Source organism: Triticum aestivum, chromosome 7B (assembly GCF_018294505.1).
Source record: "Triticum aestivum cultivar Chinese Spring chromosome 7B, IWGSC CS RefSeq v2.1, whole genome shotgun sequence".
In the NCBI taxonomy this organism is placed as follows: Eukaryota; Viridiplantae; Streptophyta; class Magnoliopsida; order Poales; family Poaceae; genus Triticum; species Triticum aestivum.
In genome coordinates, this window is record NC_057813.1 from 656,038,343 (window position 1) to 656,110,431 (window position 72,089).

Here is a 72,089-nt window from a genome sequence, read left to right on the forward strand (position 1 = left end):
TCCCGCCGCATCATTACAGTCAGTCTTTGGCTTTCTCTATTGAGGTGCTCATCTGGACAAACCAGGACACAATCGGAGTAGTTCTCCCTTTACTACCCTAGCTGATAGAGCGTAACGTAAGGTAGTAAGCACAGGAGCCGGGCAACCCAACTATTGACCAAAGACATGATTCGGAGCTGATGCATATAAGGCCAAACTCGTGACGCCGAAGTGTGCTATAAAGTTGTTCAGACTTGTCGGGAACTCATATGTTGCCATATCGAGCCCCTGGCAATATAAGCCAAGGTGCTTGCATGAAATAACCACAGAAGCAAAATTCAGTTTTTTGAGAAAAGCGAATACTGAATATGGGTTATGTTGACTAGCATCTGAATGATACGTCAAGCGCGTTCTTTGCTGCTACCAAGGCTATTTGACATGCCGGGGGTTGAAAGCTGAGAAAAAGGGGCACTTTACAGGTTTGAAATAAAGAGCGTGGTCTACAAAAAACATTTGGACCTCCTGTCGCACGTCTGCGCTGCCTTGCCTTGGTTAAAGGACTTCTCAGCAAATGTAGTCACCTATGGTAAAAGATAAAAAATGGTTAGAAAAAGAAAAAGACTATGAGAGTGAGGAGAGTGTTATAGGTCTGTCCGCATTGTGCCTCCGCCATTGACCAGGGTATTTTAAGTGTATAATTATGTGTGCGGGACAGACTTCGCGGCTATATGGGGCGGACGACGGAGGCCGAGCTGCTAATTCAGCTCTGAGATTGATTGGTCCTGTCTAATGGAGACCGGTGGCTTGATGGCCGATGAAATGTGCGGCTTGATAAGGCCGCTTTGTACTTCGACCGCCATAGTCATAGTATGCTCCTCTGTACGGAGGGAGCATTCTGTATTTCCATTTATCGTGATGGTGCCGCGTGGACCGGGCATCTTAAGTTGGAGATAGGTGTACTGTGGGACTGCATTAAAGTGAGCAAAAGTGGTACGTCCGAGTAGTGCATGGCAGCTGCTGCGGAGCGGGACAATATTGAAGGTCAAGCCTTCACTTCGAAAGTTGTTCGGTGAGCCGAAAATGACTTCCAATGTAATCGAGCCCGTGCGGTGAGCTTCTACGCTGGATATTGTTCCCTTGAAGGTAGTTGCAGTGGGCCTGATTCTTGAAGGATCAATGCCCATTTTGCAGACAGTGTCTTGGTAGAGTAGATTAAGGCTACTGCCGTTGTCCATAAGGACTTTAGTGAGATGGAGCCCATCGTAATTGGATCGAGGATGAGAGCTGCCATACCTTGGTGAAGGATACTGGCTGGGTGTTCCTTGCGATCAAAAGTGATCGGGCGGGCCGCCCATTGGCTTAATTTTGGGGCGTCTGGCTCTATGACATCGGCGTCCCATAGCGCGCACTTGCAGCCCCCTGTAGGGATGTGCGTCATGTATACCATGTTCACTGTCTTTACTTTGGAGGGGAATTGCTTCTGACCCCCGGTGTTCGGTTGGCGAGTCTCTTCGCCGTCACTGTCACTGGGCGGCCCCTTCACCTTGTGTTCGGCATTAAGCTTGCCAACTTGTTAAAAAACCCAACAGCTCCTGTTTGGTGTGATTGGCTGGTTTAATGGGGGTCCCATGAATCTGGCAGGGCCGATCCAGTATCTTGTCTAAATTGGATGGTGCGTCTCTGTTTGCCTTGAATGGCTTTTTTCGTTGACCGGGTTTGGAACCACTGAATCCGGCGTTGACCGCCGTGTCTTGCGTTCCTTAATTGTTATTGTGACGCTTGTGTTTATTGTGTCGTGGCTTGCCGTTGCCATCTCGAACTTCGGAAGTACTCGGATCATCGGTGTTGTTGCTGCTACGAGCGAGCCAGCTGTCTTCTCTCGCGCAAAATCGGGTCATCAGAGTGGTAAGGGAAGCCATGGATCTTGGTTTTTCTTGACCAAGGTGGCGGGCGAGCCACTCATCTCGGACGCTGTGTTTAAAGGCCGCGAGGGCTTCGGCGTCCGGACAATCGACAATTTGGTTCTTTTTGATTAAGAACCTAGTCCAGAGCATCCTGGCAGACTCCCCGGGCTGCTGAATGATGTGACTTAGGCCATCAGCGTCCGGAGGCCGAACATATGTAACTTGGAAGTTATAGCGGAAGGCGTCTTCCAAGTCTTCCCAGTTGCCGATGGAGTTCTCAGGGAGGCTGTTCAGCCAGTGCCGTGCTGGCCCCTTTAGTTTTAGTGGGAGGTATTTGATGGCGTGGAGGTCATCACCGCGGGCCATGTGGATATGGAGGAGGAAATCTTCAATCCATACTGCGGGGTCTGTTGTTCCATCGTATGATTCGATATTCATGGGTTTAAACCCTTCCGGGAATTCGTGTTCCATTACTTCCTCAGTGAAGCAAAGGGGGTGTGTGGCGCCTCTATGTCGGACCACGTCGCGACGTAGCTCGGATGGAGTTCTTCTGTGGTGTTCGGCCCAGGCGTGGTTGTGTTTGTCACGCCCGACTAGATGGCCGTCGTTGCGCGTCCGGCACGTTCCTGTGATCTATAGATCGACCTGGTCTGACCTGCTCTACTGTCTAGGTCCTCCTGTAGGTCATATGTATGACCCTGAGCTGTTATGTTCTCTACCCTTACCGCGAGGTGGTACGGGCTGGTGTTCGGCTTGAGTTGCCGTTTTGTCCCGGCCACGTGGTGGTCGGTCAGTCGCATTATGCGCTGGTAGGATGGGTTCTGGCGCTTCGTCATTGAATTGGGGTAACAATTTGCGCTTCGGGCAACTTTTAGTTGAGCGCTCGAGGCCGTATTCTTCGACTGCTAGGACATTAGTCCATCTATCGTTGAGCAGATCTTGATCAGCTTGAAGCTGTTGTTGCTTCTTTTTCAGGCTCCTTGCAGTGGCTATTAGCCTGCGCTTAAAGTGCTCCTGCTTGAGAGGTTCCTCAGGCACGATAAAATCTTTGTCGCCGAGGCTCGCCTCATCCGCGGAGGGTGGAAGATAATTACTGTCCTCCGAGTAATCGTTAACGGCATGTTCATTAGGGTGACTCGCCTATCCTCCCATTCATCCTATTCGGAAGTTGGCTCAACGGGGTCTTCATTGTCTTCGGCGTCGTCCGGAGTATTCTTTTCTCCTGTGCTGGTATTGCTATTTTTTCCACGGCGTGGTTTAGAATGGCACCGCTGACGTCGGCGCTTTGGCTGTATCTCAGGAGGCTTATCCTCGACTGGATCCTTCTCATTGTTGATGTTCTTCTCTTTGGGTGTATCCACCATGTATACGTCATACGAGGAGGTGGCTGTCCAGCGCCCTATAAGCGGTGGTTTTTGTGCCTGCTCCTCTCCGGCATCGTCGTCCATACCGCCGATGTCTTCAGAGCCATAATCGAGCATGTCGGTTCAGTCTTCGACAGTGTCTACAAAGTGCGTGGTGGGTGGGAAGCAGAATTCTCCGTCATCAGCTTCCAATCCAAACCGGATATAGTTCGACTGAGAGTCCCCCGGTAAGGAGAGGGATTTTAATGAGTTTAGCACATCACCTAAAGGTGAGTGCCGGAAGATGTCCGCGGAGCTGAATTCAACGATCGGCGCCTGATCAGGTTCGATGGGCGCGGATACACGCGGTTCGAAACCTATGGCCGGAGATGAATCCGAGGTTCCGGTGACACAGGCCCCCGCTCAAGGTCGGATTTGTGTGTGGCTCTAATGCCGCTAAGTCTGCGGCTTCCGTGGCGGGGTTGAGCTTCCCGTCCTCGGATAACGCAATCTGCTCCGGATCCACGGCCAGAGCAGTTACAGGCGCTATCTCCTGAGCATGGTCCGATGACAAATTTAGGTCATGTTCATCATGGTGGCAGGGAGCAGCTGCCATGGGCTCGAATTCATCGAAGATCAAGTCTCCACGGATATTGGCAACGTAATTCAAACTTCCAAGCCTAGCCTGATGGCCAGGGGCGTAGCTGTCGATCTGCTCTAGATGGCTAAGCGAGTTGGCCCACAGTGCGAAGCCGCCGAATACAAAGATCTGTCCGGGGAGGAAAACCTCCCCTGGACTGCATTGTTGTAGATGATTGACGGAGCCATCAAACCTTTTGGCAACAATGTAGCGGAACTCTCGATGAAAGCACAAATGTCAGTGTCAAAACCGGCGGATCTCGGGTAGGGGGTCCCGAACTGTGCGTCTAAGGTTGATGGTAACAGGAGGTGGGTGACACGATGTTTACCCAAGTTCGGGCCCTCTCTATGGAGGTAATACCCTACTTCCTGCTTGATTGATCTTGATGAATATGAGTATTACAAGAGTTGATCTACCACAAGATCATAATGGCTAAAACCCTAGAAGTCTAGCCTGTATGATTATTATTGCCTCTACGGACTAAGCCATCCGGTTTATATAGACACCGGAGAGGACTAGGGTTGTACAAAGTTGGTTACAGAGAAAGGAATCTTCATATCCAGGCACCAAGCTTGCCTTCCACGCCAAGCAGAGTCCCATCTAAACACAGGTGAGAGTCTTCGGTCTTGTATCTTCACAGCCCATCAGTCTGGCCCATGTCAATAGTCCGGCCGTTCGAGGACCCCTTAATCCAGGACTCCCTCAGCCGGACCCCTTCCCTAGTCCAATTCGGACCAGTCCATGGGGAAGGGGTGCGGCCACCCTTGAGGACTTTCTCTCCTTTCCCATATGGCCCATTAAGGCCCAATACGAATTCCCGTAACTCTCTGGTACTCCGAAAAATACCCGAATCACTCAGAACCTTTCCGATGTTCGAATATAGCCTTCCAATATATCGATCTTTACGTCTCGACCATTTCGAGACTGCTTGTCGTGTACATGATCTCATCCGGGACTCGAAACTACCTTCGGTACATCAAATCACATAACTCATAATACAAATCGTCATCGAACGTTAAGCGTGCGGACCCTATGGGTTCGAGAACTATGTAGACATGACCGAGACTCATCTCCAGTCAATAACCAATAGTGGAACCTAGATGCTCATATTGGCTCGACATATTCTACGAAGATCTTTATCGGTCAAACCGCATAACAACATATGTTGTTCCCTTTGTCATCGGTATGTTACTTGCCCGAGATTCGATCATCGGTATCATCATACCTAGTTCAATCTCGTTACCGGCAAGTCTCTTTACTCGTTCCGTAATACTTCATCCCGCAAATAACTCATTAGTCGCAATGCTTGCAAGGCTTATAGTGATGAGTATTACCAAGAGGGCCCAGAGATACCTCTCCGAAACACAGAGTGACAAATCCTTATCTCGATCTATGCCAACCCAACAAACACCTTTGGAGACACCTTTAGAGCACCTTTATAATCACCCATTTACGTTGTGACGTTTGGTAGCACACAAAGTGTTCCTCCGGTATTCGGGAGTTGCATAATCTCATAGTCTGAGGAACTTGTATAAGTCATGAAGAAAGCAGTAGCAATGAAACTGTAACGATCATAATGCTAAGCTAACGGATGGGTCTTGTCCATCACATCATTCTCCTAATGATGTTATCCCATTCATCAAATGACAACACATGTCTATGGTCAGGAAACATAACCATCTTTGATAAATGAGCTAGTCAAGTAGAGGCATACTAGGGACACTATAAGTTTTGTCTATGTATTCACACTTGTACTAAGTTTCCGGTTAATACAATTCTAGCATGAATAATAAATATTTATCATGAATTAAGGAAATAAACAATAACTTTATTATTGCCTCTAGGGCATATTCCCTTCAACTTGGAGATAGCAAATTGTTGTGCATGAAGTTGAAAATGTGATGTGAAAGTACTGGTAAGAAAGTATAAATGGCAACTGGTAGTTCGTATACAAAGTTTGCCGTGTGGAAAGTAGAAATGTAGTTGCCATGTGCAAGGCACTTCATCTGCCATAAGGCAAAAACTGCAGTTGCCATTATCAATGCTATGCAGTTGCCACATGGCAACAACTATGGTTGCCATGTGTAGTGCACTGCAGTTGCCACATGGAAACAACTGCATTTGCAATGTGCAGTGCAGTGCAGTTGCCACATGGCAACAACTGCAATTGCCATGTGTCAGCAACTACAGTAGCCATGTGCAAAATGAACTATAATTGCCCTGTACAATCAACTTGAGAAAGCATGTGGCAGCAACTACAGTTGCCATGTGCAACTAACTACAGTCACCATGCATCAACCTCTAAAGAAACAAAAACGGTAAGGCATCTAGTAAAAATAAAAAATCAGTTGCCATTTTTATATGAACAACAACTACCAAATTAGGTAAATTAAAAATGACAACTACATGTGCATCCCACGAGATTTTCCATCACAGTTGAGAACCCACAAAAAAGTTTACCTTGCACTATGGGATCTGCAAACTTGACAACCTTCCTGCCATCAGTCAGTGGTTGCGCCATCAATGGGACCATGCCTGCCAGGAAAGAAAAAGCAACAGGCATAGGATCATGCACTGGTACATCCTGAGTGTTGTCGATCCCAAGACTAAAGCTCGGTGGGGTGAAAGCCATGGGGTGCCTCTCCTGCCTGCCAGCCGGATTGTGGACAAATTGATTGGCAGAGTCTATAGGTGATAGATCAACAAACATGTCTGCCTCGTCAGCTGCAGGATCATCAGACTTGTTAGTAGGTCGAGGCGTGCTGTCAGCGATCTCAATCACAACTTTCTTGCATATCTTCCTGTTTGGACTGTAGGGGACACCAATGTTGACAGGGAGCTTGGAAGTGCGCATATTTAAGCTGGTGTTCAACACAGAGGTAAAAGACATAGTCTGCTCTGAACGTCCACTTCCTTTAGTAGCGCACGGCTTACCAGCTGCATCTGTTGTACTACTGACTTCCGTCTTGTAGGCTACATTGCTTTTGGCAGATGGTGGGAATAGTGTGGAAGCAGGCACGTAACCAGAGTCACCTCTACTGCTCTTAACTACCTGTGGTGCATTGGATACATGTGAATCTTGCGGGGGCTACGCCGCCTAGGTGGCAGGCCAGATCGCACAACGGTAACAGTAGCAGACTGGGCCACCAGCCGCTGGAGCCGTTGTGACATAGAGTCAACTATGGATGGCATTTCATTATGAAATGTGGCCGCATCCCCTTCTTTCGTGGACATAGAAGTGCCACCAGCCACACACTTGGAATCTGCATCAGATGAGCGGGAATCTTCCTTGTTTACGTTGACCTCGGGAGAGTCCACTTCAACACTTGCTGATCGGGTGGCATGGGTGACAACAGCATCTCTCATTGCCACCAGGGTAGGCAATATCTCAGCAATCCTGGCAGATACAGACTCATCACTCCCAGATGTACGGATGCTTGCCATTGTAGTCTGCACATCTGCAACCGCGGAGATGCGCGACCCCTTGCATCAAAGCTAGCAGAAACAATGGACGGTGCAGCAGCAGATTGGTCGACTGGCAGCTCATGAATATCTGCAACATCGGATGTCGACAACTTGGAGTGAATGCGTTCAAGTGGGTCTCTGGTAGTACGACTGGTCAAGCATGTAGTAGTATTCTTCACCCTGCAAAATGAAAATGTGTCGAATGATGAACAGCCATTCAAGAAAACACATGAACAGAACAAAAAAGTTGAGCGCTAGGAACAAAAATGAATTGCCATGGTATTCTTAATAAAATTGAAATATGAGTGATTGATACGTCTCCAACGTATCTATAATTTATGAAGCATTCATGCTATTTTATTATGTGTTTTGAATGATTACGGGCTTTATTATACACTTTTATATTACATTTGGGACTAACCTATTAACCGGAGGCCCAGCCCATATTGCTGTTTTATTGCCTATTTCAGTATTTCGAAGAAAAGGAATATCAAACGGAGTCCAAACGGAATGAAACCTGCGGCAGCGTGATTTTTTGGAAGAATATCACCCAAGAGACTTGGAGTTCACGTTAGAAGAGCCTCGAGGAGGCCAGGAGATAGGAGGGCGCCCCCCCCCCCCCTACTGGGCATGCCCCTTGTCTCGTGGGCCCCTCGAGCACCTCCCGACCGACTTCTTTCGCCTATATAAGCCTACCTACCCTAAAAACATCGAATAACAAGATAGATCGGGAGTTCCGCCGCTGCAAGCCTCTGTAGCCACCAAAAACCTCTCAGGAGCCCATTCCGACACCCTGCCGGAGGGGGATCCCTCACCAGTGGCCATCTTCATCATCCCGGCGCTCTCCATGACGAGGAGGGAGTAGTTCACCCTCGAGGCTGAGGGTATGTACCAGTAGCTATGTGTTTGATCTCTCTCTCTCTCGTGTTCTCTCTATGGCACGATCTTGATGTATCGCGAGCTTTGCTATTATAGTTGGATCTTATGATGTTTCTCCCCCTCTACTCTCTTGTAATGGATTGAGTTTTCCCTTTGAAGTTATCTTATCGGATTGAGTCTTTAAGGATTTGAGAACAATTGATGTATGTCTTGCCGTGCTTATCTGTGGTGACAATGGGATTTCACGTGCCACTTGATGTATGTTTTGGTGACCAACTTGCGGGTTCCGCCCATGAACCTATGCATAGGGGTTGGCACACATTTCGTCTTGACTCTCCGGTAGAAACTTTGGGGCACTCTTTGAAGTACTTTGTGTTGGTTGAATAGATGAATCTGAGATTGTGTGATGCATATCATATAATCATGCCCACGGATACTTGAGGTGACAATGGAGTATCTAGGTGACATTAGGGTTTTGGTTGATTTGTGTCTTAAGGTGTTATTCTAGTATGAACTCTATGATGGATTGAGCGGAAAGAATAGATTTATGTTATTTTACTACGAACTCTTGAATAGATAGAACAGAAAGAATAACTTTGAGGTGGTTTCGTACCCTACCATAATCTCTTTGTTTGTTCTCCGCTATTAGTGGCTTCGGAGTGACTCTTTGTTGCATGTTGAGGGATTGTTAGATGATCTATCTATGTTATTATTGCTGAGAGAACTTGCACTAGCGAAAGTATGAACCCTAGGCCTTGTTTCCTATCATTGCAATACCATTTACGCTCACTTTTATCGCTTGCTACCTTGCTGTTTTTATAATTTCAGATTACAAATACCTTTATCTACCATGCATATTGCACTTGTATCACCATCTCTTCGCCGAACTAGTGCACCTATACAATTTACCATTGTATTGGGTGTGTTGGGGACACAAGAGACTCTTTGTTATTTGGTTGCAGGGTTGCTTGAGAGAGACCATCTTCATCCTACGCCTCCCACGAATTGATAAACCTCAGGTCATCCACTTAAGGGAAATTTGCTACTATCCTACAAACCTGTGCACTTGCAGGCCCAACAACGTCTACAAGAAGAAGGTTGTGTAGTAGACATCAAGCTCTTTTCTGGCGCCGTTGCCGGGGAGGTGAGTTATTGAAGGTATATCTTTAGATCTTGCAATCGAATCTTTTTGTTTCTTGTTTTATCACTTGTTTAGTTTATAAAAGAAAACTACAAAAAAATGGAGTTGAGTTTGTCTCATACGCTTCGTCTTTTTAATATCTTTCGTGAGTTTGATGGAAAGGAAAATTGTGCTCAAGTGCTAGAAGAAGAATGCATTAAAATGCTTGGTACTAAATCTTTGAATGATGAGCATGATTGCAATGTTGTTAGTATGAACTCCTTGAATATCCATAGTACTAATGATATTGCTCTAGTCATGATGAAAATATCTCTCATAAGCATGTCAACTTTTGTGGAGTGCATGTTTGCATGAACACACCAAATAGAGAATATATATATTGCAAGAGGCATAAGCATTTAGAAACTAAATGGTTGCAAGAAAGGCTAAATGTGAGTGCTGAAAAATTAAATTTCCTTTGCCGTACTTGTGAACTTTACAATGAACGTGGTCATTTACATCTCCGATGCAAATTGTTTCATGATCAAATCGTGTCCAAAAATTGTGATGATTTGATCTCCCTTGCACATTAAAATGAACTTAGTTTACTTTTGGGTTATGAAGAATTGAAACGTTTAATTAAGTACCTTCTAGAATTTGCCCATAAGAAATTCCTTGATATTGATCTAGAGAAGATTTATTTGTATTGTGCGGTGAATTGCATTGAAAATCCTTATATTGCCAATTACATAAAGAAAAGAAAGCAAATAGAAGATGATGAGAATACTAATGAAAGGGAAGAGACTTCCCAATATCCTCCTATTATTTCTTATGATGAATCAGGTAATGAGGAGGAGCTTTCTATTCAACCAATCTCGTCAATAAGGAGCTCAAAGAGGAAAGTTGAACCCACACATAATGTGAAAAAGAAAAGGAAAAGAAGGGGAAACAAAGGTAAAAAGGTATCCCTCCCAAATGATGTTGCTCCTACTACTCATTGTGATGATGATAATTGCTATACTATTGGTGCTATCCATACTATTAAAGATTAGAGTGATTATGCTTATGATATGAAAAGGCCCGAGCTTGGGGAAGCTATGTTTGATGAGGATGAAATATTTGAGAATATATTTGCTGAAATTAATGTTTGCCCCAAGCTTGGGGATGCTATGTTTAATGAAGATGATATTTTTAGCATCCCAAATTTTGATATGCAAAGTTGTTATGATGATAGCATGCCTCTTACCTATGATGATTATATTGATGAAAGTGGGTTTGGAAGAGTGTCAACTTTAGGAAGTAGTGATCCCACTATTTTGGAGGATGTTGAATTTTATTGTGACGAATACGAAAGTGGATTTGGAAGAGTGTCAACTTTATTTAGTGATTCCACTATCTTGGGAGAGGTTTCAATCGATTATGATGAGAACGAAGTTGCTACTTATGATGATTATTGTGATGAAACTTATGCTATAAAAAGTAGTGATGATTATATTTGTAAAATTTGTCATAATTATGATTACCCTTTTTCTGAACATTACTCTTTTAATGTGGAAACAATTTTTTGTGTTCAAGTCTCTTATGATACTTCCACTATTCTGAATGAGAAGAATTTTGCTTATGTGGACAATAGTAAATTTTCTATGCTTGTAGATCATGAAAAGAATGTTTTAGGTGCTGGTTATATTGTTGAATTCATTCATGATGCTACTGAAAATTATTATGAGGGAGGAACATATGGTTGTAGGAATTGCATTAATATCAAGTTTCCTCTCTATGTGCTTAAAATCTTGAAGCTATGCTTGTTTTACCTTCGTATGCTTGTTGATTATTGTTCCCATAAGTTGTTTGCTCACAAAATACATATGCATAGGAAGTGGGTTAGACTTAAATGTGCTAGTCATATGCTTCATGATGCTCATGTTATGTTTCAATTCTTTATCTTTTATGTGAGCATCATTGCCATCCTCATGCCTAGCTAGAAAGGCATTAAAGAAAAGCACTTGTTGGGAGACAACCCAATATTTACCTTTACTGTTTTTGTGTGTACAGATGATTATGCTACTGTAGTAATCATGTTCTATAGCGTTTGTTTCAATAAAGTGCCAAGTAAGACCTTTAGGATAGCTTACGGTGATAGTTGTGTTGATCCTGCTGAAAATCAGAAACTTATGCACCCAGCAAATTAGTTTTGTTAATTCACAGAAACGTGCTTCTAATCTGATTCTTTTTGCTATGGATTGGTACACTAATTTCCGAGGCCTTCCTAATTTGGTAGAATTTGTGGTGTTCCATAAGTATACGTTTGATACAGATTACTACAGACTGTTCCGTTTTTGAGAGATTCTGTTTTCTATGTGTTGTTTGCTTATTTTGATGAATCTATGAGTAGTATCGGAGGGTATAAACCATAGATAAGTTGGAATACAGTAGATATTACACCAATATGAATTTATAATGAGTTAATTACAGTACCTAAGTGGCTGTTTTATTTTCTTATACTAACGGAGCTTACGAGTTTTCTGTTGAGTTTTGTGTGGTTGAAGTTTTCAAGTTTTGGGTAAACGATGGACTATGGAATAAGGAGTGGCAAGAGCCTAAGCTTGGGGATGCCCAAGGCACCCCAAGGTAATATTCAAGGACAACCAAGAGCCTAAGCTTGGGGATGCCCCGGAAGGCATCCCCTCTTTCTTCTTCGTTCATTGGTAACTTTACTTGGAGCTATATTTTTATTCACCACATGATATGTGTTTTGCTTGGAGCGTCATTTTATTTTGTTATTATTTGCTTGATGTTATTTATAATAATGTTTTGCATCTATATTTTCAATAAAAATGTCAAGGATAGCCTTTACCATGCTTATTTTGCTAGTATACATGTTGCTGTTTGAAAACAGAAAGTTTACCGCTGTTGCAAAAATTCCCTAGAAAAGTCAGAGAATGGTATAATGTTGAATCTTTTTTAATATTGAGCTCTTATAAATTTACTACAGTGGTAATTTTCTCTCATAATTTTTGGAGTTAGGGAAGTATTGATACTCTTGCATTCTTTACAGACTGTACTGTTTTGGCAGATTGCTGTTATGTTTGCATTGTTTGCGTATGTTTGCTTGTTTAATGATTCTATTTGAGGATAGGAGTGTTAAATATGAAGAGGAATTTAGTATGAAATGTTGAATAATAATTCTAGTGATTTGTTACAGTAGAAAATGATAAGGTTTTGCATTGGTTTATACTAACCTATCTCACGAGTTCTTGTTGAGTTTGGTGTGGATGAAGCTTTTTGATAAAAAAGAAGAAGCCAAGAAATAAAAGGAATTAAGGAGACACAAAAGCTCAAGTTTGGGGATGCTCAAGGCACCCCAAGATAATATTTAAAGAAGTCTCAAGCATTTAAGCTTGGGGATGCCCCGGTAGGCATCCCACCTTTCTTCTTCAACAATTATCGGTTAGTATCGGTTGAGCCTAAGTTTTTGCTTCTTCACATGAGTTGTGCTATCCTTGCAATGTCATTTTATTTTGCTTTGCTTGCTGTTTGAATACAATACCAAGATCTTAAATTCTTGAATGAGAGAGAGTCTTCACATAGTTACACAATTATTTAGCTACTCATTGATCTTCACTTATATCTTGTTGGAGTAGTTTGTCATTTACTCGTGTGCTTCACTTATATCCTATGAGTAAATGGTTGAATGAATTGAATGTCATAAATCTGAAATTATATATGTCTCGTTTGCTTATCCCATGGGGAGTAATGACTTCACATCTAAGAAGTAGAGGTTATAAATTTATTGAAGGTTAGCAAGCATTGTATTGGTCATTTGAACAATTCATGAAAGAATATTGAAGGAAGAGAGATTCCACATATAAATATACTATTCTAGACATCTTTTATAATTGTGAGCACTCATTAAGTATGACATGCTAAAGAGTTGATGTTGGACAAGGAAGACAACGTAATGGGTTATGTTTTCTCACATCTCAGTTAAAGTATATTGTCATGGATCATTCAAACATGTTGAGCTTGCCTTTCCCCCTCATGCTAGCCAAAATTCCTTGCACCAAGTAGAGATACTACTTGTGCTTCCAAATATTCTTAAACCTAGTTTTTGCCATGAGAGTACACCATACCTACCTATGGATTGAGTAAGATCCTTCAAGTAAGTTGTCATCGGTGCCAGATATAAAAATTACTCTCTAAATATGCATGACTTGTTAGTGTGGAGAAAATAAGCTTTGTACGATCTTGTTGTGGAAGCAATAAAAGCGACAGACTGCATAATAAAGGTCTATATACAAGTGGCAATATAAAGTGACGTTCTTTCGCATTACAATTTTGTGTATCCAACCCTAAAAGTGCATGACAACCTCTGCTTCCCTCTGCGAAGGGCCTATCTTTTACCTTATGTCTTTTACTTTATGCAAGAGTCAAGGTGATCTTCACCTTTCCCTTTTTCATTTTATCCTTTGGCAAGCACTTTGTGTTGGGGTGATCCTGATTTATATATCCAATTGGATGTAAGTTAGCATGAACTATTATTGTTGACATCACCCAAAGCTGAATACGTTGGGAGGCAACACTATAAGCCCCTATCTTTCTCAGTGTACGATTGAAACTCCATAACCTTAGTATTGCGTGAGTGTTAGCAATTGTAGAAGACTATATGATAGTTAAGTATGTGGAGTTTTCCATTCCTGAAAATAAGATGAATTGTAATTGTTTGATGACTAAGAATGAAGTTTGCTAGTTTTCAAGAAAGTTTATGGTCTATGCTTTAACATGAGAATTGCTTGTTACTTATTCGTGAGAAGTTTTATGAGATGAACCACTGTTATGACATATAATCATGCTAGAAAAGGTGATTGAAATTATCATTGATCAAACTTGTGCACCTTCTAGCATTCACACTTCATAAATTCTTTCTTTATCATTTACCTACTCGAGGACGAGTAGGAATTAAGCTTGGGGATGCTGATACGTCTCCAACGTATCTATAATTTATGAAGCATTCATGCTATTTTATTATGTGTTTTGAATGATTACGGGCTTTATTATACACTTTTATATTACTTTTGGGACTAACCTATTAACCGGAGGCACAGCCCATATTGTTGTTTTATTGCCTGTTTCAGTATTTCGAAGAAAAGGAATATCAAACGGAGTCCAAACAGAATGAAACCTTCGGCAGCGTGATTTTTTGGAAGAATGTCACCCAGGAGACTTGGAGTTCACATCAGAAGAGCCTAGAGGAGGCCAGGAGATAAGAGGGTGCCCCCTACTGGGCGTGCCTCCCTGTCTCGTGGGCCCCTCGAGCATCCCCCGACTGACTTCTTTCGCCTATATAAGACTACATACCCTAAAAACATCGAATAAGAAGATAGATCGGGAGTTCCGCCGCCGCAAACCTCTGTAGCCACTAAAAACCTCTCGGGAGCCCGTTCCGGCACCCTGCCGGAGGGGGATCCCTCACCGGTGGCCATCTTCATCATCCCGACGCTCTCCATGACAAGGAGGGAGTTGTTCACCCTCGAGGCTGAGGGTATGTACCAGTAGCTATGTGTTTGATCTCTCTCTCTCTCTCTCTCGTGTTCTCTCTATGGCACGATCTTGATGTATCGCGAGCTTTGCTATTATAGTTGGATCTTATGATGTTTCTCCCCCTCTACTCTCTTGTAATGGATTGAGTTTTCCCTTTGAAGTTATCTTATCAGATTGAGTCTTTAAGGATTTGAGAACACTTGATGTATGTCTTGTCGTGCTTATCTGTGGTGACAATGGGATTTCACGTGCCACTTGATGTATGTTTTGGTGACCAACTTGCGGGTTCCGCCCATGAACCTATGCATAGGGGTTGGCACACATTTTTGTCTTGACTCTCCCGTAGAAACTTTGGGGCACTCTTTGAAGTACTTTGTGTTGGTTGAATAGATGAATCTGAGATTGTGTGATGCATATCGCATAATCATGCCCACGGATACTTGAGGTGACAATGGAGTATCTAGGTGACATTAGGGTTTTGGTTGATTTGTGTCTTAAGGTGTTATTCTAGTATGAACTCTATGATGGATTGAGCGGAAAGAATAGATTTATGTTATTTTACTACGAACTCTTGAATAGATAGAACAGAAAGAATAACTTTGAGGTGGTTTCGTACCCTACCATAATCTCTTTGTTTGTTCTCCACTATTAGTGGCTTTGGAGTGACTCTTTGTTGCATGTTGAGGGATTGTTAGGTGATCTATCTATGTTATTATTGTTGAGAGAACTTGCACTAGCGAAAGTATGAACCCTAGGCCTTGTTTCCTATCATTGCAATACCATTTACGCTCACTTTTATCGCTTGCTACCTTGCTGTTTTTATATATTCAGATTACAAATACCTTTATCTACCATCCATATTGCACTTGTATCACCATTTCTTCGCCGAACTAGTGCACCTATGCAATTTACCATTGTATTGGGTGTGTTGGGGACACAAGAGACTCTTTGTTATTTGGTTGCAGGGTTGCTTGAGAGAGACCATCTTCATCCTATGCCTCCCATGGATTGATAAACCTTAGGTCATCCACTTGAGGGAAATTTGCTACTGTCCTACGAACATGTGCACTTGCAGGCCCAACAACGTCTACAAGAAGAAGGTTGTGTAGTAGACATCAGTGATATGCCATAGCTACCATTTGAAAAAAAGATAAGGATGAACACAAATGAAGTGCAAAAAGGCGGTTGAAGTAAGTGGAAGCTACCAGTTGCCTTATGAGTGGATAAGATTTACCATGTGGTCTAGTAAGAAGTTGCCATGCAGAAGAAACAGGAGTTGCCATAAAAAAATAGATCATAAAACAAATATTTGCCATGTGGGACAGACATGATTAGCCATGTGTTAAGTTAGACAATTGCCATGAGAGGCAGACAGTAGTTGCCACAAAAAAATGGGTCAAGTAAAAAGTTGTATATGATTTAGAATGCATCGAACAAAATTAGCATCAGGCCAAAAAATGACTTGGCAAGTTCATCGCGTGCAATTGCCATGAAAAGAGTTCAAAGAGAATGCATTTCCATATCGTGACATAATGAAGATAGCTCAATCACAAAAAATGTAGATAAAAATAGACAAGGAGAACCCACTTCTTGGTTGTCTTCCTCAAGTCTTCTAGCATGACAAGATCCCCAGTGTTGGACATCGATGTGCGAGGAGACGACCTAGTGGAGGTGGTGGCACCAGCAGCGAGAGCCCCCTTGTTCAACCGGGCAGAAACACGTGTTGGCGTAGGTTCTTGTTTTGGCTTAACTAATTGTCCACCAGCTGTCACCTCACTACACGTACAAAAAAATGGCAAAAGTGAGCAAAAACTGCAAAATATAAACAAGTGTGAGACACAAAAATAATGGCGCACATAGGAACGAAAAAAAAGTAGGGATGTTAAAAGCAGCTACGGGATCAGTCCTACACCTCTTCCCAACATTGCCTTGGCCAGCATCCTCTGGAGCCCTGCCCCTCTTTGAGAGTGAAACCCCTGTGTCTCTCGCAACATTTGAATCAATGCCTCCCTCCGGTACAGGAACTTTTGGTGCAACCTTATCGTTCTTGCCCCCTACACAATCTTTGTGATGTTCATCGTGGCACTGTCATGAGGCACATTCTCCATGTCATCGTCGCCGTCCTTGTCGAGACCAACATCCACTCCACCAAAACCATCCCCATCTAGCTCATCTTGCGTGTCAGGAAGCTCCTGAGGGTTGTTGTAGTCATACCAGCCACGACAACCAGTTGGACGATGTGTCCGTTCTCCAATAAATGATGTGAAGTGCCTTGCAACCACGTCGCTATCAAAACCATTAAGTGTTTTCCAACCCTCGACCAACTTCCCAAGAAAGCTGGTCATGCCGGAAGCAAACTGCCCAACTAGGTGCTCAAAAGGTGCACTTGCCTGATCAGAAAACAAAAATTAACAAAATACAAAACATATTAGACACATGATTAGGAAAAATAAGGCAGAACAACCATAAAAGAGCAATCAAATGCGATATAAAAAATAATTTCAGAAAACAAATAAACATGCTTGACTACCTCAGCAGGACAAGATGGAGCTAAATGCACATCCATCCACTTGCCAAAGTTTTGTGGCCCACGAAACACACTGTAGTCTATAGCATTCTTGGCCATTAGCTGAAAAATAGAAAAAACAACTAAAGAAGTCAAAAGGAAAATAAGAAGCAGTGACTACAATCATGGATTGCAAGGGAAAAAGGAGTTTCAACAGGGAACAACGGAGTTGCCGTATGGAGACAAGTATGGTTGCCATGTGCAGTCAACCATGGTTGCCAAATTCTTTATGACTCGTTAACCATGATGGAAGCGGTTAGGTGGTGTAAAAGAAGACACAACTAACCTGCAGTTTCCCATATTTTGTATCAGATACCCTGTCTGCAGCAAGGACAGCCTTGACAGCATCATACATCCACGCAGAGACAGCAAACTTATGTGGAGGTGGCTGGCCTCCTATCTCAATGAAGTCAACGGTGGACAAATCAAGACTATCGACGTACATGAGCTGGTTTGCACAATAAAGCAAGCAAGTAAATCAGAATATGACAATGATCAAATGTTGTGCAGGGAAAAGAAAACATGTTGAAATGCGAGGAAAAAGAAAAGGAAAATGACCATGGTTTAAACGTCATTGGTAGTACAATGCCCATTGAGTCACAAGTTTTTTAAAAAGGAAAGAAAAAGAGTTGCCATCTATACATGTTCTTAGTTTCCACCTACCTATGTTGTTAGTTGCCATCATGTTATGTTAGCAGTTGCCATGCTATTATATTGTTAGTTGCCATCCAGATTCTATAAAGAGAAATGAACATAGGAAGTGATCACTATGTGTACTATAGCCAGAAAAATGAAATTGCCTTGTATACACCAACTACAGTTGCCATGTATCAAACAAACTTCACTTTGGCATGAAAAAGTCACAAACAAAAGATAACAAAAGGGTTGCCATGCACGATTGACTATGATTGCCATAAAAATCAGATAAAAGCTCTGTCAAGAACTATGGGTTGTTCAGATTATGACCAAACAGAGATACCAAAATGCAAAAACATTTTGGTTGCCACTTATTAACAGCTGCAAATGTTGATTTATGAAAGAATGAACCGTGCTAAGAGCATTTGCATAACAGAGTAGGGGAAAAATACCATTAGGTGCAAGCGACATCCCTTTTGGTACATCTTAGTTGAGAATGCATCATGCAGGAAGTCGGCAATGAATTTTCACCAATTCATGTTTTTAACATCTTTCAGCTTCGCCTGCACAAACACAATTTGGGACAAAAAGATACCGCATCGGCATTCAATAAAAACATGAAAAATTGATAGTGACGCACTTCTGCATGACATCAAAAACAAAAGATTGCATGTAAAAGAATAGAGAGGGAGCATTCACCAGGATAGGCACTTGTTGTTCGGGCGAAGAGATGTGGTAGGCACAAATACAGCTGAGATCAAGTACATGAGCAGCTTCATCTTAAAAACCTCGCCATGCGTTGTCATCCCCTCCAACGAAGTTGCCAGTACAGTTGTATTAGGCATTGATGACATTCCAGGAAACAAACGGGCAAACAAAGCTTCCTCAATCTTATTGTTCACCTCATAAGGGACTTTGATTTCTCCACGGGGGACACCCAAAGTGCAGAACATAGATTCCTCATTCAAAGACGGTCTTCCACGTCCCAGAATCACGAATTCCCTAGACGCAGGCTCATATATTTCACCGAGCCAGTCGCATATAGGGTTTACTAGGTTCGTGCACCGAACCTTCATCGGAGCCTTCATACCCATCTCGCCGGCAGCTGCCTTCTGCTCATCAGTAAATCCCTCTGTCAGTATAGTCAAGCGTTCTTGAGAAGCCCTATTGCACAGACGCTTCTTCTTCTGCATAACACAAAAAGGATCATTTGTTGCCATGTTTCAATGTAGTAAAAATTAGTTCTAAAAGAAGAATGAAAACTCAGTATCATATTGAAAACATAGGGGGAGAGTGACCTCATCCCCACGATTCCATGGCGGTGGCTCCCTGAAGTCATCATCATCATCTTGATGGTCACCACGAGCCATATCTGCTACGGTAACAGCAAAAACACGTCACTATGAAATTAAAACACATCCAACAGACGAAGGAAGTGATACACGAAGTAATGAATCACTGGATATCATCAATAAACAAAAAATGATAACTGCCATATTTACCCCAAAGTTTTAGCATGTGAAAGGATGTAATTGCCATGTGCTGAACATGCACAAAAAGGCAAAAAAATAACCAATGCAAAAGCAGGTGCAAAAACATGGCAACTGGATATGTGTTTCCATCTTAAGAATGCAGTTGCCATGTAGGAGATTCAATTTGCCATGTTGGTAAAATAAACAATATGGCAACTGAGCCAGTACATTGGAACACCCAACTACCATTGTCCACCAATCAGTGTGGCAACTAAATTGACTTAATAAAAGCACAGACCACATCTACTAGGTTCAAGTTGCCATGTTAACAAAACAAAAAGATGTGGCAACTAAGGCACTGATTGATTGATTCAGTTGTTTCGATATACACAACCAACGCCATGGGACTTAATGTGTTCGTTGGCTAACAACAGTACATGACAAGGGAAGACAAGAGATTAGATCACTAGTAGAAAAAGGGTCAAATCTGAGAAACATTAGTACCGGTTTGCATATGAGCTGGCACTAATGCGTCCATTAGTGCCGGTTCAAATGACTAGGCGGGAGGAGACCTTTAGTACCGGTTCAGTGCGAATCTTTAGTACCGGTTTGTGCCACGAACCGGTACTAAAGGTGTTGGCCGGGCACCAGCATCTTTAGTACCGGTTCGTGGCATGAATCGGTACTAAAGATGTTGTGGCAGGGGCTACTTTTAGTCCCACCTCGCTCCCCTAGCAAGAATTTGACCACCTTAAATATGTTACTTCTCAAACTATCACAAGCATTTGGTCTTCATTAAACTCTATCTGTAGGATCTGTGGCTGCAATAGGAGTCTTCGTTGGTTCTTAAATCGGTGGTAGATTCCTATTGACAATTTAGATTCTATACAAAAAGATCATTGATGATCAATGTATTTTTTATATGTACTTCTCTGTAGCAGTAGCGCGTTTTGGCTGAATGGCGGTATTGATCAATGTATTTTTTCTGCGTTCAGATGCACAATTTAAATATGTTATTTTTCAAACTATCACAAGCATTTGGTCTTCATTGAACTCTGTGTGTATAATTTGTGGACTCAATATGAGTCTTCACCGGTTTCGGACGAGAACTCATCAGTTACACGGGCACTTCATTTTTTTTAACTTATTTGAACTCCAGACTTTTTTTGAGCCGGCATTATGCAGCATTCGAAGCGACGTCATCAATTTCCAACACGTTCTAACATCATTTGATGTTATTCAGTCACCAATTTGTTTAGATCAGAGCTAAATGACCGTGAAAATGAAAATCACTACAAAACAAACTCTGAAAATGTTGAAGGTATCATCATTTCACCCGCATAGCATGTGTGAAAGAGTGGAGAGGGTCACGGCAAAAACTGGACGAACTTCGTGTACAAACTGGACAATCTCTTTCGGAGTATCAGGGTTTCGGACGAGAACTCATCAGTTACACGGGCACTTCTGTTTTTCAGTCATTTACCAATTTGTTCAGAGAACTAAATGACCGTGAAAAAATAAATCACAGCAAAACGAACTCTGAAAAGAAACTATATAAAGCAATAAATAGCAGAAAATAAATAATGCAGAAAAGAAAAAAACTATATAAAGCAAAAATATTCACAAAGAAACTAAATATAGCAAAAAAAACTACTCAGAAATAAATAGAAGAAAAAAATAAAGAAGAAAAGAAAAACTATATAAAAAATTACTCAAAAATAAATAGAAGAAAGTAAATAATGCAGAAAAGAAAAAAATTATATAAAGCAAAAATATTCACAAAGAAACTAAATACAGCAAAAAAACTACTCAGAAATAAATAGAAGAAAAAAAAGCAGAAAAGAAAAAACTATATAAAAATTTACTCAAAAATAAATAGAAGAAAATAAATAATGCAGAAAAGAAAAAAATTATATAAAAAATTGTTGGGGCGTTGTCCGGTGGGCCTGCCAGACCTAGGGTGTGCAAATTCAGGCCTAAAAGGGCCAGCAGGCTCACAGGGCAGCGCGCCCTAGTTAGACCCAGAAGCCTGCTATATAGAGGAGTTCGAAAGGGCAGCCGCGGCTGGGTTTATAAACCAGTGCGGCTGCATTTCGCTCGGTGAGGTGGGACTAAAAATAGCGCCGGTGCGGGTGGGAGCGCACGACCATTAGTACCGGTTGGTGGCTCCAACCGGTACTAATGCGTTGCCCTTTAGTACCGGTTGGAGCCACCAACCGGTATTAAAGGCCCTCGTTTCCCGCCGCTTGGGCTGGCCAAAATTGGCCTTTAGTACCGGTTTGTGGCTCCAACCGGTACTAAAGGCCCCTCCTATATATATGGCACTTACGAAAATTCAGTTATCGTCGACCACTTCGTTCCACTTCTCTCGTGCGACATCGATCTCCGATGCCGACGCTGCCGCGCCGCCGTGCCGTCGCCCTCGCCGCCCTCGATTGCCGCCTCCGCCGAACGGCGTCGCCGTCCCCGCCGCCCGTCGTCGTCCTCCCCGTCGTCGCCGCGTGCCCCCGCCGCACGTCGTCGCCGCCGCCCCCGCCGCCCGTATGCCCGCTCGATCGTAGTACCCACACACACACATACACACACACATACACACATGCATACACACACGCATACACATACACACACACACTACACGTACACACATGTACGTACACACACACACACATTTTTTACTTATTTTCTGTTTTCTATTGTTTGGATGAATTAATTAATATAACTAGTTTATTTTTAGAATGTTAGAAATGTTAATGTTAGATGAATTAGAACTAGTTTATTTTTAGTAAGAAAATTTATAGGTATATGAGATTATTTCAACTAATTAAAATTTAGGTATATGAGATTATTTGAATTAATATAACTAGTTTATTTTTAGTAAATGTTTAGTTGAACTAGTTGAATTAATATTACTAGTTTATTTTTAGAAAATGCTTATTTGAACTAGTTGAATTAATATAACTAGTTTATTTTTAGTAAATGCTTAGTTGAACCAGTTGAATTAATGGAACTAGTTTATTTTTAGCAAGAAAATTTAGGTATATGAGATTATTTGAACTAATTAAAATTTAGGTATATGAGATTATTTGAATTAATATAACTAGTTTATTTTTAGTAAATGCTTAGTTGAACTAGTTGAATTAATAGAACTAGTTTATTTTTAGCAAGAAAATTTAGGTATATGAGATTATTTGAACTAATTAAAATTTAGGTATATGAGATTATTTGAATTAATATAACTAGTTTATTTTTAGTAAATGCTTAGTTGAATTAATAGAAGTAGTTGAATTAATTGAATTAGTAAGTGTTTAATGTTTCGCCTACATGAACATATAGGAAATGTTGTGTGACGACGGAAAAAATTTCATTATGTGCGAATATTGTGAAGACCAGCACGGCCAGTGCGACAGAAATTTCCTTGTTGATGATAGGCGATTCAGCATCAAGCTGGATGAGACCTTCGAATTCGATATAGTAAGTCACAACGACAAGTCTTTTTCGTAATTAAGCATGACTTATATATGCTTCATTTGCCTGACTTATCATTTTTAATTTTCACTATTCTACTAGCGCATCCCCTGCCATGCAAGAATTTTTGTCTTGGATAAGATAGGTTTCAATGATGTGGAAACTATGGAGGTAAAGAGAGTTTACCTAAAAACTGAGTATGGTTATACTTTCAACGTCAAAGTATACAATGCACACACTTACACCTATTTTGAATGCAAAACTTGGCAAGTACTATGCAAGGCTTATGCATTTGAGCCTGGTATGGTTATCACCTTTGATATTCGTCCGGAAGATGATATTGAAGGTAATAGAGACATATGGGTCGATGTGCAGACGCCTCCAGTTCTACCATTATGTGAGTTCTTCTCAACTATATTTTTGTCTTTGATATTGCTTATTCAAAAATAATTGACAACTAATTTCTATTGACAGCTTATTTCCATTCAAGCAAACATGTCCGACGCTTGGTAGACAGGACCTACTACTGTTCCGGAGCTGAACTAAACTGCGAGGAGATAAGTCATTATGTTTCATGGCTTGAGGATCTTCATACTGTCAAGACAAATTTTCTTCCTGCACTTAAAAATGTTAGTACTCAAAACGTGCGACCAATAGTGATGGTATTGAACTACGGTCACATCTATTTAGGAATGATGGTAAGATTTTTACTATTTGTCCTCAGTGCATCTTTTGCATACATAATTTTTTTTGCTAAACTTTCATTGCTAAGTATATTAATTAAGTACTATACGATGTTCTTCAACAGGGACTCCCGATGACAGTTATGCCTCAGGGGATCATAGACTAAAGGTCGCATGTCAATTGTTAGCTTACTGCCAAAATATCCTACATTGCACATGAATGCATTCAGGATTTCTAGAAGCGATAAATGCTTAATAGTGAAAGATTGGAGGAAAATTGTTAACAATCGCAGAGAAGTACTAGGGGGCAGCAATGAGAAGCGCAACCCACGATTAGGAGACAGGTTCATCTGCATGCTCCAGTATGATGAATCAGGAGAGCTATACATGTTCTATGCTATTTTATCAGAGAGAGAGTAGCAGGAGTGATTTAGCTAGTTCATGCTGCTCTTAGTACTTGTCCTTTCATGTCCGTGTTCTTCGTTCTGAACTTAATCTCAAAAAGTGATTTGCTTTTATGGTGTTATATATGAACGCTTATACTATCATGACAATCATGTTGAACTCGATGATATTTTTGCTTCTGGTACAAGTGAATGTTTCTTCTTTAAGCTACTGTTGGTGGTGATTAGATAGCGGTAATGACTATGATGATTAAATGGTGATAATGACGACTACGATGATTTTTAGCTAGCTAGCTAGAGTATATATATATATACTCATGTTGATGATATGATGCAAGAGTTTTTATATTAATATGATGATGATGATGAGTTATTATATCATTTAATGAAAGAAACCAAAGATTAGTTTCAGCTGGATGGATCCTACCTAAGTGATCAAGTATATATATGCCATATCCATATATATTATACTTGATCACCTAATTAGGTGATCAAGTATAATATGGATATGGCATATACTTGATAACTTAGCTAGCTAGATCCAAATGCATCCAGTCGAAACTAATCCGCGGTACTTTCACCTAATGATTTAACAACTCACTGTAATGTAAAACAATCACTAAATTAAATTGAAAACACAAAATTAAAGGAAAAATTAAAAAAAAACACCCAAACATTTAATACCGGTTGGTGTTACCAACCGGTACTAAAGCCCTACACGCACCCGGGCCTGGCTCGTGCCACGTGTTTGCACTTTAGCGCCGGTTCGTGATGAACCGATACTAAAGGGGGGGGGCCTTTAGTCCCCACTCTTTAGTGCCGGTTGGCGAACCGGCACTAAAGACCGATTCTGCACTAGTGGATGGATACATACTCTGCTTTGAGAACTTTGAATATATACTCTGCTCAATGCAGAGCCAGAAACTGAATATAGAGGGGGCCAAGACATGTCATATAATGTTAGAGGGGACCAAATCTCCTAAACATAGCTAATTTTGTCTGCCAAATGGAGGATTAGGAGTACATATATGTGTACTTATGAGAGCATAGGGGAGGCCAAGGCCCCTGCCAGCACCCCTGCCTCCGCCACTGACTCTGCTTTGCTCTTCTCTGAATATATAGAGTGAAGAATGTGGATGAGAAAATCATGAATAGCAGAGTGTGCCAGTCCACAACATGTAATGTGGCAACTCACACATTGGCCTGGTGAAATGAGTTGCCATGTACTGCATTCAAATGTGTTGTGCAATCACAGAACAGTATGGCAACGAAGTGAGTACATGGTACATACAAAACTGCCATCACTCTACATATGACATGGCAACTGTCATACTTGATTTACAGAATTAGTTGCCACTTAGAAGGATAATTGATTCAGAAACACAACTATCACTCTCTAAGTTTGGATCTCATAAACGGCCATTATCCTACGCAGGGCATGGCAAGTGACATAGTTGATTCAGAAAATTAGTTGCCATCAATGAGGATAGTTGTGGATAAAAAGAAGTGTGTTGAAATTGCCATGACTGCCATGATCCTACACATTGAAATGCACCTACCTAGATCTATGGTTCATACACAACTATCATACCCCTCAATTCAAACAGCAACATTGCCCTAAAACACTGAAGATCGTAGCCTTCGAGACAAATCACACCTAACGAATTAGAAACGGAATCGCTCACGAATGTAGTTGTGGGAATCTAATTGCCACCCGGGCGAGCCTCACCGGCTTAAGTATCACCGCGACGGCGACGGGGCTGCGCAATGCCGCCGTAACATAGCACACGCATGACTCCCCCGCCGACGGGGACGCCGGAGCAGCCGCGAATCCGCCTGAATCTCGAGGGCAGGGGGAAGGGCTCAAGAGAAATGAGACCAGGGAGGAAAGGGGAAGAGGAAGATGGAGAGTACAGAAGCTTCGACAACCTTAGCTTCTCACTGTGGCAGCTCCGGCGACGACGCTCTGGTTCGGCGAACACCAGCAATGGCCGCGAATGCCATCGACTCTTCCGCCGCCGCCGCCTCTTCCTCTCGCCTTCTCCTTCAATCGAGCAGAACTGCCAGTGGAAGATTGGTTGGGGAGAAATGAATGCAAGGGGAGAGACCGCAGATGCATTGAGGGGGGAATTGCAAGTTGAGGGAGACGGCGACAGAAGTCGTGCGCCACACCGTGCGGGCGCGATGACAGTTCCACCACACGCCCCGACTAGCAACTGCTGACGGCCGACGGAGAAACGCGTGCAGGCGAACTGAGGAAGACACCGCACAACACACTTGTCCTACATGGCAACCAAAAACTGCCTCATCGCGCCAAGATGCGTGCAAGTTTGAATCGACGGTGGTCCAGTCGTGTGGGCGGGTTGGAGAAGTGCCACACGTGCGGGCGTTAGTCTTTTCGTTTTTCTTTAGGGTCACCACCACACTTTATTTAATAACATCAATAACATCTGGTACAAACAATATATCTGGAGTCGTGGATAACCAAATATAAATAACGGCCCCCAGCTAAAGAAACCGAGGCCCTAGCAAGATCATTTGATTTGAAGTTAGATTTTCTTGCTTCATGGATTACTTAAGCACCGGCGGAGCTATGTGTATAGCTGGGGGCTGTGCCCCCCCCCCCCCCCCCCCCCCCCCCAAGCCTGGGATCTTCTGTGAAGATCTTTTTCTATGATGTCATAGATTGAAAAAAATAGGGAGTTTTGCCTCTTCATAAACCCATATTTTGTCATTGCCCCCCCCCCCCCCCCCCCCCCCCCCAATGATCCTGTGCAAGCTCCGCCACTGTACTTAAGAGTTAAGAAACTTGAAACTGCAGCATTCTGGACACCCCTTCATTTGCGTCGACACACACACCGGTTGTGGGGGATCCAGGAAGATCGCTCTGTCGGAAACCCGTGATCGGCTTGAGTTGTGCTGCGAGACGTAACCCGTTTCCACGTTCCTTCGCTGATCCCAAGCCTCTAGCTAGCTTTTCTCCAGAAACCAACAGAAAAACACCGCTCACTTTTCATTTCACGGACGTGGAAGCAGAGGTGAGCTCGCGGCTCGGGCGATCGAGCGAGTGACCGTGCCCTGGTCGATGGATGGCACGCACGAGCCAACGGGAGCCCGAGCGGCGGGGCCACGAAAGCGGGCGCCTGGCGGTCACTCGACGCTACCCCGGCGCCGGCGGGGCCCTTGGGTTCCTAGTTGGAGGCTCGCTGGATTCCAGATTCTTTCAGCTCACCACTAGCCTGCCGCCGGCGCGACCAGTGCCTCATTTTTAACCACGAGATTCTCTGGACCACAGCTTTTATCCATCTCGGATCCTTTTTTCAGCGAAAAGATTAGGTAATAGCCAGTGGCCGACTGGCCGTCGCTTTCCCGATTTGTCTCGTCCGTGCATGCACCATGCAGTCACGCAGATGCGCCTGCCCTGAATCTGCCTGTGCGAGCAGCCAACCGCCCGATCTGACGACGCACAGACGGCGTGGTGGGGGCGGTGAATCCCGGAGGATCACCCGGTTGGATCCCGTGATCCGCTGGAGTTGTGTTGCGAGACGGAAGGTGGTTGCCTGACACGTTCCGCCCGCCGCTGTTTCATTCCAGCCTCCTACGCCCCGCTTTTCTCCGGAAACCAACAAAAAGAGAGCGCTCGCTTTCCATTCCGTGGAAGCTGACCCTATGCATGCAGTGTAGTGCAGCGCGGAGGTGTGGCTGTGTCCCGTTCCGGTGGGTGGATGGCACGAGGCAACGCTAGCCCGAGCGGCGGGGCTACAAAGGCGGGATCATCGCGCCACAGCCACACCCCCTGTGCTGTGCTGTGCTGTGGGAGGAAAGGGACGAACCGCCAAGCCACCCCAACCGCAACCCACATAGGCCACACACGCACCAGCGGCGGGCAGGCGGCGGCTCATCATGGCTCCCTCCTCCACCTCCACCTCCACCTCGCCCCCCTCCGTCGTCGTCGTCCTCATCCTCCTCCTCTCCGCCGTCCCGGCCCGCCTCGCCTCGATCCCCGTCTCCGGTGCGTGACCCATTTAACATGCGCGCAGGCCGGACGCTTGTCCTCGGGATTAAACTGTTTCTCATCCATGGTTATTTTTGCCGAATCGAATCAGATGGACTGGAGCAGCTAGGAGGAGGAGAAGGCCTGCACCGGGAGATTCTCAGGGACGAGACGGTGCTGAGGCTCAAGGAACTCGGCAAGGTCAGATTCTCTCTCTGCCCATCCACTATGCCGCCGGCTCTTGGTCTTGGGTTGGGAATATTCAGACTACGTTCCTGATCCGCTTTTCCAGCTCCACATATTCAGAGCTCCTTGATCCACTTTTCTAGCCCCAGATACGAGAATCTTGTTTCATTCATTATCACTGCACTTTGACTCGTTACCTCCTCCTAATTAAGCTCCTATAGATACACAGAAGAAAATCTGGGCTTCCTTGGCTACGGTTATATCATCCGTTCCTGAATTCAGAAATAATTGTGCAGTACCACGCAACAGTGATCAGCTGTGCATATATTGCCTATGGCATTTTCTAAGCAACACGGCTTCTCTTGGCAGAAGACTGTGCAGCACACAACAGCCATAAACTGTGCAAATTGCACATGACTTGTCTTGGCACAAGATTGCGCAGTACGCAAAAGTGGTAAAACTGTGCGTATTGGATATGTCATTTTCTTAAGCAAGATGACTTCTCTTTGCACCAGAGGCCACCTCATACAACAAAAATACCAAAACCAGTTCAATTAATAACGTTGGTTATGTACTTTTTTCGGCAAGTAATTGGTTGGGTGTTAGCGCAGCAATCAAAACCTTTTTTTTTTCTTTGTCACGTTTCAATCGTCTTGTTCGATCGTGCTTCCCTAGCCATCTTACATAATCTTGTACATGCCCTGTTTTTTGGGAGAGATAACCTGAAGCAATGATGGTTTGCTCAATTTTCACTTTTTCTAGCTTGATTACTTTGCTGTATCCAATATGAGCAATTTCTGGTCTCCAAGACGTATTGGAGCGAGACTCTTGCTGCATCTTTTGTCTTACTGTTTGGCACCATAGCAGTTCAGCAAAGCAGGAGGCACGTAACTCACTCTAACACCGCGTTGATTGCATGATTCAGATATCTGATGGCGAAGGCTTCCTCGAAAGGACATTCCTGAGTCCCGCTTCCTTCAGAGCCACTGATGTCATTATCAGCTGGATGAAAGATGCTGGACTTGCGACGTAAGTCTGTTTGCATTTGCAGTCATTTTCTCACGCTTCCAACTTTAACTGACCAGTTCATGTTCATTATGAAGGTGGGTGGATCAAATGGGTAATATTCATGGTCGATTTGAACCGTCCAATTCAACAGAGAAGGCTTTATTGATTGGATCTCACATGGTGAGAACTATCAACTATCAACTCCTTGTTTCATGTTGTGATTCTTTTAGTTAACAAAGAGCTACCACTGACTAAAGCTGTCTTATATTTGAAATTAAAACACAGGATACTGTCATTGATGCTGGCATGTACGACGGAGCTTTGGGTATTATATGCGCAATCTCTGCTCTGAAGGTCTTGAGAGTCACTGGAAAACTTCAGAGGCTCACTAGACCAGTAGAGGTTAGATAATTTTCTAGTGTTTCCAGTTTAATGTTGCTGTTTTTTCAACTGAATTTTAATATTGATGTTACTATGCTATCAGCATAGTGTGCTTGTCTCACTGCAATCAGTGAGCTGGTTACGCGAGCCATTATCCTATTGCTCACAGGTGCACGATGACTCACATGCGTCTCACAAATACGACACCAATCTGCACTGAACTCGTCCTTGTCTTGTGTATTTAATTTCACTTCCTCAGAGTGCTTTAATATTGATTGTTCACTAGTTGCTTCCAGTCAGCATAATCCATGAGGATGTTTTTTTTCTTTATTTTACTAAATGACGTAGCAAAGTTTAAACTTTTAGCAGTGTCTGTTGCCTAATTGCTTCAGATCTAACTTTTGCGGTGCTGATTAGATAAGCAGGTGTGAGGTCTGCTGCCATTGTAATAAGATAACCAGACAAGCTACAAAGATAGATGTAGGCCAGAAGGAATCTAGTTTTATAGTGTTTCTCTAAACGTTTGTCCCTTTCCATGCTAATCTTGACGATAACATGTACCGTTGTATGTGTACGTGTACATGGCTAATGGATTGGCTTTCGTTATCTTAGCCGTTTTGTTATTCAGGATTCATAGCCTATTAGATGTCATGTGGTTTGACCCATCATGACATATGCTATTGCATTGTCTTTAGATCACAGATATGCATCATGAATGTCTGAATATGTCACTATGACAGAGCATGGTGCTCATTTTCTGCCTGGTTTTACCTCAGGTGATTGCATTCAGCGACGAGGAGGGCGTTAGATTTCAGACAACATTTCTGGGAAGCGCCGCTGTAGCTGGTATTCTACCTGAATCAATTTTGCAAGTATCTGACAAGAGGTTGCCCTTTCTGCATAAACCAACCGGACTACTTTTTGAAAACGGTTTGCTGATGCAGTCTCTGTATGTTGCATTCAACTTCTTCAGTGGCACTACCGTTCAAGAGGCTCTTCGGTTGAACTCCTTCGAGGCCACTGCTGCTGCTCTTGGTCAGGTCAAGTACAGCCCGGAGTCTGTCGGCAGCTATGTTGAGGTATAAAGGATTTGCATATCACTTTTGTGTAGTTGCTTACACTGAAGAAGTTCAGTTCTTACAATCTCTGTTTATGTACGGCAGGTTCACTTGGAACAAGGGCCTGTCCTGGAAGCCCTCCGATATCCCCTTGGCGTCGTAAAAGGGATCGCAGGGCAGACACGATTGAAGGTGCATTCTAGTTCTCTGCTATTTTTGTTCCGCTAGAAAGTAAACATCAACACTATCTTAAGACCAAAATATAATCAAATCAAAGCAAACTAAAATATGACCAAGTAGCATAGCACACTATGTAAAGACTAGCTTTTGCAAAACAATCAGGTTGCTATTTGAATACCAACTATTTCAAAATCATCAGCCAGCACCGCCTGTTATTAACGAGTAAACAATCATCAGCGGTCTTTTTTTTAATCGGTCAGCAGTCCTCTTGTTTGAGCAAATGATGCGAGCAGTCAACATGAAGCATTTAACTAACCCCTTGCTAGTTCGCTGCGACGGTATGAGCGTGTGCTATATTTATCAGATTAAGAATCACTCCTAGTGAACCGCTGAGATGACACGAGTATCGCCATCACCAAAGTTGCTATGTTTGATAAGAATTATTCAGCCCTCCTGCTCTCAGTGTGATTTTAGTACGACCAGTCTCAGATTCCTACAGCAACCACTGGCCCAAATCGACCCCTAGCTCTGTGGCCTTTGCTTCCTAAGTTCGAAATGCTTAGAAATTTTTGGCTGTTTGATTAGGTAATAGTAGACGGTTCCCAAGGGCATGCTGGGACGGTTCCAATGAAATTGCGCCGTGATCCGATGGTTGCAGCTGCAGAGCTGGTGGTGACACTGGAGGGCCTGTGCAAAGACCCGAGCAGATTCCTGACCTACGACGAGGAGTGCGGCTGCTTCACCGAGGAGTCCCTCGCCGGCCTCGTCTGCACCGTCGGCGAGCTGCTCACGTGGCCCAGCGCCAGCAATGTCATCCCAGGCCAGGTAAGCTCATCACCAGGTGCTTGTCATTGTCTATGTCCAGCATCGATCGAGTCGCCTCACCTGTCGACGCCGGTCACCAGGTGAACTTCACGGTGGACATACGCGCCATGGACGACCTGGTGCGGGAGACGATCGTGGCGAGCTTCTCGCGGATCGTCATGCAGCGGTGCGACCACCGGCTGGTCGACTGCGCCGTCGAGCACAAGGTAGCCTGAACTGCTGCTGAGGCATTTGACGGCGGCGCATGAGCTGAATCATTTAACGGCCGGTGGGATGTGTTTATGTGCTTGCAGCACTCGGCGGCGGCCACACCGTGCGACCCGGAGCTGACGGCCCAGCTGAAGCGTGCGACGCGGTCGGCGGTGTCGGCGATGGCGGCGCCCGGCGGCCACGCGGCGGTTGCCGGGGAGTCGACGCCGGTGCTGATGAGCGGCGCGGGGCACGACGCGATGGCGATGGCGCGGCTGACGCGGGTGGGGATGCTGTTCGTGCGGTGCCGCGGCGGGGTGAGCCACTCGCCGGAGGAGCACGTGGCGGAGGACGACGTGTGGGCCGCCGGGCTCGCGCTGCTCCGCTTCGTCGACCAGCACGCCGTGGCCGAGCTGTGAAATGTGAATGTGATTGGTCGGTTCGTGCCTCCGGATGTGTGTACATATGGATTGAACTGGGCCGGGCTGCCGTCCCATTGGGCCTCCCAGAAATAAACGGGTCTCTTCGCTGAGACTCTTTATTCACGAAACGGTGTGACCGGTCGTCGGTTTGGATGGAGAGCGCACGGTCCTTTGTCGACTGCATCGAAGCACTTTCTGAGCTCCCAAACATAGAAACGGCTTCAATAGAGTCTCAGAACTTGAGAATATAATCTCTAACACGGTCCTCAAACATGGAGAACCTGTCCTGCGATCAGTGGCGGAGCTTGGGCTGAATTTATGGAGGGGCAAATGGGCTGGAGGGGCAAGAAACATGCTTTTAGGTTGATTTTAACTCGACATATGGGCTGAATACTAGGGGATATTTGCTATCTTTCTCATGGGTTGGGGGGGGGGGGGGGGGGGGGGGAATGGCCCAGGTTGCTCTCCACAAAGCTCCGCCACTGCCTGCGATATGTCTTACGTATGATTCGTGCATGCCGTGCTTGAGTTTTCTTCTTGCAGAAAACCACCTCAGAGTTTATTTAATTACATGGAACCCGTGAAAAAATGTCCCTAAAATTACATGGAACCGGTCCTGCGATATGTCTTACGTATTGATGCCAGTTAATTTATTTTTTAACGTTTATTAATTATATTTTTAGTGCATATATTTCAAACACTAACAAAAAATTCAAACCAGGAATTTGAAAAAAATGATAACTAGTATAAAATACTTAGCGCTGTTTTAATAAAGTGTCGCTAACTTTTAAAAAAAATCGTTGCAATAAAGAAAGTTCCCATGTTTAAAAAATGCATGCAAATTAATAAAAAAGAAAGACATTATTAAAAATATTGTAGCATAATACAAAAAATGTTCGGTATCATTTAAGAAAATGTACATGGCATTTTCAGCAAATATTACCGCATTTCAAATAAAAGGTTTGTGACATATAAAAATGATAATACAACATGAAAAAAATCCCTGTGTAGGTCGAACAAAAAGTTATTTACAATTAGAAAAATGTACAAGCCATTTTAATAAAATAATCATGTGTTCCAAAAAATGTCCGTGAAATCTTCGGAAAGGTTTATACAATACCAAAAAAAGTTTGCACAAGTTAGAGAAATATTTATTGCCATAGAAAATGTACATGATGTATTTGGAAAAATGTTACCATGTATTCAAAAAATATATTGGAAACATATATTTTCAAAAAGGTGTGACTTGTATTTAAAAAATTTCCAATGTGTATCATAAAAATGTTTCACTTGTGCTCTAAAAATGTACACACAGAACATAGACAATGTATTGAAAAAAAATCCCTGATAAAAAAACAATGAAGCCCGAAGAAAACCAAGAAAGAAAATAAAATAAAATCAAAGTATAACAAAGAAAGAAAACAAAAAAAGAATGAGAAAACAAAGAAAATCGAAGAAAAATAAAAAACTGTGAAAAAACATATAAAATCAAAGGAAAAAAAATCAGAATATACAAACCAGAGCTGAATGGACCTACAACATGCAAGCAAACAAACCGTGCTACTAGGCCAGCCCGCTAGACTTCGGCCTTAGGCAAATCTTATTAGGAATCTGTACGGGCGGCATATAGCCTTGGTGGTATCGATCTTGGAACCTTCCGGTTGCGGGTTGCATAGCCACACAAGCAATCCACTACGGCAAAGACTGCTTAGGAAAGATTCATGAGCTAGAAAGGTACCTCTTCGACCTCTATTTTCTATATATATATGGAGCTGCTATAGGCCGGCACACATTTTTTAAAATTTATTTTCAAGTTCATGTATATTAGTTTTTTTTTTCATTTGACAGATGAAATGTATGAAAAAAAAGTAGTTGTCATAAAACTGAAAGAAAGTGTTAGTGCATTCAGAAAATCTTTTAAAGAAAATGTTTGGGCAAAAAAATGTTCACCGTGTTTTTAGAAATGCTCAACATTCTTGTAGAAATGTAAGACTAATTTTACACAAAAATCTTTTAAAAATTGTTATAAAGAGTTTTGCCTAAACTTATCATTACATTTCTACAAGAACGTCTAACATGGCTTAATAAGTTTCTAGAATTTATTATCATCACACAAAAAATTTAATACACGTTGAACAAATTTCAAAATATAATGTTGTCAACTATTGAATTATTGTGTATCTTGGGAATACAACGAAGATACACAATAATTGTGTTTTTTGAACGCAATACAGACCCAGACGCTCATACATACGCACACACACACACACCCATATGAACGCACGCACACACACCCTACCCAAAGAGATTCTCTGAGAAACTGAGCCGGCACATCATCTTGAGATTGACGAAGTCGTCATAGAAGCCTTCGTAGACGAGGGAACGTCTCCTCCCACTGAATGCACATCGACGCAATGCCTGAAATAAATTAAGAAAAATGCAAGCGTCAGTGTCAAGTCTGGGATTTAAACCCTGGTTCTAGCGGGGTTGGGGATACCACTTTCCACCTAAGTATCCAACCACAGGTTGATTCACCAATAATTATGTGTGATTGTGGTTTTGAATGAAGATACATAAATTTACACAATAATTTTACACGTTGAACTGTATTATAGAAATATTAATACATTTACATTTTTATATGGGAAAATCTACATATCATGGACTTGGGAGAAAAAAAAAGAGAAAATAGGTAGGATTTTAGGATACATGGAATCTGTATTCCATATTCTATTTCTTTTTAGTATACTGGCAGGTGGATCCAACGGTTAAATTAGATGTGAGGGGGTATTTTGTAAGAAAAACATACAGCAAACCACCCAGGACCTCCCTCCTCCCACACACTGACCGATGGGCCGATGCCACGTGACCAACACATTCGCGCGAGCCTTTCTCTCGAATAGGCCCTCTGCTGATGGGGTGGGCGCGGCGTACACGAAACATACTCCCTTCATTTTTATATACAAGACCACAAACTCATATTACAGGTACCAAGATAAAATTTAATGCATACTTTGCAAGTCAATTTTTTTTTTGTTTACTGAGATCATTAATACGCACACATACATGCAAGAAAACTGAGTGGAGGAAGTAGCTAGTGTCATTATGATGGCATGCATGAAAGTATTAAACATGTTAATAGTACGAGGAAATATCATTAATTCTTTCCTTGATTACTGTTGGTGGCCTTGTATAGATGCAAAACATATATCCCATAGTGGCCTTGTATAAGTAAATGGAGGGAGTATGTTTTTTTTTTAGAAAAAACCATCATGGCTTAGCTTTATTAAGATGGAAAAAAAATGAATACATTGTCTACAAGCGAATTCACTAGATTGTCTGGTGGCTCGTCAAGCCAACTTCTAAAAGTCTTATTACGAAAACTGAAATTAGCTAGCAAATGCGCCACTTGATTTTCCAATCGATACTCCAATGTCAACACATTCCACAAAAGTTGCAGCCGTAGGATCCCACCATGTGTTCTGTCCCGTACAGAAATTGATAAACTCCTGTGAGTCTGATTCAGCCTCGACCCTGTGTGTTAAACGTACATTGAGGCGGTATTCTTAAGTTTCGGGATCATAGTGACACTGTTTTTGAATTTGGGGATCGTTTTGGAGTTTACCAGCAAGTGCATTTTGGTCCGGGCGACTCGGGTGGATCGGAGGGAGAGGGAGAGACAGACCTCCAGAGGCACACGGACGCACGCTGCGCGTGGTTGTACAGCGGGCAACGCGGGGCAGGATGGGTGGATGGATGCTCTGCTCTGCTCTGCCGTGCCGCCTGGCCGCCGGGCTGCCGCGCGGAGATACGGAGAGGTTGGCGTGCGGTCAGGGGTGACCGGGTTGGAAGCCAAACTCGTCTGCTCTGTCGGTCGCCCGGTTGATTGAGCGACGTTGTTGCATCTCTCTCTACCATCACAGCTCACATGCCTACCTACCTCCGTACCAATTGTATCTTTCTCCCTCGTTTTTATCTTCTCAAGCTACGGCTGGCGCAGCACATCCCAACGAACACGCAATCTAGCCGGACCTAGAGGAGAGTAGAGATCACACGGATAAAGACAGGATTATTCATCTATACATGCGTGCTTGCTAAAAACATCAGGTAAATGAAAATACATTTTTCCTACCAGAGAAGGCAGCGTGGTGTGGAACTCCCAGTCCGAGACGGGGGTGACGTGTCATCCCGACGAGGCCTCGCCAGGACCTGGCCGGAGACGGGGATGTCGCGGCTTCACCGTCGGTAGGAGATGCTTTAATGTGAAATGACATGTGTGGTCTTAAAAACCCACTCCCTTCAGCTATGTTTATTCACCGTAAATGACGAAAATGTAGAAGAAAAATGTTGTTCACCCGACGATTGAACGGTTCGATCGGTCACTCATGTAGCGCTGCAATGAAGCTTCCGATAGTGTGTCACCCTAGTCGTCGTAGCGCCCCACTCCCACCATGCTCCGCTCTATTGCCGTTGCCGCCTTCCTTTAGCCGCATCTCCCACTCCTCTACCACTATTGCTTATCCTCACCTGTGCTGGTTGCAGACACCTAGCTGGCATAGTGGGGCGCGAGTACGAGCCAAAAAATAGAGCTACCGCCGTTGTCGACTTGAAGAAGACGAAGGCCGGGAGCGGATGGGTGCAGGAATGACGGCGATGATCCGGCGTGCATACGTCCCTGGAGAGCCCGAGACTGCAAAGTGGGTGCTCAAAATGAAGGTTATTGATTTAGGGATTTCTTCATATGTTGCATATGTTCGTTGGACATATTTCAATCTTGTTTTTAATTTGCTGCAATCACACATACAACTTGTTGTGATGATTCTTGTTGTCTATTGTAAGCGTTCCTTCTTCTTTTTTTATCACGGGTGTATGTTTACGTCGTTGCATGTGTTGGCTTCTATGTGGCATTTGCAATGTTTTTCTTGGTAATTTGTTGTGACCATTGGATATTCATTCTATGCAGATGTAAAAAAATGTTGCATCAGTTATCTCAAATGTTATAGCATGTATTTTAGTATTTACATTTTTTTCAACATGCTATGTGAAAGACGATGTAACTTAATAAACATCAAATAAAATGTGATAAATGGTATTTCAAGTGAGATCGGATGGGGGCGACGATCGATCGGGAGCTACTTCCTCGTCATGTGACGCCTAAGCATCGACCCAGACTAAATCATGTAAACGATTTCATGACCCTAACCAATGCCACTCTCTCGTGACACCACTCGCAGGCTGTGGCTTGCCATGGAGTGCGCTTCGAGCTCAACCGCCACAGCGGTAACATCAACGGACTTTGATGGTTCCCCATTTTCATGTACATGTGCAGCGAGTACTCCCCCCCCCCCCCCCCCCACCCAATTTTTATTAATCCGCGTATTAGCTTTAACCTAAGTCAAACTTTGTAAAGTTTGACACGGTTTGTCAAAAATAATATAAACTTTCACGATAACAAATATATATAGTATAAAAAATATATTGAATGATAATCCTGCTGGTATTAATTAAGTATTGTGGATGTTAATATTTTTTGTATGGAATTGTGTTAGAATGTATAGCTCCTGTATATGTGTACGTATATGAATACGTACGATGTAACGTTGTACCCCCTTGTTATATATATATTAGATAGGCCACCCCTAGAGGGTTGAGCCAGTTCCCTAAACCTATTGTCTTACATGGTATCAAACTAGGTCTACGCTTCCGCTACACCCCAAGCCGCCGCCGCCCCACGTCGCGCCGTCGCCATCTTCGATCGCGCCGCCGCCACCATGTCGGGATCCGCCGCCTCGGGCTCCTCCACGGCCAGCTACCTGCCGGCCTCCCTGGCGGCCCTCCTCTCCCGGCCCCTCGACTCCGCCGCGGCTGCTTCACTCCCGATCGGGACGAGGAGCGTCGGCTCCTTCTTCTCCTCGTCGCCGGGAACCACGCTGGTGGTCCGCACTTCCAGCGCCACGACGGACGACTCCCTGCCCGCCTTCGCCAACGCCAACGCTGCTGCCCCGATGGAGGCCTCTGACTCGGCCCTGATGGCCGGTCTCGCCGCGTCGGGCGCGGCTCCTGCGCCATCGATCTCCGCGGCTGTGCCTGTCGCCACTGCCCCTATGGTGCCTTTGCCTCCGGCAGTCTCCACGGGTTCTCTACCGCCGCCGCCGTTTCACTTCGGAAACCTTATCACCATCAAGTTGTCGGCGGACAACTACATCTTCTGGCGTGCGCAGGTCCTCCCGCTTCTTGGGAGTCATTACCTGCTTGGCTACGTCGACGGTTCTCTCCCCTGTCCTCCTGCGCTTATTGACAGCGTGCACGGCCCGGTCTACAATCCGGCGCACCGTGTTTGGATGGGGCAGGACCAAGCGAACCTCTCCTCCATCCAGGGGTCGCTCACTCCGGCCGTTGCCGGTCTTGTTGTCTTCGCCAAGACGTCTCATGAGGCTTGGACCATCCTTGAGCGCTCCTTTGCAGCACAGTCGCAGGCTCGTGTCTCTTCGCTCCGTCGTCAACTTGGGGAGTGTCAGAAACTTGACTCCACTGCCACCGAGTTCTACAACAAGGTCAAGGGCCTCGCCGACACGCTGGCTTCTATTGGACAGCCCCTTACTGACTCCGAGTTCAACTCGTTTATTGTCAATGGTCTTGATGAGGAGTATGATGCCTTAGTCGAGATCATTAACGAGCGGGGCAACTCCACACCCATGATGGCGCACGAGGTCTTTTCCCGTCTCCTTCTCACTGAGCAACGGGTTGAGACGCGTCGCTCCAGGAGCAGCGGCTCCCTCTCGGCCAACACCGCCACGAAGGGTGGCCGCGCATCTTCATCATCTCGGGCCCCTTCGGGGCTGCCACCACCGCCCACTTCGCCCCCCCCTCCTACTGCAACATTACCGGGGGCTGGCGGTCCTCGTGTGTGTCAGCTTTGTGGTCGTGATGGACACTGGGCCTCTAAGTGTCACAAGCGCTTTCAGAAGAGTTTTCTGGGCCTCGGCAATGATGGCAAGGACACACGCAACTTTGCGCGCCAAGTGGCCATGGCAGAAAAACCGACGGCCACAAAGCAGCAAGGGCACACTCAGTCCTACTCTGTTGATCCTCACTGGTACATGGACTCCGGGGCAACGGAGCATCTGACGAGTGAGATGGGCAAGCTCCATACTCGCGAACCCTACCATGGCTCCGACAAAATCCACACCGCCAATGGAGCAGGTATGCATATATCTCATATTGGTCAAGCATCTATTCTTACTAGGCATGCAAATAGGAGTCTTCAGCTTCGTAATGTGCTTAGAGTTCCCTCTGTGACACGTAATCTTCTTTCTGTTCCTAAACTCACACGTGATAATAATGTGCTTTGTGAATTTCATCCTTTTGATCTTTTTATTAAGGATCGGGGCACGAGGGACATTCTTCTTAGCGGGCGGTTGTGCCAGGGCCTCTATCGTTTGGAGCATCCTGGTGTCGCTCGCGTGTTCAGTGGAGTTCGGGTATCTCCGTCACAGTGGCATGCTCGTCTTGGTCACCCGGCCACACCTATCGTTCGTCATGTTTTGCGTCGTCATGAGCTTCCTAGCATGTCTAGTAATAAAGATGTAGCAGTGTGTGATGCTTGTCAGCAAGGGAAAAGTCATCAACTTCCTTTTTCAGAGTCCAGTCGTGAGGTTAAACATCCTTTAGAACTTGTTTTCTCTGATGTATGGGGTCCTGCTCAGACTTCTGTCAGTGGTCACAATTATTATATCAGTTTCGTTGATGCTTATAGTCGCTTTACCTGGCTTTACCTTATTAAACGCAAATCTGATGTGTTTGACATTGTTGTTCAGTTCCAAAAACATGTTGAACGCCTTCTCAAGCACAAAATTGTTCATGTCCAGTCGGACTGGGGGGGTGAGTATCGCAACCTCAACTCCTTCTTTCAGTCGCTTGGGATCGCTCACCGTTTAGCATGTCCACATACACATCAACAGAACGGTTCTGTGGAACGTAAGCATCGTCACATTGTTGAAACTGGTCTTACTCTTTTGGCCCATGCATCGGTTCCGTTTCGGTTCTGGAGTGATGCCCTTACCACTGCATGTTTTCTCATAAACCGCACTCCCACTCGTGTTTTGAATATGAAGACTCCACTCGAAGTTCTCCTTAACGAACAACCTGATTATACCTTCTTTAAGGTTTTTGGGTGTGCTTGTTGGCCACATCTCCGTCCTTATAACAAACGCAAGCTTGAGTTTCGTTCCAAGAAGTGTGTTTTTCTTGGTTATAGCTCTCTTCATAAAGGTTACAAATGTCTTCATGTTCCCACAAATCGTGTCTACATATCTCGGGATGTTGTGTTTGATGAGCAAGTCTTTCCTTTTGCGAAGCTTCCTATGTCCACTGCTGAACCATTGCCTTTGCATTCATCCTCCGTTGCATCTGACCAATTTGATGATATTGCATACTCTCCTATTTTGCTGCCTAACCATGGTGCAGGCACTGGACGTGGGGCTCGGTTGGAGATTTTGGAGGAGCCATCGTCTCCTCCTGATGATCGTGAGGTGTCCCTGCATGGCCTCGGCGATCGTGCTCATGCACATCGGGCCGAACCTCCGCCTACGCTGACTGCTTCAGCGCCCCCGGCCTCTGGACCGGCGCCCTTGATCACCGGGCCATCTTCGTCGCCCATGGGCCCGGAGTCAGTTTCTGCGCCGGCCTCGTTGTTTCGCCAGGAGGTTTCGTCGTCTCGGCCTGTCACCACGTCTGCTGAGCCGGCCTCGCCGCTTCGCCAGGAGGCCTCGCCGTTCTCTCGGCCCACCATCACGCCGACCTCGTCACCCACTCGGTCTGGTGCGGCTGGGCCGTGCTCGCCTGGGCCGTGCTCGCCTGGCCTGAGCTCACCTGCCCCTGGAGTCCAGTCGCCGTTGCTCCTTGAGGCATCCCCATCGGTGGTCGAGGCCTCTCCATCATCGTCATCGCCTGCTTCGCCGTCTGTACACTCTGAGGCGTCGCCATCACCGCCACCTGTGCCTCCTGTGGCTCCTCAACGACCACATACACGGAGTCGCGGTGGAGTATTTCAGCCCAAACAGCGTACTGATGGTACGGTTGCCTGGTTGGTTGCATGCCTGGCTGCCATCCGTGCGGATCCTACCTCTGAGCCTCGTACGTATCAAGCTGCTCTCAGCATACCTCATTGGCGAGAGGCTATGGAACAGGAGTATCATGCTCTTCTTCGTAACAAGACATGGATCCTTGTTCCTCCACCACCCCGAGTTAATGTCATCGATTCCAAATGGGTTTTCAAAGTGAAGAAGCATTCTGATGGTTCTATTGAGCGCTACAAGGCGCGGCTGGTTGCTCGAGGATTTCGGCAGCGTTATGGTCTTGATTATGATGACACCTTCAGCCCAGTTGTTAAACCGACTACCATCAGGCTTCTTCTCTCTCTTGCAGTTACTCGGGGATGGTTTCTTCGTCAGCTTGATGTGCAGAATGCTTTTCTGCATGGTGTCCTGGAGGAGGAGGTCTATATGCGGCAGCCACCAGGGTTCTCTGATCCTGATCGTCCTGATTATCTGTGTCGTCTTACGAAAGCACTCTATGGTCTGAAGCAGGCTCCCCGTGCTTGGCATGCTCGTCTTGCGACAGCTCTCCGTGCTCATGGTTTTGCATCCTCGGCTGCTGACTCTTCGTTATTTCTTCTCCAACGGCCCCAAGTTATCATGTATCTGCTGGTCTATGTGGATGATATTATACTTGTCAGTTCTTCTCAGTCGGCTGCTTCTGCTCTTGTTCGGTCCCTTGGTGCTGATTTTGCAGTCAAAGATCTTGGGAAGCTTCACTACTTTCTTGGTGTGGAAGTCGCTTCTCTCTCTGATGGTCTTGTTATGACACAAAAGAAGTACTGTTTGGACTTGCTGCAGCGAGCTGGAATGCTTAAGTGCAAACCAACTACTACACCTATGTCTGCTACTGACAGGATTACTGCTATAGATGGTGAGCTCCTTCCCTCTGCTGATGCGACACAGTACAGAAGTATTGTTGGTGGGTTGCAGTACTTGACGATCACCCGTCCAGATATTTCATTTGCTGTCAACAGAGTATGTCAGTATCTCCATGCACCACGTGATGCTCATTGGTCTGCAGTTAAGCGCATCTTGCGTTACATTCGTTTCACATTGTCCTATGGATTACACATTCGGCCGAATCCCTCTGGGATCATTTCAGCATATTCTGATGCGGATTGGGCTGGCAGTCCGGATGACAGGCGATCCACGGGGGGCTATGCTGTGTTCTTTGGCTCTACTTTGATCGCCTGGAGTGCTCGGAAACAAGCTACTGTTTCACGTAGCAGTACTGAAGCTGAGTATAAGGCTGTGGCTAATGCAACTGCAGAGATTATCTGGGTGCAGTCTTTACTTCAGGAGTTGGGTATATCTCAATCACAGTCTCCTATTCTTTGGTGTGATAACATCGGTGCTACATACCTATCTGCTAATCCAGTATTTCATGCCCGAACGAAACACATCGAAGTGGACTATCATTTTGTACGGGAACGGGTATCTCAGAAGCAACTACAGATCAAGTTCATCTCCTCCAAAGATCAACTTGCAGACATCTTCACCAAGCCGTTACCTCTTCCACAGTTTGAGCATTGTCGGCGCAATCTTACCCTTCTAGATTCTTTAGGAAGTGGCTAAGATTGAGGGAGGGTGTTAGAATGTATAGCTCCTGTATATGTGTACGTATATGAATACGTACGATGTAACGTTGTACCCCCTTGTTATATATATATATATGAGATAGGCCACCCCTAGAGGGTTGAGCCAGTTCCCTAAACCTATTGTCTTACAAATTGGGCTCAGCTTGCCATGGACGGTGCGTTGGCGAGTAGCTCTCCGGTAGCGAGGCACGCGGAAGGTTCTGCCGTTGTGCATGCATCATGCGTGCCCCCAGCCCCCACGGCGAAGCCCCGTCCGATCCCACAGCTACGAAGCCAGTGAAGTACATAGTGAGGTGTACTGGTGTAGCCTGCAGGGACGGCATGGTCAAGAGACGCAAGGATGGCACGCGCAGCGTAGCCTTTCACGCACAGGCCCGAATCATAGGGGTGTGTGACCAAAGACAAGTGCCAGGATTCTCCCTCTTTTGCATGTAAACCAAAGGAAAGGTTCGCTCCTTCCTGCCTCCCTGCATGCATGCAAGCTGCTGGCTTGCAGCAACGGGATAGTATTAAAACGTCTGCTAGGGCGCAAGGGAACAAAGCAAAAGATATCATGATCCACCTGGGAGGGAAGTACGTGCAAGCATCCTTCTCCCCTACCTCCGCTGAGCCACGCACGATACCCATACGTACTCCGTAGAGAGCCGGTGGGCAATACGTGAGCTCTGGTGCTAAACCAATGCCATTGCGTCGTCGTAAAAGCTACTACTCCTATAATATAGCCTGACGGAGAACTACTGGTGGTGACATCGAACATGTGTAGTTTGCCCTGTGACATCATATGTTTTTTGGTCTGTTTTAGTGCAAAACTATGAGGGCATCTCCAAGGCGAACCAACAAACCGCCAGTAATCGGCTGAGCTGTCCAAACGCCGCAAGCCATCCAACTCTGCCCTGCATTTGTTCGTGGACCAGTTTGAGAGTTCATTTTCACATAAATCAAAAGCGAAGCAAGGGTGGATATGCGAGAGTCTGGACACCCGCCATGAAGCACTCCGACACCCCCTGCCCTCCCAAACCAAGGCGGATCCCGCACATTTGAACCGGTCTGCACCTTGGTTGTTGGTTCCATGAACCGCGATGTGAAGGAGGAAAAAAATGCAGGGAGATTTAGTATCATGATGGCGGCGACTGAAGAAGCTCAAGCTCGAAGAGAGAATATTTAAGCTTGTGGCCTCACTGGAGGATACAACAATATTGACCGTGAAGATGCATGCGCTCGATGAGGATGCGGCGATGAACGTGTGTGACGTCCCTGAAAAGATGTTGAAGCGCTTCTCGATCGAGTTAGAGGCGGCTGAGAAGGAGCCGGATGGTGATGAAGAGGCGACAACATAGTGAGCGCGGAGGCTCAGGTAGCCAATCCGGCAGGGCAAAAAATCCATTTTTCTGCATGGACTGTTGGACTGATACTTCTATGATCAGGCGCGTGTTAAAACTATGACATCTGCCTCTTTTTGACTGTGATGGACGCTATGAAAGCCACACTTTAACTTGCTCTAATATTGCTATGCATTTGAAATGAAAATGGCTGGACCCGAACGGAGGTTTAGGAAATGCGGTTGGATGACCAGCTTCCGTACCCGTGTTTGTGGGGTGGTCCGAACCAGCCCGCAAACCAATACAACGTTCATTTTAGGGGATAGAATTAGAGATGCCCACATAGTAGTTTTCAAGTGATATCATATATTCTAAGGTTAAGTAGTAATAAAGAAAACTCTTGGAGAACCTATTTAGCAGATTCCCCAGAGGGCAAATTTTCCCACATAGAAAACTAACATCTAGCTAGCATAAACCTTAAACATCTATTGATAGTGTAAAAAATGGCCTTGCATTTTGGGATGGAGGGAATAACTCTTTACAATTATAAGTTTGCATCCCTTAAAATACCACCCTAGCCTATATTTACTTCAAGGAGGTCAACTCTCAAGGAAAAGTAGGGAGATGGCAGTGCCGCCGCCGCTCACCTTGCCTCCGGCCTACCCCGCTAACCATGGTGCCTCCCCTCAGCCCTGCCTCCTTCCCCCCACTGTCTCTGGTGGGGTTCCAGAAATATACTGGTAATTTTTTCCTTCATTTTTTGTCTTCCCCACCATCTTCGTCCATGGCAGCGCTTCTCCCCGGCATCCCTGGCCCAACAACGCTCCTCCCTGTCGCCACCGGCCACAAGGAGAACAGTAGCACGAGCGGACAAACTCCTACTGAGGAGAAACATCATGTAAAAATTTTATTTACATAGAAACGTCGCAGTCGGCTGCTGGCTCTAATTTCAACGATTCATTGTGTTTCATGCAACACCATCATGCCGTCGGGAGAAGGAAGACGAGCCATTCGGAAGAAGAGTCCAACCCATGGCTCCCGGAGGACGAATTTTGCCTACTTTCTCGACTTCTTCTTCGCATGCTCATAGACATCATCTAGTGGCGTGAAGTCATCATTGACCGCGTGAAAAGATAAAGAAGAAAGAAGATGAAGAGAGCCTTCGATGTGGGGTCAAACCATTATGTTTAGGACATCTGTTAGATGAAGAAAAAATTTAATTCTCTAAAAAAATAACTTGGTATAAGGGATACGTTTGGGCAACATAGTATAGGGAATCTACCAGAGATACTCTTATTCGAGTCTCTTATTTCTAAGTGAACTCATAGTTGAGTCCATTAGTCAACTACTCCCTTCATATCTAAATATAAGCCTTTTTAGAGATTTCAATAAGAACTACATACAAAGCAAAACAGGTGAATTTACACTCTAAAATATGCCTATATACATCCATATGTAGTCTGTATTGAAATCTCTAAAAAGGCTTATATTTAGAAACGGAGGGAATAATACAAAATCACAAAGACGGATCACACATGTCATTGCTAGAACAGTGGTCAGCTCATTTTTTGGCTTCAACCGATAGCTGAGCTCGACACAGTAAGTTCTTGATGTTTTCCTCTACTATTTTAAATTTAATACATCAAATTGCAAACTTCCGAAAATATATTATTTACGTGTAAAAAAATCAGATTTTTTTAGTAACGTAATATACCGCCCCGAGTACTCTCGGAAAGTATGAGCATATTTTGATGTACAATTTGGTTTTTGGGGGGATTTTTTCTACTTTTTGGCCAAATTTGAAGTTAGACAACAATGTGCACAAACTTACCCGAAATATTCAACGTAGGTATGTTGAATTACTCGAACCGTTCAAATTTTGAAAAAATGGACTTTGACTTCAAAGTTGATCAAAAAGTACATAAAATCTCCAGACTTTCAAATGACTGGAAAAGTTTTTTATTTACACGAAACCTACAGGAAAAGTTGTGCTCGAAATTTTCAGAACTTATGGAATATAGATTGTACCTTTATTTTTATTTTTTTGCCCATTTGTCTTGAAACTTTGTTCAATTTTGGCAAAACAATTAAGATAACAATCATTTTCTTCAGAACTTTGTAACCTGGCTCTGCTCGAGCTCACCTATCAGTTCAAGCTGAAAATGAGCCACACAGTGATTTGGAAATTTAGTCAACGACATGTGGGCCCTATTGTCATATTTTGCTTTAGTTGATTAATTAATCGACTCGGTCATGTGATTTTTGTTACTATGAGCAAGTCGTTGTTGTAGTCAGACCTCGTAGTGGAGGTATCATAGGTAGTATCATATGGTCTTATGCAATACCAACTAAGCATATTAATGATGTGGCATACTATTAATTAAGAAAAAAGAATATGTTAGTATCATATCATGATACTACATCATAATGAATGTTGTACTAGTAGGTGTCTTGTATAACAATAAATGAGGTCAATCTAAAATACGAACCTATGATACGATGCACTATGAAAGATAACATTAGTATTACATACGTGATGCTACTGTACTAGGACTCCATGAGCAGCCGCAGTGAAATGTGAGCCCCCTCTGTTAAATTATGTTTTAATTGACTAATCGACTCAAGTTATTGTTATGATTGAGAGGGCAAGCGGGCTAATTTGTTCTCGCTTGGCCTTCCTCTCACACGACTAAAATGTTGAACTCAACAATTTTTTTAGTTTGTAAATGGTAATGTTAGGTGTTTCTAAAAATACCTGCAAAGCAGTGGCGGCTCCAGGAATTTGCAATCGGGTATTCATGTGTATTCATTTTGTCAAAATCATTGTTGTTTTTTGAAAATTGTCACTCTTTTGTCAAAATCAACACTGTTTTGTAAAAATCATGGGTATTAACATGAAGACCCAAGAATACCCCTAGCGCCGCCCCTGCTGCAAAGCCGTTTGGTTCTAAGCCTTGCTATGGCAAATATTCTCTTGATATGGTCAAATTTGTCTAAGATTAGATGTGGCAGTCCAAGGCAATCACAAATCAAACATACTTTGAATGTGAGGTGTAGGAGAAAATCAACTATACATGCATGGATGGTGCTGCAGGTTGGTTACTGGCATTAGCTTCAGCATTGCGTCCTTGTTACTCATCTTTTACTCTTACACGGCAGCTTGACAAGTACCCATCGATTAGCTTGCTATCGTGTCAGCCTTGCAAGCAGATTGAACCGTGGGCAGACAGAGACGTGTGCTGTTAGGACTTGGGAGTATTTTAGAAAGGGAGAATCACTGTGCAAAAATGGAAATGGAGTAACACGAAAATGCCGGGAGAAGACGGGAGGGACAGCGACAATAGAGCGCAAATGGTAACAAGCAAACCGGATGGTGCTCGGCGGTGGGGGTGACGATGTATGGGCATGGGGCATGCATGCAGGTCTCACTCTCTCTGCATCTCACCGTGACAGCCTTTTGGAAGCGAAAGCCTGATGACCCTGTGATAGGCTTCGAGTTGGCTACTTCATGCATGTCAATTCGTTGGAGCTAGAGTTCAGCAGCTACGAAGTCCCCTAGCTAGCCGGCTAGGTTTGGCCACAGCCGTAGCCACTACTCCTGCACTGCACTGTACTGTCCAAAGTACTAGTGTGGTTGTCCTCGACGGAAGCAACAAATTCCTCCCAAGCAACGAGATGCACGGCTCTAGGCTAGAGCGAACGGCCATATCCTAGGGATTTCACTTGTGTTTCTTCGTAACGATAATACAATCCGGAACCCGAGCTTGGATGCATCCAGTGAACAGTAAAATGATAAAGAAATAGAAAAAACAATTTTAAAAAATTGCGAGTCTTTTGTGATGAAAGATGCTTGGGTGCGTGATGTTCGTGCCAAATTTCAGAGTATTTAGGCATTTGAGCAGCTCTCAACAAAAGAGACAAAATCAGGCCTCCCAATTTTGTCATTTTTGCTGAGAGCTTCTCAGATGTCCAAATATTCTCAAATTTGGCACAAGCTCACACGCATTCAATCATCTTTCACCGCAAAAAAAAGTTCGGTTTTGTTAGTATTTTAAATGATTTTACTGTTCATGACCGGGCTCATCTAAGCCGGGGAGCCAAACTGCTGCTTCCACTAACTAAGAAGAGCTTTTCTAACTCTAACTAAAAAAGAGCTTTTCTAGCTCTTAAATTCAACTCCTCAAACAAACATTATTTCAAATCTATTCGAAACCAACTTGAGGAGTAAAAAATGCATGGCATTCTCTTAAATTTAACTCCCTAAATTCTTTTTTTCGCCAATTGTGCATTATTTTGCACAAAAAAGTTCATTCAAATATATTTCTACATTATATTATAGAAACTCTTAACGAAAAAAAATTGTCCTTCCTTCGAACACCTTGCATGCGTCGGCAGCAAGAGATCATGATGGTTGTCGGAGCATGGGAGGCGACAATATGCAACGGCGCAGCCGGGACTAGAGAGCAAGGCATCACATGTTGGGTCTATGACCGCACATGCCAGAGCGGGAGACCCAGCATCCCAAGACAAGAAAAATGGTCAGACAGAGGAAACTAAAAGGATCGATATGGTTGACTAGAGGGTGGGGGTGAGTAGACAACTACCAATTTTTAGCTTTTCTTAACAAATTAGGTCTAGCAACAAATAGGCTGTCTAGATATGCAACTAGGTGAACAACCTATATGATGCTAACAACAATAACCACACAAGCAAGCAAAGGATACAAAAAATACAAGTTTGCACAAAGTAAGGTTAAGAGATAACCACAAGTGGAGCTGGTGAAGACGAGGAAGTGTTACTGAAGTTCCTTCCCTTGAGGGGTAAATACGTCTCCGTTGGAGCGGTGTGGAGGCACAATCCTCCCCAAGAAGTCAGTAGGGCCACCGTATTCTTCTCGCGTCCTCACACAATGCAAGAGTCAGGATTTCACTAATGGTGCCCTTGAAGATGGTGACCGAACCTTTACAAACATGGTTGGGGCAATCTCCACAACTTAATTGGAGGCTCCCACCACAACCACGAAGCTTCACCATGATAGATTGTGGCCGAGGTGACATCTTCCGTCTAGGGTGCCCAAACACTCAAGAGTAATAAGATCCACAATGGATTAGTGGGGAAAATGAAATATCCCTTGATGGAAGTGTAGATCGGGGCCCTCTCAAGCAAACCCTAGAGAATCAATAGGTTTTGATGGCTAGGGAGAGAGATCGGGCGAAAATGAGATTTGGGGCAACAATGAAGCTTGGGGGGATAAGAGGTAAATCTTCTCGGGGAAGAAGACCCCCTTTATATAGTGGGGGAAATCCAATCGTTTTCTGCCCTCTGCCCACAGCTAAGCGGTACTACCGCTTAGGCTGTAGTATGTACTACTACACACAAGCCAGGAGTACAACAGTGCACGAGCGGTAGTTCCACCGAAGCGGTACTACCGCGTAGGAGTCCTGGACTCAGTGAACCACTAGTAGTAGAGGAAACTAGGGCGGCAGTTCTGCGCCAAGCGGTACTACCGTGCTAGTCCCTCTCCACTACCGCTAAAAGGGGAAATGGAAACAGAGAATTGCACAGGGGAGAAACCACAAGTGGTACTGGCAATGGTAGTAGGAGCAGCAGTACCACTTAAGCGGTACTACGTGAATTAGAAACTGGCAACAGAGAGTTGCACGCACAGGAACCCCCTAAACGGTACACACGCGGTAGTGCCAAGCGGTAATACTGATGTGGTCACTTATTACAGGTAGGGTCAAAGACCCATCATTTGGAACCACATAGGGCCCATCACCATCGTAGGCAGGTCCCTGGACCATGCCAACATTCGAATGCATACAACAGGAGGTTCACTCGGACGACTCTACTGCACTCGGACGATCACATGTCACTCGACTGATGGATCACCACTCGGACATAGAGGACAGGAGGGCGTTGCAGGAGCTGCAATGGTCGAGGAATCCTAAGTCATCCACTAAATAGAGTTATAGCTACCGTTACTTGTAACTGTTGTAGTAGAGGCTCATTACACTAGTATCTGTCTCATTCAATGACATTAATTGCCTCAGCGGCGTGGGAGACATGGGGCTGCAATGCACTCTATATAAGTCGCACCCCTCTCCATAGCCGGGCACGTTGAACCTCTATAACTATACCCATCAAATCAAAGCAAGCCTCGGGGCACGAGACGTAGTGCTTTTACCTCCATCTAGTAAGGGGCTTGAACTCGTTAAACATCGTGTGTTACACATGCGCTGTAGCTAGTCTCTGCCCCTTATTCGTACCCCTACCCCTAGTACTAATTGTCAAGATCATAACCCCGACGGTTGGCGCTCATCCTGGGGCTATAGCAAAATTTCATGGTGTAGGTGGATTTCTTCATCATCATCATGTCAGTCGGCGGCGAAATTTGCTTTGGGACGATATCCTTCATCACGGACGACTCAGCGTGGCTACATGAGGCCCCGCTGGACGCAGAAGTGTTGCCCGTCTGTGGAGCGACACACTTCCATGCTTCCTCCTATGGGGTCCTCCTCCGACAGCCCTCAGCCCCATACCGAGTGGTTGTCCATCCCACCGTTGTGCGCTGTCGCAAGCGCTCCGAGCGTTCGCGGCTGCAACGCTGGATCAAGCACGCTGTTGCCACCCAGGCAGTGGCTGAACAAGTGGCGGCTCTCGAGTTTGACGAGCCCGCCCTCGACCTCTCCAACGGATCACTCAGCGATTCCTTAGGGGAGTCCGAGTTCGAAAGTGTTGAATCAACCGCCAAGATTCTCATGGCGGATAACTACTACTTCTTGAGTTTGCGTTGGTTTTTCCCTTGAAGAGGAAAGGGTGATGCAGCAAAGTAGAGATAAGTATTTCCCTCAGTTAGAGAACCAAGGTATCAATCCAGTAGGAGGTACAAGTAAGTCTCCAATCTATGCACCTGCACAAACAATCAAACACTTACACCCAACGCTATAAAGGGGTTGTCAATCCCTTCATGGTCAATTGCAATGGTGAGATCTGACAGAGATAGATATAAAAATTACTAAAACATAAAACAAAATAAAAACAAAGAAATTCCTGCAAGGTATTTTGGGATTTTTGGTTTGTAGATCTGAAAATATATGATGGAAAATAGACCCGGGGCTAATAGGTTTCACTAGAGGCTTCTCTCCTGAAAGCCAATAATACAGTGGGTGAACAAATTACTGTCGAGCAATTGATAGAAAATAAAGTTATGACAATATCCAAGGCACTGATTATGAATATAGGCATCACGTCCGTGTCAAGTAGACTGACTCTTGCCTGCATCTACTACTATTAGTCCACACATCGATCGACTCCTGCTTGCATCTAGAGTATTAAGTTCAAGAGAATAGAGTAATGCATTAAGTAAGATGACATGATGTCAAGGGATAAACTCAAGCAATATGATGAAAACCCCATCTTTTTATCCTTGATGGCAGCAATACAATACGTGTCCCGCTACCCCTACTTTGTCACTGGGTGAGATCACGCAAGATTGAACCCAAAACTAAGCACCTCTCCCATTGCAAGAAAAACCAATCTAGTTGGCCAAACCAAACCAACAATTCAAAGAGAAATACAAAGATATCAAATCATGTATATAAGAATTCAGAGAAGATTCAAATAATATTCATAGACAATCTGATCATAAATTCACAATTCGTCGTATCTCGACAAACACACCCCAAAGCAAGATTACATCGCATAGAACTCCAAGAACATCGAGGAGAACTTTGTATTGAAGATCAAAGAGAGAGAAGAATCCATCTAGCTACTAGCTACAGGCCCATAGGTCTGTGGTAAACTACTCACGCATCATCGGAGGGGCAATAGGGTTGATGTAAATGCCCTCCGTGATCGAATCCCCCTCCGATAGATCGCCAGAAAAGGCCCCTAGATGGGATCTCATGGGAACAGAGGCTTGCGACGGTGGAAAAGTATTTTCATGGATGCCTCTGATGGTTTGGGAATATTTGGGAATATATAGGCCAAGGATTAGGGTTAGGAGACCTCCAAGCGGGCCACAAGTCAGGGGGGCAACCCCCCTAGGGTGCCCCCTATGGCTTATCATCGCCTCGCGGGTCTTCTGACTTCATCTCCAAGTCTCGTAGGTGTCTTCTAGTCCAACAAAAATCATCGCAAAAGTTTTTTCCGTCTGGACTCTGTTTGATATTCCTTTTCTGTAAAACTCAAAAACAAGGAAAACACAGAAATTTGGCACTGGGCTCTAGGTTAATAGGTTAGTCCCAAAAATAATATAAAATAGCATATTAATGCATATAAAACATCCAAAACATATAATATAATAGCATGGAACAATAAAAAAATTATAGATACGTTGGAGACGTATCAATAACTCCGAGCACCGCGTACCCCCGGGTTACACAGAGCACAAAGATGGCCGTGCATGTACGTCTCATGTCAACACCAGCGGTGGATTCCCGAGCCACGAGCCATATGTACCTCAGGCTCTCACTCGGGAGCAGCGGGACGAGCTCCATCGCCAGAACGACCAGCTCCTGAACACTCCCATCACCGGGACAACTCCCGAGGCATTAGCCATGGAGTCGACTCGCTTGGCCACTCTGGCTGAGCGTGATCGCTTTGAATGGCTTTGGAGGGAGCTGGACGAACGCGAGCGCCATCAACCCAGTTCCAGTCGGCACAAACGTCGACTCTACTCGAGTGACCAACCTCGTAAGTATCAAGTTCTTAGTACTCCGTTGCAAAATCTAGCAGCCGCTACTCGGATCGTAGATTCCATTTAGCCCTCTGGCTCTTCGGCCGGAGAAGGGATTCGTCAGATCCAGGTGCTCTTCAAGAAAGCGTTGTCGCAGAATGCGATGGTATCCTAATCTAGGGAGCAGATCCATAGTGCATCCGTGCATGCGGAGACCGTCCAGTCAGCACATAGTCCACCCGGCTCGGGTAGGCACTGAGCCACTTCTTCCTCTAGAGACCATCACAAAGATCAGAGGCGCGATCGAGTCGCGTAGCCCTGGCGTAACGACGCCTACGATGGTGCCCTGATGCCTCCATGTCAGGACCCCGATCCTATGCCACACCGATCTAGCATGTAACACCTCATATCACTTTGCGGCCTCACGCACGGTATTTCCACGGGTGTCGCCTTACCATGCCCGGGACCGTTTGCGCCTTTTGGCACACGTATATGATAGTGTCGCTAGCATCCATATGACAAGAACCCGAGCTTACATGGCTAGTCGTGAACCCGAAGTGGCACTAACTTATAGGGACAGGCATACATGACCCAACATCGAACGTGTCAGTCATCAGCGAGTGAATCCAGGCTGTAGCAACTGGGCTAGCAGGACTCCGGAGAATCCGGGCTGTAGCAGGCTAACAGGACTCCGGTAGACATCGCATGACATTTCCCCAAAGGGACAGACACAGGAACGAAGAAGGACACATGCTGGCCAACCTAAGTGTTCCGGAGCAGTAGCAAGCTACCAGGGCTCAGTGGAAGCACTAGGAGACATTTCCCGGTAAGAGAGGCTACTAGGGATAAACAACTAGATAGTCGGATCCCACACATAGCAATACACATTACACGCACGCATAACATGCAAGTATGTGTTGTACAACATGGCATCACAACATAACTCAACAACTCATATAGATAAAGGCTCAGAAGAGCCATCATAGCATTTATTACAAACAAGGGTCACATGACCCAACATTCAGAGCAAACAAGCAACAAGCGGAAGCATTACATGTCTGAGTACAGACATCTACAAGTGTAAAAGGCTGAAGAGCCTGACTATCTACAGCATCCGACCAAGATTGTAGCTGAGGTACAAGCTACTTGTCAAAGTCCACAAGAACACTAGTAAGGCCGAAGTCTCCGCTGCAAAAACATAAATAAAGCAACATGAGTACAAAGGTACTCAACAAGACTTACATCAGATCCTATCATACATGCATTTATATCAAGAAGGTAATGTGGGGTTTAGTTGCAGCAAGCCAGCTTTGACTCAGTGGCTATCCTGTTCTACGACTACGAGAAACTTCGTTGAGGTGAGACAACGCACACGAGTCCACTAATCACCACACAATACACTACTATGGATTCATCCCCATATCCCTACGAGAAGGCTATCCATAGCACTCACACTTGTCTTGAGCATTTTAGAGAATCCACTTCAAGTTGTCTATGTACCATGTAAGCATCCAAGAAGTCCATATCCGCGGACCCAGCTATTCGAATAGATCATGTTAACCCTGCAGGGGTGTACTTATTCACACACGCTCTCGCCACTTGCCGCCATGTACATGTCATGTATCTCGGCAACCTTCAAGCAGAAGCCTGGCGAGGGTGTCGGCCACGAGAGGTGAATTGTTGTTGTCCTAATGCAATAAAGTAGGAGTACATGGTGGGTTGTCCTGGCGAGGGTGTCGGCCACGTAAGCATAAAGTAGCAGTTGAATTGTTGTTGTCCTAATGCAATAAAAGAGGGCAGGAGCGAGAGAGTAGGATTATATCGGAATGAACAAGGGGGTTTGCTTGCCTGGTATATCAACAAGGGAGGCACTGCTTCACAGACAGGTACTCTCGAGCACTCTCCGGAGCAGGACCTATCGAGAAGGAACGGTGCCAACAATCAAAACACAAGCATATGTAACAATATGATGCATGATCATGGCATGTAGATGTGATGCTGTTTGAGCTAATGCAGCTAGCATTCATTTGGTTGAAGTCCATTTGAACCAAAGATTCAAATGCATCTCCAAAGTAAGCTCTTATATATGCCATTTATGTGTTTTCACTTATACAGTAGGTATAAATTGGTTTGTCATGCATGAAACTGGTACAGATGGATAGATTGAATTTTTCTGATAATTTTTCATATATAAATTATTTCATTCTGAGCTACGGTTGAATTTCTATGAATTTTTGAAGTTTTGCTAATTTTCTGGAATTTCCTGATTTATTCTAAAACCAGAAAAGAATTTACTGCGTCAACACTGTGTCATGCTTGCGTCAGCAAGTCAACAGCGCTGACTGGGGTGAAACCTGATGTGTGGGGCCACACGTCAGTGTCACAAATTAAACAGAGGGGTTTAATTATCCTAATCGCAGGATTAGTGGTGCTGGGCCCACTCGTCAGTGTCAGAGGGTTAGGATTAGCTAAACGGTGATTAGCCCTAAGCTAATCACCTAACTCACGTGGCCCACCTGACATGCCGGCGAGGTTAAAGCGGTCAAACCCGCCGGTGTTTAGCCGCCGGCGAGGCAGAACGCGGCGGAGGGCTCGGGATCATCGCTCCGGCGACCATTTAGGCGGCGGAAGCCACCTACGCGAAGCCCAGGCTTGCGCGCATCCAGTGGAACACGCGTGAGACCGTGGGGGTGCCGGAGCTCGCCGGAGCGAAGCTCGTGGTAGCGCCCGGAGCTCGGCCAAGAGCGGGCGAGGGCTGCGGTGCATGGGGAAGCTAGTGGAGAGGCTCTACGGCCTCCTGGCGTCACTAGAAGCATGGTGACGCGCTCGATTGCGAGCTGCGGTGGCCAGGGCGACAGCGGTGACATGGACGACGGCGAGGAGCTACAGCCGTGGAGGGGGATGGAGCTACGACGCGTAAATGGCTAACGGAGAGAGCGGGACGGGGCAGGAGCTCACTGCGATTCCGATGGAGTCTTCGGAGAGCTCGGGGGAGGCCGGACGCGAGCGGAATGGCGGGGCGATCTCCGGTGACCGGAGATGAAGACGGCGGCGATGGCGGCTCTCCAGGGCCTCCTGAGGCGCGTGGCTTGACGGGGAGGTAGCCGGTGAAGTGGCGGAGCTTCTGAGCACGGGGAGAGGGCGAGGACGTGGCGGTGGGTGCGCAATAGCGAGCGGCAGCGACGGGCGCGTTTGCTCCAGTGAGAGAGAGAGCAGAGAGGAGGGGATGACCACGGGAGAGAGTGAGAGAGATGCGGGGCGACGCTTGGCGTCATCCAGGGCGTCCAGGGCGACGAGGGGGTGAGGCAGACAGGCAGGAGGTGGCCGGACGCGTGGCCGCGTGCACCGAGCGCGTGCCCCTATCCTCCTGGCACGAGGAAGGGGACGACTGGCACGGCCAGCTGGCTGGGCCGGCCTACTGGGCTGCTGGGCCAGGCCAGGTTGCACAGGGGATGCAGGTAAGCTCCCTTTTTCCTATTTGTTTTTTTCTATTTTCTAACATTTGTTTTGATTTAATAAAAATACTAAATCATTTTATTTTCTTATGCCAATTTTTGTACGGGCTAGTGGTGTTATTCCAGAGCTCCTCAATAACTGGCATAATTTTTGGACAATATTATATATATATAACAATATATATCCAAAGCAAATAATTACTGCATTAATTCCAAATGCCCAAAACAAATACTTATGAGCTCTTAAAAAAATTGGTTTGATTTTTATCTCTGTCCAATATTTTCAGAGAGCAATATGAGCATTTTCTTGGACCTTTTTGGAGCACTTTTTATTTGGGTCATTTCCAGAGATGATTCTGAGGGTTTCACAAATCCTCATTTTAAACTTAAATGAAATTTAAACATGATGCACACATGACTAGCTAGTCTAGGTCATACCAGAACTAGGGGTGTGACACTCCACCACGGAATGTTGCGTACGGGAGCCAACCCTATGAGGATAGACGAACGCACAGCGGTGACCGCAAGCCGAGTCCGTAGAGAGACGCTCGAGACCCGCTGTTCCACGCGAGATCTATTCTCGCTCAGAACCTGGTCGACAGAGGCCGAGTGGTTTGTACCGTCAGGTCCCGAGTGCTTCAACCGTTACATACGAGTGGCTAAGATTCTCAACAACTTCAGGTTGGCCGCGGGGATTAGCAAGTTCGGCGTCGAATCCAAGACGGAAATTTGGCAAGAAGATTACCGAGTGGCAGTCCAGATCAGCGACGACAACGATAATGTGGCCATGCAGCATTTGCTGCTGATCCTAGAGGGCTCCACTCAGGCTTGGCTAACACAGCTCCCGCCGGGCAGCATTTACTACTGGGATGATCTGGCGAAGGTGTTTGTCAAGACCTTTGAAGGCACATACAAGAGAGCAGGAGGTTTGACCAAGTTGCAACACTGTGTACATAGACATAATGAGACTCTCCGAGAGTATATCCAGCGGTCGACCACTCTACACAATACGGTGGAGAACATCACCGAGCACCAGGCAATCTGCACCTTCAAGGCTGGAGTTAGGTATCGGAGCTGAACACGATGTTCGGCCAAACTGAGACCCCGACTCTCAGTCGGGCTATGGAGATAGCCAACCGGTATGCCAACGATGAAGAGGAAGACCGGCTGAGGAGCGGTAAGAGCCGAGCAGGCGACACTCATCGGTCGGAGAACAAGGGCAAGAAGCACAAGCAGAAAGCGGATGTCAGAGGGAGTGCTGGGGCCGCGGCTCTGGCCAGCCAAGGCAAAAAGAGCTCCCAAAAGCAGAAAAAGGAATGGAAGGGGGAGAAGCAAGTCACCTTGAAGAGCGACATCCTCGACCAACCTTGTCAGATCCACACAAAGAAAGATGAAGAGGGCAATTTGATTTTGCCCTAACACACCACTCGGGAGTGTCGACTCCTAAAGCAAGAGATGCGGCAAGATTCCTCTAGAGACAAGGATGACGACGATGACAATGGAGGCAAGAGTACTTCCGGGTACCGCAATGTCGAGAACATCCTCGTGATTTTCACCGACGTCGAAAGCAAGCGTCACCTCAAAGTCATCCACCGAGAAGTCAACATGGCAGTTTTGACTGTCACCAAATTTCTCGACTGGGCCAAGACACCAGTAACCTTTGATCAGTCAGATCACCCGGATCACATACCGACCCCAAAGTGGTAGGCCTTGGTGGTAGATCTAGTCATGGGAGGGGTCCAACTGCGCAAAGTCCCGATGGACGGTGGCAGCGGGCTTAATATCATTTATGCCGACACATTAGAGGCGATGGGTATCCCGATGACCCGGCTCAGCAAGAGCAACATGTAGTTCCACGGGGTAATCCCTGGGAAGAAGGCTAAATGACTCGGCTAGATTTCCCTCGACGTCATATTCGGTGAGGAGAAGAACTTCCAAAAGGAATGGCTGACTTTCGAGGCGGTGGACTTCCGAAGTGCATACCATGCCATCCTGGGTAGGCCTGCCTACGCACGCTTTATGGCCCATCCATGTTACATGTATCTTAAGCTTAAATGCCAGGGCTGAAAAGCATGATCACCATCACAGGCAATAGGAAGTTGACCGAACAGTGCCTCCAGGAGGGCTCCTAGATTGCTAATGAGCAGATGGCGATGGCCGAGCTGGACGAATACAAGAAAAGGCAATGGACACAAGCGAGTTGTTGAAGTCTAAGAAGCGAACTGTGGAATCTTCTTTCCAGTCGGTCGGGGAAACGAAGTCGATGCACATCCATCATGAAGACCCAAACGCTGCCCCGGCCAACATCTCCACCACCCTCGACAGCAAATAGGAAGTCGAGCTCATCCAGTTCCTCTGTGAGAACTAGGACATCTTTGCATGTAAGCCTTCTAACATGCCGGGTGTTCCCAGGGAACTGGCAGAGCACAGGTTCTGTGTCGACTCGACGATGAAGCCTGTCAAGGAGCATCTTTGGAGATCTTCCTGCAAGGAGTGCAATGCGATTGGCAAGGAGATAGTGCGGCTCTTAGCCACCAAGTTTATCCGAGAGGTGTACCACTCTGAGTGGCTCGCCAACGTTGTCCTGGTGCCGAAGAAAGACAAGTCTTTTCGAATGTGTGTGGATTTTAGGCACGTCAATCGGGTCTGCCCAAAGGATCATTTCCCTCTCCCTCACATAGATCAGATAGAAGATTCTACTGCCAGATGTGAGCGGTTGTTGTTTCTGGATGCATACTCCGGGTACCACCAGATCCGACTGTACGGCCCTGAGGAAATAAAAACAGCGTTCATCACCTCATTCCGGCATTTCTGTTATATCGTGATGCCATTTGGGTTGAAAAATGTTGGGGCCACATTCCAGTGCATGATCCAGAAGTGCTTACAGAAGAATATCAGTCGGAACGTAGATGCTTACATGGATGACATTGTGGTTAAGTCTAGGAAAGGTTCCGACCTCCTGGTCGACCTCGCTGAGACTTTTGCGAACTTACGCGCTTTCGGCATCAAGCTCAACCCAACCAAGTGTACATTCGGCATACTGATACGTCTCCAACGTATCTATAAGTTTTGATTGTTCCATGTTATATTACTATGTGTTTTGAATGATTATGGGCTTTATTATACACTTTTATATCATATTTTGGGACTAACCTATTAACCGGAGGCCCAGCCCATATTGCTGTTTTATTGCCTGTTTCAGTATTTTGAAGAAAAGGAATATCAAACGGAGTCCAAACGGAATGAAACCTTCGGCAACGTGATTTTTTGGAAGATTATGACCCGGGAGACTTGGAGTTCACGTCAGAAGAGCCTCGAGGAGGCCACGATATAGGAGGGTGCGCCCCCCTTACAAGGTGGCGCCCCCCCTGTCTCGTGGGCCCCTCGAGCACCTCCCGACCGACTTCTTTCGCCTATATATTCCCTCGTACCCTAAAAACATCGAAAATCAAGATAGTTCGGGAGTTCCACCGCCGCAAGCCTCTGTAGCCACCAAAAACCTCTCAGAAGCCCGTTCCGGCACCCTGCCAGAGGGGGGATCCTTCACCGGTGGCCATCTTCATCATCCTGGCGCTCTCCATGACGAGGAGGGAGTAGTGCACTATCTGGGCTGAGGGTATGTACCAGTAGCTATGTGTTTGATCTCTCTCTCTCTCTCTCTCTCTCTCGTGTTCTCTCTCGTGTTCCCTCTCGTGTTCCCTCTATGGCACGATCTTGATGTATCCCGAGCTTTGCTATTGTAGTTGGATCTTATGATGTTTCTCCCCCTCTACTCTCTTGTGACGAATTGAATTTCCCCTTTGAAGTTATCTTATCGGATTGAGTCTTTTATGAGAGCACTTGATGTATGTCTTGCCGTGCTTATCTGTGGTGACAATGGGATATCATGTGCCTCTTGATGTATGTTTTGGTGACCAACTTGCGGGTTCCACCCATGAACCTATGCATAGGGGTTGGCACACGTTCTTGACTCTCCGGTAGAAACTTTTGGGCACTCTTTGAAGTACTTTTATGTTGGTTGGATGAATCTGAGATTGTGTGATGCATATCGTGTAATCATGCCCACGGATACTTGAAGTGACAATGGAGTATCTAGGTGACATTAGGGTTTTAGTTGATTTGTGTCTTAAGGTGTTATTCTAGTACGAACTCTTTATAGATCGATCCGAAAGAATAACTTTGAGGTGGTTTCGTACCCTACCATAATCTCTACGTTTGTGCTCCGCTATTAGTGGCTTTGGAGTGACTCTTTGTTGCATGTTGAGGGATTTTTATATGATCTATCTATGTTATTATTGTTGAGAGAACTTGCACTAGTGAAAGTATGAACCCTAGGCCTTGTTTCCTATCATTCCAATACCATTTACGCTCACTTTTACCACTCGTTACCTTGCTATTTTTATAATTTCAGATTACAAAAACCTATATCTACTATCTATTTTGCACTTGTATCATCATCTCTTCGCTGAACTAGTGCACCTATACAATTTACCATCGTATTGAGTGTGTTGGGGACACAAGAGACTCTTTGTTATTTGGTTGCAGGGTTGTTTGAGAGAGACCATCTTCATCCTATGCCTCCTACGGATTGATAAACCTTAGGTCATCCACTTGAGGGAAATTTGCTACTGTCCTACAAACTTGTGCACTTGCAGGCCCAACAACGTCTACAAGAAGAAGGTTGTGTAGTAGACATCAAGCTCTTTTTTGGCGTCGTTGCCGGGGAGGTTAGCGCTTGAAGGTATATCTTTAGATCTTGCAATCGAATCTTTTTGTTTCTTGTTTTATCACTAGTTTAGTTTATAAAAGAAAATTACAAAAAAATGGAGTTAAGTTTGTCTCGTACGCTTCGTCTTTTCAATATCTTTCGTGAGTTTGATGGAAAGGAAAATTGTGCTCAAGTGCTAGAAGAAGAATGCATTAGAATGTTTGGCAATAAATATTTGAATGATGAGCATGATTGCAATGTTGTTAGTATGAATTCCTTGAATATCCATGATGCTAATGATATGCAAAGCCACAAGCTTGGGGAAGCTATGTTTGATGAATATGATATTTTTAGTCCCCCAAGCTTTGATGAGAAAATTTATTATGATGAAAGCATGCCTCCTATTTATGATGATTATATTGATGAAAGTGGGTTTGGAAGAGTGTCAACTTTAGGAAGTAGTGATCCCACTATTTTGGAGGATGTTAAATCTTATTGTGATGAATATGAAAGTGGATTTGGAAGAGTGTCAACTTTATTTAGTGATGATTCCACTATTTTGGAAGAGGTTCCAATTTATTATGAGAACAAAGTTGCTATCTATGATGATTATTGTGATGACTTGTATGCTATTAAGAATAATGATAACCATGAAACTTGTCATCATGATTTTAGTTTTCAATCGGATTATGCCTCACATGATAATTATTTAGCTGAGTTTGCTCCCACTATTATTCATGAGAAGACTTTTGCTTATGTGGAGAGTAGTAAATTTGCTATGCTTGTAGATAATGAAAAGAATGCTTTAGGTTCTGGTTATATTGTTGAATTCATTCATGATGCTACTGAAAATTATTATGAGTGAGGAACATATGCTTGTAGGAATTACAATAATGTCAAGTTTCCTCCCTATGTGTTGAAAAATTTGAAGCTATGCTTGTTTTACCTTCCCATGCTAGTTGATTATTGTTCCCATAAGTTCTTTGCTCACAAAATCCCTATTCATAGGAAGTGGGTTAGACTTAAATGTGCTAGTCATATTCTTCATGATGCTCCCATTATGTTTCAATTCTTATCTTCTATGTGAGCATCATTGTCATCATCATGCCTAGCTAAAAAGGCATTAAAGAAAAGTGCTTGTTGGTAGACAACCCAACATTTATACTTACTGTTTTTGTGTGTCCACAGAATTATGCTACTGTAGTAATCAAATTTTATAGCTTTTGTTTCAATAAAGTGCCAAGTAGAACCTTTGGGAAGACTTGGGTGAAGTTTATGTGATCTTGCTGTGAAAAACATAAACTTTAGCGCTCGCGAGATTAGCTGCCATTTTTTACTGGAGAGTGCTTTTAGGTTGATTCTTTTTGAAGATGATTAATAGACACATTACTCAGGTCCAGAAATTTATTTCATAATTGTTTGGGTTCCAGAAGTATACGTTTGATACAGATTACTACAGACTCTTCTGTTTTTGACAGATTCTGTTTTCTATGTGTTGTTTGCTTATTTTGATGCATCTATGGCTAGTATTAAGTGGTATGAACCATAGAGAAGTTGGAATACAGTAGATATTACACCATTATGAATTTAGAATGAGTTCATTACAGTACCTAAGTGGTGGTTTTATTCTCTTATACTAACGGAGCTTACGAGTTTTGTTTTGAGTTTTGTGTGGTTGAAGTTTTCAAGTTTTGGGTAAAGATTCGATGGACTATGGAATAAGGAGTGGCAAGAGCCTAAGCTTGGGGATGCACAAGGCACCCCAAGGTAATATTCAAGGACAACCAAGAGCCTAAGCTTGGGGATGCCCCGGATGGCATCCCCTCTTTCGTCTTCGCTCATCGGTAACCTTACTTGGAGCTATATTTTTATTCACCACATGATATGTTTTTTGCTTGGAGCGTCATATTCTTTTGTTAGTTTTTGCTTTCTGTTAGTTAGAATAATGTTTTGCATCTTTCTTTTCAATAAAAGTGTCAAGGATATCCTTTACCATGCTTATTTTGCTAGTATACATGTTGTTGTTCGAAAACAGAAAGTTTACCGCTGTTGCAAAATATTCCCTAGAAAAGTCAGAGCATGGTATAACATTGAATCTTTTTGCATATTATGCTCTGATAAATTTACTACAGTGGGAATTTTAGTTCATAATTTTTGGGGTCAGGGAAGTATTGATACTCTTGCATTCTTTACAGACTGTATTGTTTTGGCAGATTGCTGTTATGTTTGCGTTGTTTGCATATGTTTGCTTGTTTAATGATTCTATTTGAGGATAAGAGTATTAAATATGCAGAGGAATTTAGTATGCAATGTTTAATAATAATTTAAGTGATTTGTTACAGTAGAAAATGATAAGGTTTTGCATTGGTTTATACTAACCTATCTCACGAGTTGTTGTTGAGTTTGTTGTGAATGAAGCTTTTGATAAAAAGAGAAACCATGATATGAGAGGAATTAAGGAGACACAAAAGTTCGAGCTTGGGGATGCTCAAGGAACCCCAAGATAATATTTCAGGAAGTCTCAAGCATCTAAGCTTGGGGATGCCCCGGTAGGCATCCCACCTTTCCTCTTCAACAACTATCGGTTAGTATCGGTTGAGCCTAAGTTTTTGCTTCTTCACATGAGTTGTGCTATCCTTGCAATGTCATTTTATTTTGTTTTGCTTGCTGCTTGAATACAATACCAAGATCTTAAATTCTTTTATGAGAGAGAGTCTTCGCATAGTTGCATAATTATTTAGCTACTCATTGATCTTCACTTATATCTTGTTGGAGTAGTTTGTCGTTTGCTCTAGTACTTCACTTATATCTTCTAGAGCACAACAATGGTTATATTTTGTAGAAATTGCTAGTCTCTCATGCTTCACTTATATTATTTTGAGAGTCTTAAATAGCATGGTAATCTGAATGAAAACTATCATAGGAAGTGAATTAGATGCTATGATCGATTTGATGCTTAATAATTGTTTTGAGATATGGAGGTAGTGATATTAAAGTCATGCTAGTTGGGTGATTATGAATTTAAAGAATGCTTGTGTTGAAGTTTGTGATTCCTGTAGCATGCACGTATGGTGAACCGCTTTATGATGAAGTTGGAGCACAATTTTATTTATTTATTGTCTTCCTTATGAGTGGCGGTCGGGGACGAGCGATGGTCTTTTCCTACCAATCTATCCCCCTAGGAGCATGTGCGTAGTGCTTTGGTTTTTGATGACTTCTAGATTTTTGCAACAAGTACATGAGTTCTTTTGACTAATGTTGAGTCCATGGATTATATGCACCTCACCCTTCCACCTTTGCTAGCCTCTCTTGTGCCGCGCAACGTTCGCCGGTACCATACACCCACCATTTACCTTCCTCAAAACAGCCACCATACCTACCTATTATGGCATTTGCATAGCCATTCCGAGATATATTGCCATGCAACTTTCCACCGTTCCGTTAATATGGCACGCATTACTTTTGTCATATTGCTCTTTGCATGATCATGTAGTTGACATTGTATTTGTGGCAAGGCCACCTTCATAATTTTCATACATGTCGCTCTTGATTCATTGCATATCCCGGTACACCACCGGAGGCATTCATATAGAGTCATATCTTGTTCTAGCTTTGAGTTGTAAATCCATAAAAGTGTGATGATCTTCATTATTAGAGCATTGTCCTAGTGAGGAAAGGATGATGAAGACCATGATTCCCCCACAAGTCGGGATGAGACTTCGGACTTTACAAAAATAAAAAAAAAGAGAAAAAAAAGAGAAAGGCCAAAAAAAAAGAAGGCCAAAGAAAGAAAAAAAAGAGAAAAAGAAAAAGAAAAAAATAAAATGAGAGAAAAAGAGAGAAGGGACAATGCTACTATCTCTTTTTCCACACTTGTGCTTCAAAGTAGCACCATGATCTTCATGATAGAGAGTCTCATATGTTGTCACTTTCATATACTAGTGGGAATTTTTCATTATAGAACTTGGCTTGTATATTCCAATGATGGGCTTCCTGAAAAGTGCCCTAGGTCTTCGTGAGCAAGCAAGTTGGATGCACACCCACTTAGTTTCTTTTGTTGAGCTTTCATATATTTAAAGCTCTAGTGCATCCGTTGCATGGCAATCCCTACTCACTCACATTGATATCTATTAATGGGCATCTCCATAGCCCGTTGATACGCTTGTTTGATGTGAGACTATCTTCTCCTTTTTGTCTTCTCCATAACCACCATTCTATTCCACATATAGTACTATGTCCATGGCTCACGCTCATGTATTGCGTGAAAGTTCAAAGAGTTTGAGATTATTAAAGTATGAAACAATTGCTTGGCTTGTCATCGGGGTTGTGCATGATTAAATACTTTGTGTGATGAAGATAGAGCAACATCCAGACTATATGATTTTGTAGGGATAACTTTGTTTGGCCATGTTATTTTGAGAAGACATGATTACTTCGATTAGTATACTTGAAGTGTTACTATTTCTATTATCAATATGAACTTTTATTTTGAATCATTTGGATCTAAACATTCATGCCACAATAAAGAGAAATTACATTATGAATTATGCTAGGTAGCATTCCACATAAAAAAATCTCTTTTATCATTTACCTACTTGAGGACGAGTAGGAATTAAGCTTGGGGATGCTTGATATGTCTCCAACGTATCTATAATTTTTGATTGTTCCATGATATATTACTATGTGTTTTGAATGATTATGGGCTTTATTATACACCTTTATATCATTTTTTGGGACTAACCTATTAACCGGAGGCCCAGCCCATATTGCTGTTTTATTGCCTGTTTCAGTATTTCAAAGAAAAGGAATATCAAACGGAGTCCAAACGGAATGAAACCTTCGGCAACGTGATTTTTTGGAAGATTATGATCCAGGAGACTTGGAGTTCACGTCAGAAGAGCCTTGAGGAGGCCATGATATAGGAGGGCGCGCCCCCCTTACAGGGTGGCGGCCCCCTGTCTCGTGGGCCCCTCGAGCACCTCCCGACCGACTTATTTCTCCTATATATTCCCTCATACCCTAAAAACATCGAAAATCAAGATAGATCGGGAGTTCCGCCGCCGCAAGCATTTGTAGCCACCAAAAACCTCTCGGGAGCCCGTTCCGGCACCCTGCCGGAGGGGGGATCCTTCACCGGTGGCCATCTTCATCATCCCGGCGCTCTCCATGACGAGGAGGGAGTAGTTCACCCTCGGGGCTGAGGGTATGTACCAGTAGCTATGTGTTTGATATCTCTCTCTTGTGTTCTCTCTTGTGTTCCCTCTATGGCACAATCTTGATGTATCCCGATCTTTGCTATTGTAGTTGGATCTTATGATGTTTCTCCCCCTCTACTCTCTTGTGATGAATTGAGTTTCCCCTTTGAAGTTATCTTATCAGATTGAGTCTTTTATGAGAACACTTGATGTATGTCTTGCCGTGCTTATCTGTGGTGACAATGGGATATCATGTGCCTCTTGATGTATGTTTTGGTGACCAACTTGTGGGTTCCGCCCATGAACCTATGCATAGGGGTTGGCACACGTTCTTGACTCTCCGGTAGAAACTTTGGGGCACTCTTTGAAGTACTTTTATGTTGGTTGGATGAATCTGAGATTGTGTGATGCATATCGTGTAATCATGCCCACGGATACTTGAAGTGACAATGGAGTATCTAGGTGACATTAGGGTTTTAATTGATTTGTGTCTTAAGGTGTTATTCTAGTACGAACTCTTTTATAGATCGATCCAAAAGAATAACTTTGAGGTGGTTTCATACCCTACCATAATCTCTACGTTTGTTCTCCGCTATTAGTGGCTTTGGAGTGACTCTTTGTTGCATGTTGAGGGATTGTTATATGTTCTATCTATGTTATTATTGTTGAGAGAACTTGCACTAGTGAAAGTATGAACCCTAGGCCTTGTTTCCTATCATTCCAATACCATTTACGCTCACTTTTACCACTCATTACCTTGCTGTTTTTATAATTTCAGATTACAAAAACCTATATCTACTATCTATTTTGCACTTGTATCTTCATCTCTTCGCCGAACTAGTGCACCTATACAATTTACCATTGTATTGGGTGTGTTGGGGACACAAGAGACTCTTTGTTATTTGGTTGCAAGGTTGTTTGAGAGAGACCATCTTCATCCTACGCCTCCTACGGATTGATAAACCTTAGGTCATCCACTTGAGGGAAATTTGCTACTGTCCTACAAACCTGTGCACTTGCAGGCCCAACAACGTCTACAAGAAGAAGGTTGTGTAGTAGACATCACATACCAGTAGGCAAGTTACTCGGTTTCCTCGTTTCTGAACAAGGGATCGATGCCAATCCTGAGAAGATAGGAGGAATCGTTCGAATGAAACAACCGGAACGTCTACACGACGTATAGCGACTCACAGGCTGCGTAGCGGCCCTGAGTAGGTTCATCTCACGACTCGGTGAAAAGGCTCTGTCGCTTTACAGATTGATGAAGAAGTCTGACAGGTTCGAGTGGACTTCCAAAGCGCAGGCTACGTTCCAGGAACTTAAAGCCTTTCTTTCCACCCAGCCGGTGCTAGCTGCTCCGAGCAGCAAGGAGCCCTTGCTCTTATACATCACGGACACGAGCCAAGTTGTTAGCACGGTCGTCACTATCGAACGGGAAGAACAAGGCAAAGCCTTCAAGCTCCAACGACCGGTCTACTACATCTCTAAAGTCCTTACGCCTTCCAAGCAAAGGTATCCACATTATCAGAAGCTAGTATACGGAATCTATCTAACTGCAAAGAAGGTGGTGCATTATTTTCAAGAACACTCGGTCACAGTGATAAGTGATGCTCCTCTATATGAGATCATGAATAGTAGAGATGCCACTCGACGAGTGGCCAAGTGGGCCATTGAGCTCCTCCCGTTGGACATCAGGTTTGAATCCAAGAAGGCCATCAAGTCACAAGCCCTGGTAGATTTCCTGGCTGAATGTATTGAGCAAGAGCAGCCTGTCCCGAGTGTTCCCGAACACTTGAAGATGTTCTTCGACATCTCCAAAATGCTCCATGTCTCCGGGGCCGGAGTGGTGTTGGTGTATCCCAAAGGCGATCAACTCAGCTACATACTTCAGATCCACTTCGACTCATTCAACAATAAAGCTGAGTACGAGGCTCTATTGTATGGACTACGAATGGCAATTTCTCTGGGAATTCGCTGGTTGATGGTCTATGGTAATTCAGATCTAGTGGTTAATGAAGTCATGAAGGAATGGGATATCTGTAGCACTGCGATGACCGGTTATTGCAACACCGTCAGCAAACTAGAAAAACAGTTTGAAAGGTTGGAGCTCCATCATGTGTCCCGACTCAAAAACCAAGCGGTTGACCACCTGGCCAAGATGGGCTCCACTCAGAAGGCAGTACCCAAGAATGTGTTCCCGGAACACTTGCACTTGACACGATCAATGAAGATCCTTTCATGGAAGAGTCCCCGCAAACAATCAGACCTTCTAATCCAACCGAAGTAGACATCCCCGCATAATTGATCTGGTCCAGGAAATGTTGATCATCACTCCTGAGTGGACCGAGCCATACCTAGCATACTTGCTCCGATAGGAGCTCCCAGAGGATGAAGATGAAGCCCGCCAGATCGTTCGCCGACCCAAGGCCTTATGCATAGCGATAAAGTAAAGCAATTACATGGTGTTTGCACTTCAGACAATAAAGAGACAACCCTAAGTCTCTTGTCGGTTTTCAATATTCCAAAACATGATCATCTCATACAACAACGTATATCACATCATGTATTGACCATATCACATCACAACATGCCCCGCAAAAACAAGTTCGACGTCCTCTCCTTTGTTGTTGCAAGTTTTACATGGCTGCTACAAGCATCTAGCAAGAACCATTCTTACCTACGCAAAAACCACAACGGTGATTTATGAAGTTTGTTGTTTTAACCTTCTTCAAGGACCGGCCACAGTCAAATTCGATTCAACTAAAGTAGGAGAAACAGACACCCGCCAGCCACCTTTATGCAAAACTAGTTGCATCTATGTTGGTGGAACCGGTCTCATGTACGTGAACATGTAAGGTTGGTGTCGGTGTCAAAACCGGCGGATCTCGGGTAGGGGGTCCCGAACTGTGCGTCTAGGTGGATGGTAACAGGAGACAAGGGACACGATGTTTTTACCCAGGTTCGGGCCCTCTCGATGGAGGTAAAACCCTACTCCTGCTTGATTAATATTGATGATATGGGTAGTACAAGAGTAGATCTACCACGAGATCAGAGAGGCTAAACCCTAGAAGCTAGCCTATGGTATGATTTTTGTCCGTCCTACGGACTAAAACCCTCTGGTTTATATAGGCACCGAAGAGGGTTAGGGTTACACAGAGTCGGTTACAATGGTAGAGATCTACATATCCGTATCACCAAGCTTGCCTTCCACACCAAGGAAAGTCCCATCCGGACACGGGACGAAGTCTTCAATCTTGTATCTTCATAGTCCAGGAGTCCGGCCACAGGTGATAGTTCGGCTATCCGGACACCCCCTAATCCAGGACTCCCTCAGTAGCCCCTGAACCAGGCTTCAATGACGACGAGTCCGGCGCGCATATTGTCTTCGGCATTGCATGGCGGGTTCCTCCTCCGAATACTTCATAGAAGATTTTGAACACAAGGATAGTGTCCAGCTCTGCAAAGTAAGCTCCACATGCCACCGTAGAGAGAATAATATTTACACAAATTCAATCTGCTGGCGTATTCTGTGGCGTGACATCACACCATGGCCAAGCCTTTATTCGAATCGTTTTTACTGTCCCACCTCAGCGCGTTTAGCGAGGCAGTTTCCTTGGCACGTATTGTCAAAGTAGAGATCGTGTCCCCTTATTCCGGGATTCTCATCAATACGGGCATGGGTAACCCAACAGCGCCATTGAGTACGACGCTTGGGAGATAAGCGAATTTTACCAGGCTGGTGGGGACGCATAGCTTCGTCCTCCCATATAAGGGGATAAGGATCCACCTTTTTACCTACGCCTTCTTCCTCCTTTGCTCATTCACTTCCGCGCACTCGAGCTCCAGCGCCCAAGTCCGCACATCCCACCTCAACCTTTTCCAGCCATGTCCGGAGCGGGAGGCAAGTCACTACTAGGGAAAAGGCTAGCAGCAGCGCGGGTTTTAGGTGTATCAGTAGCGTGGGGAGAGGCGCTACTAATAAGGCGCTACAGCTAACACATAGCAGTAGCGCGTGCTCACCGGCGCTACTGCTACACAAGTGTAGCAGTAACGCGGTTTGTGGGAGCTCGCTACTGCTAGTAGCTCTAGCGCGCTTTGCCTGGACACGCTACTGCTATCGCGGCGCTGCTGCTAACTTTTATACACTCACTACTGCTAATTTAAGTAGTTTTTTGTTTGTTTTCTCGGCATATTTGTTTTGTATTTGAACAGGCTTTATAGAAGAATCTTTAGCACATAGAAATGTCATCATGATACACATACAAATGCCTGCGAGACCACAAATGTAATCATAGCATATACATACAAATAGTCTCATCATAATCATCATCCAACACAAAGTGATATCTTGTCATCATCTCGAAAAGAGTGATACATGCAAGTCTCGAATACTTGCAACTACAACAACGTCATCCATCTAAACAAAGGTATACGCAAGAAGGGCTATCACTATGAGTGAGAGCGGAACTATGCAGTACATGAGGTGGCGGTTACGAGTCCTCTCTCGCGCTAGCGTGAACCTCAAGTAACTAGCTTCTCCTTCTTGTCTGCTTTTGAAGCCTTTATGGCTGGCGCCCGTGAACCCATTCACTTGCGCCTGACACTCATGCCACTCGTTGTACACCCCCGGAACCTTCCCTTTGTACACGACATAGCAATTCCATCTCGCCATCAAGAAACTAGGTACCTGTTAGAGATGCATGTTCATGAAGAGGATGTACAATCATATATATGCAACAAAATATACTAGAGCAACACCGAAAAAGAAAGGGTTAGCAACTAGATGCAACATACAGTACGCAAATTAATTAACTAGAGGTACGCAGGTCATCGTACGCAAACTAACAAAGTAGCGTTACGCAAGTTCGGCAGGGACCGTGGACATCACAAAGTTTCATCGCTACAAAAAGTATACAAGTTCAACCGACACATATCATCATCATCGGCATCATAAATCACTAGAAGTTCCATCCTTCCATATCATCGAGGATGAACCCTAGCTTCTTGAACGGCGTGAGGTCTAGACGTTGCATGCCTATGCGAGTTCGGACGTCAGCTCGCGATATAGGGCCGTGGTGGAACATCCCCTTCTCATCGACGACTTCTTTCATGATGATCGTCGCAATGTCGCTTTGGATGCGAAAGAAGTCATCTCTAAGTTTATAATCCGCTTCTCCATGAGATTCTAGCCACTTGTGGATATGATCATCATTTCTGCTTCTCATGCGAAGCTTTTGGTGATCCGTGTTGAACTGAATCATGAGATGGACGATGTAGAATCCATCCTTCTTGCTTGGTTTTGGGACATGGATGCAGGAGAAGTTAGTTTTATGCGCGAAACCCATCTTCTTGTTCCTTTGTTTCCTGATCTGCACGTGGCCACCTCTAAAGCTGAAGCCTTGGAGAGCATCATCTAGAATATTCATTATGTGGGTGTAGTCTTTTTTCTCGTAGTCTCTGGAAGGGTCAAAATACACGGCGTGGGAGACTTGCGGGTAAAGAACGATAAGGACGGCGCGCCCGTTGCTGCGGGGAAAAGACACCTCAAATTATTCCCCATATGAGAGAGAAGGAATGATTGAAATGTACGAAAGGGTTGTCCGGAACTGACTTACTTTGGATGATAAGGCACGAGGACAATTTCCCGGTCCTTATTCTGTACCATGAAGTTTTGGAGGTACTCCCTAGCAGTTTCACGC

At 44.5% G+C, this 72,089-nt stretch overlaps 1 protein-coding gene across 1 annotated transcript; it reads left to right on the forward strand.

Moving 5' to 3' along the window:
- Positions 1-27,767: 27,767 nt before the first annotated feature.
- LOC123157220 (probable allantoate deiminase) lies at positions 27,768-32,460 on the forward strand. The gene is made up of 11 exons (XM_044575474.1): positions 27,768-28,106; positions 28,201-28,289; positions 29,200-29,303; positions 29,378-29,462; positions 29,568-29,684; positions 30,440-30,549; positions 30,637-30,742; positions 30,827-30,913; positions 31,487-31,726; positions 31,807-31,932; positions 32,020-32,460. Exons 1-11 carry the CDS (start codon positions 27,998-28,000, stop codon positions 32,332-32,334), a joined length of 1,488 nt encoding a protein of 495 aa, XP_044431409.1. The 5' UTR covers positions 27,768-27,997; the 3' UTR covers positions 32,335-32,460.
- The last annotated feature ends 39,629 nt before the right edge of the window (positions 32,461-72,089 follow it).

Coding starts and splice junctions, on each gene's coding strand:
- LOC123157220 (XM_044575474.1), top strand. CDS start 27,998: ATGGCTCCCTCCTCCACCTCCACCTCCACCTCGCCCCCCTCCGTCGTC. Junction 29,685..30,439: donor GGCTCACTAGACCAGTAGAG/GTTAGATAATTT, acceptor GTTTTACCTCAG/GTGATTGCATTCAGCGACGA. Junction 31,727..31,806: donor GCAATGTCATCCCAGGCCAG/GTAAGCTCATCA, acceptor GCCGGTCACCAG/GTGAACTTCACGGTGGACAT.